This window comes from Vicugna pacos, chromosome 1 (genome assembly GCF_048564905.1).
Source record: "Vicugna pacos chromosome 1, VicPac4, whole genome shotgun sequence".
NCBI classification, from domain to species: domain Eukaryota; kingdom Metazoa; phylum Chordata; class Mammalia; order Artiodactyla; family Camelidae; genus Vicugna; species Vicugna pacos.
In genome coordinates this window covers 106,765,460-106,837,548 of record NC_132987.1, presented here as the reverse complement: position 1 = coordinate 106,837,548, position 72,089 = coordinate 106,765,460, and positions in this window count along the sequence as shown.

Sequence of the window (72,089 nt, the reverse complement as noted above, 5' to 3'; positions counted from 1 at the left end):
CTCCTCCTCCTTCTTCTTTTTCTTCTTCTTCTCCTTCTCCTCCTCCTCTCTTCTTCTTGATTTATAATCACTTAATTTACAGTCTCAGGACAGCACTTTTTCTCTAAGCTTATTTAACTTTATCAAGACAATAATTTAAGATCAGGGAACCACAACCCTAACAGATTAAAGTACAGTTGATCCACATCAAGTCAAATCTTCACCAAGATGAGATCAGTGAGTATTATGCACACCCTGGAGCTGACGGGGCCTGTATTACAGAAATGTCCTTTTTACTTTTATACTTTAATGATTTGTTATGGGATTTTTTTGATAGTCTGTTTAGAAAATGGCTCATTCCTATTAGAGAATGTCAATTGCTTAAAAGGTAATCTTAAGTGCTAATATTATCTTAAGATGAAGTAAATTATTAAAAATTAAAGTATACATTAAATTTAGAGAGTGTTTGGGGGGGAAAGATTCAAGTTTAGTTTAGTCTGGAAGATATCTGATATAAGCTTACCTGCTATAAGCAATGCATGTATGCTCCTGCCCTTGCCCAGAAAAAATACTCTCCTCCAATTTCTTCGGTATACAGGAAGGCCCTCTCTGTGGAGCACTGAAATGGACTTCAAGTTTCCAGATATGACACTTTTTAAAATAAGTCATACCTGATAATAACATCATGGCATTCTCAGTCTTTTATATTTATAATAGTCTGCCTTAGCCTTGTTAAAAAACCAAAATACAAGTAAAATATGTTTGTAAATACTAAGAAATACTAGTTTAAATACAAAGATTCCAATTAAATGTCTCATTAGTTTTTTTCATTCCTTCCCAAGAATAATTCAAAACTCTGATGTAATTGTAAAGTTGCAGTTGATTTTTATTTTGCTTGTTATTATCGTGTTATTAATTTATAATTAAGAAGATTCACCCTCTTCATAGTGGAAATTATGTCTCTGTGTTATAAATTTGTGTATCCTCATCGTTTAATATCATTCTGACATTTAGTAAGCATCACACAAATATATTTGTTGAATGAACCAATGAATCAATAAGAATGAATAAATGTTAAGAATTTATAAATAATGAATAAAGATAAGAATGAATAAATATTAGGTCTGAGAGTGTAGATTAGACTGTTTGTTGCCTAGCAAGGGGGAGATTAATAGACAAATCCCAGTATATTCAGAATCTGTTAGCAATATGAAGGGAGTAGTTTTTTTGTTTTTGCTGTTTGTGTAATTATTTATTGTCCATGACTTTAATCAGCATTCACCATACAGTTTGTAAACAGTGTAATTTATTGGAATATCTGGGTCCAGGTTCCCTTGATCCTCTAAATGAATGCAATCACTTTAACCTCATTTCCCCAACATTACTTAAAACGGTACGAGTACTACCTTCAACAACAAAGATCTCACTGGTCAAATGCTTAGCATCTAACCTATACTTCCATTGGCCTGGCTTTTGGCTCCATTGAATTCATTGACGAAGGAACCATTTGTTTTAAAAGAGGTAACAGGATTACCCTAAGATATGTAGGGGAAATGACAGGTCTTGGACCTCTTGACTTGGTAAAAATACTGCAAGGTTTAATTTTCTTACGTACTTATCAACTTTCTCCTTTATAGTATGTAGATTTGACTTGACTTTTCTTAAAGTCATGACTAAATGCTCTAACTTGGTAAACATTTAGCAAATTTTCTGGCCTTCTATATCTTCTCTACACAAATTAGTTTGCAATAAACAGTGTCAGGCCTCTGTTTTCTCATACCTTGTATCTCTAACCATCTGCAAAATGTTTAAAAGAAATAAATAAATGCAAAACTGATGTTAGAGGAAGAGTGAGATTTTGATCTCAATTACGCAGCTCACCCAGTTCCTGGGTGTTGATAGTAATTAAAATCACCAGATTCGTGTTCAGTCTTCTGCTTCTGTTTGCCCGTGTGAACACAGTGTAGTACAGGCTTTTGCCGTATTTTGGTAGATCGCTAGAGCTTCAGAGAATAGCTGAAGCATTTTATCTATGTTTGTGTAAAATCTAATTTTAGATTGAGGGTCTTCTTATTTATATCTTTTGCTAAAGAAACTAGCAGGACTGAACTGTCTCAAGAGAAATGCTGTGTATGTCTCCAACAAACAGCGTATACTTAGATCTGGTGTTTCATCTTACGAAATTCAATATTTCCTTTCTTTAGGAGAAGAAATAATGATTTAGCAATGCTTTGAAGCAAGCAAGACTTTGAGTGGAATAAATGCGTGCATTCTAGTAGTCCATTTTGCAAAGGCTTTCCAGGAGTTCAGACAATAGATGCTCTATTTTATTTTATTTTATTTTATTTTTTGTTTTGCTTATACAGCTTTGCAGGGAAATACTTAAGAGAGCAAAATTAATTCTACAAAAATTTTCCTCATTATCAGCTTGCATTTTTTTTTGAGTGGAAATGAAACTTTTCTTAAGACTATCTGCAACTTGTCTTTTTGTTTTTAGTGACACTCCTGATAAGTCCTTCTGCCTTTTCAAGTCGAGAGGTTGAAGGAGAAAGAATCAAGAATTTTATTCAAAAACATTCAAATTTGTGCTGTTCCAAGGCCACAGATAAAAGTTCCTGGCCAGGTCACTGTTGGTCACTGGCCAAAGGAGAGGTGCCATGGTGACAGCTCTAAGCCCCATAGTGCAGCTAAGTGATGTGTTTTCCAACTGTGAAAAATCATATGCAGCATTTTGCCTATAATGTGTGTCTTATAATTAAAACCAAATCTTGATCATATTTGTACCAGATAAAGTCTCAGCAGGAAACAGCTCATTCAGACTTGGCACTGAAAAGATAATTGAATAATAGTATTATTGTTAGAGGTGTAGTCAGAGTTTAGGTCAACTAGCAGCAGGGGACAATAGGACTGAAAACAGCAGGGACACTTCACCAAGCCTGGACTTGAAGAGTTGAGGTCAGTGAAAGGAATCCAGAAAGAATAGCTACACGGCGAGGGCTGCCTCACAGGAGATGGAATTTTCGGTACAGGGATGCAGCTGCCCCAGTGACTTTTTTTCTTTTTTTGTTTTGCTTTGTTTTTTATCAAAGAAATTATTTGCATGTACATAAACAGACTTCTGTAATGTTTTGGGGGAAAAGCACAGAATTTTGTCTACTTTCAAAAAAATGAAAAACCTCAGAGTATTTACAGAATGGCCATATGCACAGAAAATCAAATCGGAAAGATTTTTTAGAAAAGAACCTCCCCAACTGCTCCTGATGTACATTTGTAAAACTCAAGATTTAAAGCTCAGCTTTTACAACTGAGCATGTTTCCCACCCTTGCCTCTGAGATGGCTGGGGCGAATGAATCCCAACACGTCTTTTTCCTCTCGTCCTCTGGATCTCCTTTCAGAGTCACCAGTTGGCCAAACACAACTGAAGAACAGAGCATAAATCAACTTGCTGTGGCAGTGTACACAGTTTAGCCTTCAGGATGCACAGAACAGTACAGAGAGGGTAGAGAATGGATGCGGAGGGACAGACAAAGCCATCCATCACCATCTATGTGGTCCTACGTGATCAGGTCATGTTGGTTTCTACCATTTCTACTGCACGCCATTTGTTACCACTTAACGTACTTCATCCTTTCCTCTGACCACCACAGCCTTCTTTCTTTTCCTACCAATGAAATAGCTGTCCCCTCTAAGGTCTCTGAACATTATGTTCTATCCACCAGAAAAGGCCGTTCCAGATCTGATGTTGGCTGACTCGTTCCATTCAGGGACATTACATTTGTCACTGCCTCATTGAGGCCTTCCACAACCACCCAGTTGGAACTATCTCTGCTACTTGGTCACTCTCAACACATCATATTTTTCATTTTCCTCACAGCAGACACACACCATACAATCGCCTTGTTCATTTATTTTTTGCCTTATTCATTTATGAGAATTCAGGTTTCTAGTATAAGGACATTGTCTGGCTTGTTGACCAAGAATGTCCAGTGTTTGGAAGAATCTGTGGCCCAGATATAATTGAATTCACATATCCAGCCTCTTCTTTTAGTGGCTAGGAAACTTGTGGCACAGGTGTGTCCAAAGTCATAGGTAGCATATGGTTAAGGGACAAGCTCAGTTATCCTGAAGGCCACCAAGTATCACCACTAAATTATACTGCTTTCTAATGCTGCAGTTTGAAAGACAGTAAGGTGTGGCTTATGACCTGTTAGAGTTAATGAAGTATTAGAAGTTGACTCATTCGAGAACAAGCACTTAATTTATGAATGTAGAAAATTCTAAGTCAGTGTTAGTTGTAGAGTGGAAAAAAAACTCAAAATATTAACTCCAGGTCAGTAAGTCTATATAACGATTATTTATGTTTATGCCTTATTTTTTAATATATTCAAATCTACCACATTACACATAAAAAGCAACTTCTGATCTGCATTTCTATCCATGATGCCTGGGCAAAACCAGAAATGACTTGGTTGATGAAGTGTTTCCTGTTTGTTAAAACAAGACAAAACAGACAAATAAAAAAATTCTACTGTCAATTGTTGCTGAACAGAAACTATACAAGTCATTTTATATTTCAGTTAAGTCTCATCCCTCCCCTTTCTTGCTCTGCCTTCTGAATCACATCCAATTGGAAGATGGAGGGTGAAGTCACCCTTGGAATAAAATGTGGACTTTTTAAATTTTCATTTACATAGTCATTCCCACTATCCTTCCACAGCTTCTGTTACACATAATGAAAACAAAAGCTGATGAAGATGTTTTTATGAAAGGTCAAATGAGTGGCAGTAGAAACCTGGAAAGAGGAAAGAGAAAGCAAAATAGCAAAATATTTGTAAGCATTGACAGTAACCTTGTTTCCACAATTTCTTTTCATGTGTAATTCCACTGGGAGCAACCCTTCTGCTTGGCGTCCTTCCTTCCCTTGCTGCACACACTTCTCTCTCCCATCTGCTGCTCTTTATTTTACAAAAAAAAAAAGCTATGTGCAGAGGGGAAGATAAGCCCCAGTTTAATGTTTTTACTATTTTGTCAAAGTTTTTCATGTTTCATTCATTGCATTCATTTTATAATTTGTGTCTGTGTTGGCTTGGGAAAGGAGATACTGTTTGCTCCATCATTATTTCATTCTATTGGTTTTTGCTTCCCAAGCATCCAGGCTTATAGTATTTACCGGCCTTGTTTTCTTTTACCTCACTCAGCTGGGCAACAGAGGGGCCAGAGATTTTCATACTCATGGCTGGAGATGAAGACACCAAGCGCTTCAAATTCTATTCTGATGACTCATTTTGTTGAAAGCTCTAAAGAACTTTGTTAGAGAACTCCACTCTCACTCCAAAACTGTTCATAATTTTGCAACTAAACTGTGATCTCAGACTGGATTTTTAGTTGTGTTTGCATTTGATATCAGTTATTATTTAAAACTATGGCTGAAATAAGATTAATGACATTGTATCTATGGTCAGCAAACAGTGTAGGGATGTTGAAAACAATGTAGATCCAAAACCTCTTTAAATTTTAAAACACGGCTATTTAAAACCTTTTCTCTTAGGAAGAAACAAGATTAAAAGAGCCTGTGGCTACACTGTAGCATCTACTAACTTCTCTACTGGGACATCCACATTTATCATCTTTCAGTGTTGAATTACGTTATATGTTTTGGTTATGTAAAAAATAGATCAGTTTGAAATAGGGTATGAAACTAGTATTCTTGTCCTCTTGGAACTATTGCTCACATGAGGGAAATGATAGCAATCTTGTCTTCAATGTCTGGCTAACGGTAACTAACTTGAATTCTGCTAAGTGGTTTATTCCTTTATTGATTGTGAGATTTTTTTATTGTTATTTTGGGGGGGTGATAATTAGATTTATTAATTTATTTAGCTAATTAGTGGAGGGACTTGGGATTGAACCCAGGACCTCTACCACTGAGCTGTATTCTCCCCCACTTTTTTTTTTAATTGACGTACAGTCAGTTACAATGTGTCGATTTCTGGTGTACAGCATAATATTTCAGCTATACATTACATATATATATATATACACATATAGTCATTTTCATATTCTTTTTTATTATAGGTTAGTAACAGATATTGAATATAGTTCCCTGTGCTATGCAGGAAAAATTTGTTTTTTTATCTATTGCTGTTGTTTTATTTTAAAGATTAAGAAAGGCCTAATTTTAAAAAAGTATGAATTTTCAAGCTTAAGGAAAGTTGAAATGTGATTATGATTATGTTAAATGAAAGTTAACACGTATTTCAAATCAAGTATAAAGCGTTGAAGTCCATTTTTTGTATTTCTTTAGCCAGTAGTTTCAGCACCATTTGTAGAAAAGATCATCCTTTCTCAATTAAATTTCTTTGATGCCTTTGCTGAAATCAGTTGAATGTGTGGGCTTATTTCTGGATTCTCTGTTTTGTTCTATTAATCTGTATCTGTCCTTTTGTCACTTCCAAACTCCTACACTGTCTTGACTACTGTAATTTTAGACAAAGTCTTGAAGTCAAGCAGTGTAAGTCTTCCTAATTTGTCTTTCTATTTAAAGATTGTTTTGGTTAGTTTTGATCATTTTTATTTTCATATACATTTTAAGATATACTGTCCAAGTCTTAAAAGAAAGCATATTAGAATATTCATTGGGATTGCATTTCATCTATATATGAATTTTGGAAGAATGAACATTTTAATATTACAATCTAAGTGTATTGTATACTTCTTTCATTTATTTTTGTTTGTTCTGGAGGCTAAGATAGCCAGAGGAATATTTTATTGAATTGATGACAGGAATTTTTTAAATTTTTCCTTATCTTGAGATGGGAAGAGTGTTCACTATTTTACAATTAAATATGATGTTAACACTAGGTTTCTTGTAGACTCCACTTATAAATAAGATTGAAAAAATTCCCTCCTATTACCAATTTTCTGATGATACTGTTCACTTATTTTATTTAGTAACTTACATCTACTGGGGTGGTTATATCATTTTCATTTTTAATCTGCTAATATGGCAAAATATATTGTTTGATTTTCAAATATTGAAACAAAGTGTATTTTTGAGATAAACCTCACTTGATTATTAAGTTACGCTTTTTTCTAATATAGAGATTCATTCAAATTGCTAATGTATTGGTAAGGTTTCTTCTGTCTATCATCATGAGTGACATTGGACTATAATTTTCTATTCCTATAATGTGTTTGTCAGGTTGACACATCAGTGGGGGATGTTTCTCTCTTCCTCAGTGTTACCATAAATAGTTTTTCTAAGATTGCAATACTTCTTCCTTAAATGAACCACAGAATTCACACCTCATATTATCTGGCGATGGACGTTTTTCTTTGTGGAATTTTTTAAAAATAGAAATCTTAATTTACTTCACAGGTATAGTCCTAGTCTGATTTTTTATTTATTAATCTTTTGTGACAGTCATGGTAGGGTCTACTTTTCAAAGAATTTTTTTCAATATTATCTATAGTGATGAATTAATTGACATAGAGTTTTTCATAATAGTATCTTATTTTATTTCTGGTATGATCTCTATCTTATCATCTCTCTTTTATTTTATTCCTGGTAGTAACTGTTTCATTTTCTCTCTCTTTTTTTCATTTCCAATCTTCCTTAAGTTTCTCAAAGAAAAAACTTTCTATTAATATTTTATATTGTTTTGTGTTTCATTGATTTGTGCTCTTATATTTATTATTCCTTTCCTTATTCTCACTTTGTGTTTAATTTTCTCTTCATTCTCTAGCTTTTTATGATGAAAACAGTTCAGTGATATTGAACCTTTCTCATTCCTAATATAAAAATTTAAAGCTACGTAATTAAAGCTAGAGAAGTAACCCACATATTTTAATATGTTGTGATTTCATTTCATTCACTTTCCAAATCCTTTGTAATTTCTTCTTTGATCCATGGATCATTTAAAAATGTATGTGTACTAGTCCGATTAGGCCCCCATAACACAATACCACAGCTGGGAAGCTTATAAACAACAGAAGTGTTCTTAACCATCCTGGTGACTAGAAGTTTAATATCAGGGTGCCAGCCTGGCTGGGTGAGGGCCCTCGTTCAGGTCGCAGACGTCCTCATTGCATCCACACGTGGTGGAAACGGCTAGGGAGCTCTGGAATCTCTGTCATTAAGACACTAGTCCCAAACATGAGGACTCAGGCCATCATCATGGGGTTTAGGTTGTTAACACAGAAATGTTGGACGGAACATTCAGGCCATAACAAAGTGTAGTGTGTGTGTGTGTGTGTGTGTGTATTTAATTTCCAGATATTTGGGTCTTTTCTAATTGATTGCTTTTTTTATTATTTTAAATTAATGTGGTCAAAGAACATACTATTCTTTCTTTCTTCCTTCCTTCCTTTCTTTTTTTCTCCCTTTCTTTCTTTCTTTCTTTCTTTCTTTCCTTCCTTCTCTCTTTTTTTTCTTCCTTCCTTCCTCCCTCCCTTCCTTCTTTAACTCTTTTTTTAATTCATATTATGGTTCAACATACTGTCTATTTTGGTGAAATTCCTGTGTGAATTCTGAAAAATTGGATATAGTATTATATACATTTCTATTTAGGTAAGTTGCCAGATAAAGATAATGTTTTTAAAATATTCTATGTGCTTTTTAATATTTTGTCTAGTTCTATCAATTTCTGATAAATGTGTTTTAAAATACTAAATTATGAGAGTGAAATTGTCTAATTATTCCTTAAGTCATCTCTATTTTGGCTTCAAGTATTATAAAGCCCTAATTTTCAGTACATATATATTCCATCATAGCATATCTTCCTGGTAAAACTGCCATTTTACCAATACAAAAAGTTCCTCTTTGTGACTGGTAATACTCCTTGTCTTGAAACCTGTATTGTCTGGTATAACTACAGACACACTTGCTTTCCTATTCTTACCATGTGCATGCCTTTTTCTGTCCTGTTACTGCTACTCTATCTGAGTTTTTTATGTTTAAATTGTTTTTTTCTATGAGAACTCTTATACTTGAAACTTTATTTAAAAACCCAGCCAGGCCATTTAAGTGTGAGACCTGAAATTAAGATTGAATATTAAGTAGTGTCTTGACGTCTGGGAACATGGGGAAGGTCTCAGATAGCCACCAGTTTCCCTCCCACCTCGGCTGCAAGATCAGGTTCCCTTGCTGATCAAACCCCTTTTGTCAGGGAGACCAGACACAGTGCCTGCTTATTCCTGGGAGCAAGCCTCAGCTTCCTGCCAGCGTGTGGAATTGTTGAGTTTGCTAATAACATCTTTCCTCAGAAAGCCAGGGTCACGCCACCCTCTTTTTACTACAAAGCCCACCTCTCCAAGCCTTTGCTTATTCTCTCTTCCTTAGTGCAGCCCCGCGTGGCCCTGCCTGGCACGCGGTGCCCGCTCCCCCAGGCTGTGAGTCTGTGGGTATGAATCGCAGTCCGTCGCATCTGTCCCCTGCCAGGCGTTCTTTGTTCAGTCATTTCATATCATGTAAAGGACGAGCTCCCTCCCTTACCTACAGAGGTGGGAAAAACAGCTGTGTTCAAACTAAATTATCTCTTAATATTTAATGCAAATATTCTGATTTATGGGTTTGTTCCATCATTTGTTGTTTTATTTTTGTTTTCTGCTTACCGTTTTTTCCCTCTTCCTTGACTGCTTTTTTGGGGATATATTACTTATTCTGCTATTCTATTTTAATTCCTCTATTGGCTTTTAAATATAACAGTTAATATTATTTTTTATTTATCTGGGTGACTTTCAGGGTGTTAGGATCTCATCCCTTGTTGTCAGCATCTAGTAATTGAACATTTTCCATGAAATTAAAGATCATTACATCAATATAGTTCAACACATCCCTTCTTTCTTTGTTTTACTTTTGTCATGAATTTCACATTATACTGATAAGGATATTTGTTATTTTTTCATGCTCCAATACTTTAAGCCCATTTTAATTCTCACCTTGTACTGTTTCTTTTCAACCTAAAATTTCTTTTGGCATTTCTTGTAATGGAGGTCGTCTAGAGAAAAAGTCTCTCAACTTCCATTGATCTGCAAAAAAAAGAAGAAAAAACTCTATTTTTCATTAATTTTTGAAGGATATTTTCTTTATATGTACATGTCTGAGTTGATCGATTTTATTTCAACACTTGAACGATGTTCTTTCTATTGTTTTCTTGCAGCCATTGTTTCTGAGAAGAGAGAGGCTGTATTTATTGTGGCTCCTTTGTATGTAATATGCCACTTTAATCTAATTGGCTTAAAAAAATTTTTTTTTGGCTTTCAACAGTTTGAATGTGATGTGACTAAGGACTTTTTGTTTTATTTTACAATGTGTTGCTTGAGATTTATTGAGCTTCTAAGATCTTTTATTTTTATTGTTTTGTGAACATGTACTCCCATGTATTTATCCAAATATGCTTTTGTTCTGGTCAGTCTCTCTTTCTCCTTCTTAAAAGATTCTGTCTACCCTTATATTAGAAAACTGTATTGCTCACAGGTAACATAGTATCTGTTCTCTTTTTGGGTTTTATTTCTCTCTGGTCTTCAAATTGAATAACATCTTTCAACTATCCTCAGTTTCTGTGGCTAACTCATCCTGTTAATGGTTTTATTGCAGATATTAAATTTTCAGCTCTAGAATATCAGTTTATTTATGTTTTTAATTTCCTCTTCAGTGCCTACATACCCATATAGGTAGTCATTATATATTTTTTTTTTTTAGCTTTAAGGTCTTGAACATGCTTTAAATGGATGCTTTAAGCCCTTCTTTTCTAATTCCAGGATCTGTTTAATCTTGGTGTCTTTTTCTATTGACTGCTCTTTGTCCTAACAATGTGTCACATTTTCTTCTTTCTTGGCATTTCTACTGATTTTTATTATTATCATATATTAGCTATTGTGTACCATATGTTTCAGTTGGTTTGGATTTAACTATATTCTTCTGAAGACTGTTTAATCATCTTATCTGGCAAATGCATTACTAATTCAGTGTACTGATATTTTGTAGGCTTGGTTTTACACTTTGCATGGTAGAACTGTTTTATTTGCTCTTAGTCATAGGATTAATCTCTTTGCCATCATACACAGTATTTGGCCCTACCATGTAGCAATCCTTAGGTTTGAATGGGAAGCCTTAGCTGTTTACCGAGCCTGTTTAAGTTGGCACGATTTACTCTGCAAACTATATTTTCTCTGTATTGATCAGCAGCACCTTTGTTCACCACTTCATGTCTTCCAGTGTTGACTTTCTACTGGACTCGTTAATGCCCGCTACATGCATCCACATTCAGGCTACAACCAATGTTTTCCAGCATGTTAATATGCAGATAAGTCTTTCCCATGTGACTTTTTCTTATATGTATTTTCCCTCCTCAATTTCCAGCTGCTTTTGAAGATCTGAAATCTGTCCTGGAAAGTCCAAAGCCAATAAAATCATATTTTTAGGCTTTAATCTTAGCTGACTCATGCTGTGGAGATTATTAAGCTCCTTCAGTTGTCACAGGTAACGTAGTTCTTATTCTCTTTTCTCTAAATCAGTTATTGTCCTCACTTTTCACAAGAGAAGTATGAGTTATGTAACAACCGCATACTTGTCTTGAATCTTGAAGAGATTCGTCTGACTTAGAGAATTCATTCTGAATCAAGATATTTTATTTTTTGTGTTATTAATAGTATATCTATAACCAACCCCTAGACATGGTTCCAAGGTTGGTAGAGATGAGGGGTGACTGAGAACTTCTTAATTCTCTTTTCATGACTCAGCATTATCCAAAAACATTCCTGGAAGAACTTAGCTTGAACAAAGGGAGATATAAATTCTCACAGAATAACTACAGCTTCCTGAGGGGTGGCAGTAGAAGAGATTGGTATATGTCAGGAGCAGTAGAAATATCTAAGCAGGCATGCCTCCCCAAGTAGTTTTTGTATTTGTTTGGAAGCAATGATCTGGCTTAGTTCCTTATTTATTCATTCACTAATAAAATGGAAATAAATTCATTTTTGCTTGAATGCACACGTCACCAACCTGCTGAAGAAAATGATGATTGAGGTATAAGTTTCATAGAACAATGTCTAGTTAGAAAAGTCTCAATTTTTGTCAATTTAGTGACAAGATCTTAAAATCCCCTTTAAATCTTACTGCAACTATTAACATTTTGTTACACTTATAAAAAAGATAAATTGTTCCACAACCAGAACATCTTGATATCATAGTTATGAGGAAATTAATTTTTCAGTGACTTGGACATTTCAGCCATATTTATACCAGTTGTTTTACAACTGTGTATCATATTAATTTTAGTTAATGTAATGATTCAGTTAATAATGTAAGGAGTGCTGTGACTTTCAGTTCCTTGGGATTTTTTTTGGATAAGCAATAACTTTGACGCATTTTTACAACTAAGCAAATCACTATGTTTTATTTCTAGTTTAATATGATAAAAGCAATAGAATGTTCTACTTTTAGAAATATTTGACATAGTATCTCTCTATATGAACTGAGAGAAAAAAAAGTATACATTTTTCATCTTATTAGCTCTATGATGCAAAGTCCCAAGGTATATTTGTTACCCCAAAAGGTAAGGACCCTGTTTCTTGTCATACCTGAAAGACAAGTTTGCAGTTGGGAGACAGTGCATGGTGTAGGGAAAGATTTTAAAAGATAAATTTAAAAGGAAATGAAGAGTGCACCCCCAGGAAAGGGAGGCAGGTTGATCCAAGGGAGGCAAAGCAGCAGTTTTTGTCTCCCCTTTCTCTTACACCCTTGCTTAGAGGTGATCTTTTGATTGATTGACGGCTCTTGTCCCTGGAGTCCTTGGTCATGTCTGGCCCCTTTGTGCATGTCCTTACCCAGGGTGCACACAGGAAAACCCATGAGGGATCCTAAACTGCAATGTTAATTATAATACAGTGAATATTGGTCTTGTCTGGTTAAGTCCTTTCTATTACTGTGCGATCATGGCTGTTGGGTTTTAAGCAGTGTTTTTGTTTGTTTTGTTTGTTTGCTTTTTGCTGGCACTCATTTAGAAGAAGCAAAGTCCCTTTATGCTGGACGCGGGCACAGCACCATTTTCCAGACCATCCTCCCTCTTCTCCACCTAACTGCTCAGTGCCCCCACTTATCTACCCACCTAACATATTCACTGCTTTTCATGAGATTTTCTGACCCATTCTGTTTTTTTCCCTTCTAGTTCTTTTGAATCAATGATTTTCTGACCCATTCTGTTTTTTTCCCTTCTAGTTCTTTTGAATCAATCTCATTTTTTGACTGATTTGCAAGTCAGTTTATGTGCCATCACCCAGGACGAAATAATCTATTGACACAGTGACATGAATTTCTTACTTTTTAGTAAAACCAGTATGGCTCACTATTTGACACTCTTTAAATTGATTTAGTAAGATTCTTGCTAAAGTATACTTTTCTGTTACTTAATAAAATTTATACTAAGATTTTCAAAGTTAAAAAGATTTTGCCTTGCTTGAGGTGTGTAATAGAATAGAGGCTTTTTTTTTTTAGGGTTTTGTGAAAATATTTGAGCACTTAAGAATACTTAGTCTTTACTTTTGGACAAGTCTTGATTGCAATACTTCGACATTTACTTAGGGAACGTTATGAGAGTATGTCTCCATATGTGGCAGCCAGCAACACATGAACTTTATAAATCCCCTTCAAATTTTCAAATTCCCTTCAAAATTCAGTTCCATTAGGAGGTGTGTACTTTCAACTTATGCAGCTTTTTTAAAACCCTCTGACTGGTTGTATATAAACTTCTTAGTTTCTCTCCCAGAAAAGTCTAAAGCCTGAAAGACATTTTAAAGGAGATAATACCTAGAAGGAAACATTAAGAATTCTGGAGAGAAGACTCCAAAGATCAAGTCAATATGCGCTATCAACCTGGGAAAGGACATAAAAATCATTTGGGAGTATTGAGAAAAACTGTAATTAAAAAACAGTCAAATTAAACCCTTCCAAAGCAAATACCTTTCAAGTCCAAGTGCCATTGTTTGGTGTCCTCAGCTGAATTACCTCACTGGCTGAACAGGATAAAGCTCCCAAGGCAAACTCTGTCTCAAAGTTCCTTGAAATTATCACAAATTGGGCTTGTGTTTATTTCTAATAAAATTAATTTATGCCAGGTAAACTTCTGTTTAAAATAACAATATAATAATGCCTATAATTTATGGATGTTAACCTTTCAGAAAACTCTATGAGATTTACCCCCATTTTTATAGGAGAAGGAGAAGAATGATGGGGGATTAAATGACATCCTCAAGGTCTTGTTTGAGGAAGAATCAGAGCTGAAACTTGAGCCAAATTGGTCTGATTCATGCCGGAGTTGATATTTTTATCCACTGTCTATAATAAGTGGAAGAGCCCATGTTTTTTTATTGTGTTGGACAATACTGAAACATACCGTACGCTTCAAACGCTTTTGACACATTAAACGGGAAAGATAACATTTATCAATATATTTAGACTAAAAAAGACTAACGAATAAAACTAGATACACTATCTGAAGAAATGATTTGGACAATAAGAAAAATGCAGTATCTATTCTATGTTAGAGCACCTGCTATTCTGATATGTTATATTTGTTTTGAAAATTCAACTTCAACAGAAATCTTCAGTAATAATAACATTTTCTATATTGTGTGGATAATGCTTAACATTAACCAAAAGACCTATCTAATTCTGATCAGAAAAAATTAGAAGAAAATTGAGAGATAATATTGTAATCGTATTTTGTTTAACCCGATCATTTAAACTACTTAGAGCCGTAGAGAGGCATTTTCTTGTGGTGTGTTTTACATAATACATAGGCAACCCTTTCTCTATTTTTGTTTATTAATCTCAACATGCATGAAGTAACTAGTAATAATCTGCAATCAAATTCTTTGTCTCAGTATTCAGAGACTTATTTTACATAAACATTGAGATCAAAACCATTGAAGGCTTTTAAAGGAATACAGAAAATGCCAGGGCGTCTAGAATCAGGGCTGGTTGTAATAATACTCTTCATGTTGGCTGAAAGCTTCATTCTTCTGTGTAACTATCTAGAAAGCATGCCTCTTTTACCCTTTTCCATTCTCCTTTTTCTGGGCACTAAGAAAAGGACATGTCTTAATACCTAGCAAATCTTCAGATCTCAAGTAAGTCTACATTTTTAGCTTTGGGTATATATTGTTCCTCCTGTGGTCAAAGGCAGAAGTTTAGATCTGCAACGTAAATTGAAACTGTTTTCATAATGGTATTCCATTTACACAGCGGATATAAAAATGAAGAACACGACATAATTAACTAGATTGTTTTAGTGACAAAGGTATTCTCAGCGGTATGTTGCACTCCTAGAAATGCATATCAATATTTGGATTTCAGTCTCTCTACAATTTTAGTTAAGCCATTTTCTTGTTTTAATTCTCCAAATGATTTTTTAATACCCGAGTGAGTACACCAACAATATGTGGAGAAAACACTACATGATAACATGTAAATTTTCCACATGGAAAATCTCCTCTGCAGATATTTTGAAAGCCATAAGCCCCAAACTAACCCTAAATGAATTGAACCAGAATTTTCGTTTTTGGTTGGGGGTGGGAGGGTTACTTTATAATGATCCACAGTTCATTCTGGCTCTCACAAACGTGGAGATTCAATATATGAGAAATACTTCTTTGTGTCAGGGAACAACGAAGTTGAAAACCACACATCTGGGGACTCAGACTTCAGACTGAGCCTGGCCACTGTGGAACTCCTGCACCAGAAGCACAGGATGGATGAGAAACCCTGTCTCTTCCTCGTCTCTACATCTTCAGGGCTGTCCCAGTGTCTGACGTATGGTAGGGTTTCAATATGTGTTTGTTAAATGGATTAGTAAATAAAGGAATGAATTACTTTCTCTTTCTTCAAGAGAGGAAACTTTTTAAGAAATAACAAAGGCTGTTGGCTACCACTTTTTCCTGGAAAGGATACATATTTGATCGATTTAATCAGGACCACTTTTTGAAGGTTGGACTGTCCATTAAATTCTGTATGAGGAGAGGCATTCAGGTGTCAAATAAGAGTCTGTGCAGATCTCTAGTAAGCATTAAAAAGGAGGTCGTGGGAGGATTTGTAAGAAGATGATTACTTCTCCTCGATACCTTTGAAGGAGAGTTCAAAAGGAAATTGACTTTGATTTTCTTGATTTCTTGAGGAAATAATGTAGGCCTTTTTCCCTCTCTGGTGTAGTGAAATGAGGTTGCAGGGGTCAAAGGCAATGATTTATGGGCATGGTCTTAGAACTAGGCGCATTGAATTAAAAAAAAAAGTACTACATTTCATGGCCTTTCCTCATAAGCGACAGAAGAAAGTGTTGCTGATTCAACTCAGTGGGTTCTGGTGGAGTATTGCTAGGCACGACATATTGTTCAAAGCAGACAGTGTTCTGGTAGTCTCAACTGTGTTCTAAAAATCACCGGAATTTACTTTCTTTTTGTTTGCTTTTGTTTTTGAGGTTTTGGGGTAAAATAATTTGTATGAGGATATATTTCTTGGGTACTGTTCCTCAGTATAGCAAGCTTTGTGGTCAGATTTTGTGATCAAGTGCTAATGTTAAATGTACTTCTCTAATTTATATAGTTTCTGTGGTAGGATTTGAAAAAGAATTAAAATATTGCATTTCTTATAAGAGGAAGCAGTAACTTTAGGTAAAAATGCTTTGCACGTAATTTGGACAAATTTTGTTAACTACAGACTCACAGCTCCGGGAGGCAAATATATTGTTTAGGTAAAAAAGTAAAGTGTTCAATAAGCTGACAATTTGCTGATAAGTGGATATCATATGATGTTTAAATAGAGCCTCTAAAATTATTACTCAAATTTTTTCATCTTTTTGATGGCTGAGTTCTTTTAAGGGCCTATAAATACAATGGTCTGCATTGAGTCAAAAGACAATGTTTATACATAGTCAATTGACTTGTACAGGAACACCACTGACAATTTCCCTATATCCTGACTCAAAATCCTTATGGGTAACTTGATCTGTATGTCAGAGAAAATGATGGTTTGCTCACTGCAGGCAGTTCTGTAGATTTCCTCTCTGTATGCGTCCAGCTGAAATTAAACTGTAGGCCCTTGCTGCTCCGAGATTTGTGAAACTTGTTAGAAAAGCAGTAATTCAGGCCTGTCCTCAGCTCTACAGAATTAGAATCAGCATCTTGACATGAACCCAGGTGAATAGCTGTATGCAGGTTAAAGTTTGATAGCTCTCTCCCCAGCTTTTAGAACTTAAAATGAGACACCCGCTGTATAGAAAGTCTCACTCACAGGCAAGACCATGGTTTCACTACTCCAAGATTAGATACTAAGAAATAATATTAGTCTTGTGGAGTTTAAACTTGTTAGAGCATCTGAAATAATGTAATCAAATGCACTATATCTTATATGATATCATATAAGATTTTTATATTAGAATTGAATCATAATTTTAGAAAATAGTCGCCAATGTCTTCATTCTACAGATGAAGAATCTGAGAGCTTCAGAGGTAAAATGACATACCCAAGCTTCCACAGCGGGTAAGTGGCAGAGTTCCAACTAGTGTGAAGGTTTCTGGAATCCAGTCAAGGACTCAACAAAAAGATGCTTTCTTTGCTCTGCAAATTCACTAAATACCTTTATCCAGTTTTCAATTATACAATGTACACGGGTCATTCATATGCAGAAATCTCTGTGGATAAATAACATAACATGTGTGTAAATAACACATGGTACACCAGTATTTCATGATGGTTATATAGAAGAAAAGAATTTAGGGTTATTTTAGTTTATAGGACAGGCAAATATACAGAAGAGACTATTTGCAATTATTATATAATAAAAGATTATCTGTGAGTGATATTGTTATGTGGTGAGTGATATTTGATGAGGGATGTGATTTGTGTACGTGTGTATAGATTTGTGTATGGTGGGGAGAGAGAGCTTAATTTTTATCTTCCATTATAGGAAGTCAACTTAAAAAATGGCTGATTTAATACAATGAGAAAGAAAGAGGGAAAAAGAGAAATGGAAGAATGAGTATATTATTTAGAAATATAGAGATAGATATCCAAGGTGCAGCTAGAACACAGAAACCACGTTGCCTCTGGGAGCATGGGTGGGGAAGGTTTTGTTAATGGATGGCTCTTTTCCATTAAAAGCCTATATTTTGATAGGCCTACCTATAGTCTACCAAAAGCCCATAATAACTTTTAAATATAGGTTTAAACTTTCAAACGGACAGAAAAAAAGAAAATCCATCACAGTTCACCTTATGGTTCAGAAACAATTCAACAAAGACACATGCAGATCAGTTGATTCTGAACATGGTGCATTGTGTTTAACTGGCAACTTCCGTTGAGTTTGCAGTAATCTACCTTGAAGTCTGATCTGAACTCGCTTCTATTCAACACCTTGGCAAAGCACAGATGAGTAAAACAATGTTGTTGGAGGATTATCATAATTACCATAATAGAAAAAGACTTCCCCAAAAAGAATACCAGAAAATATTGCTAATAGAAAACATTTTTGAGTATCAGTAGGGGGCACTAAGTCTCCATGGAAAGGAAAATACCAACTCGAGCGGTCATAAATTATTTGTTCTCTTACTTTAACTTTAAAGGGAAAACATCATAAACTCTATGCTGTTTTAACTTTAGTGTCACTGGTGGAAATGCTTTTCTTCTTAACCCTTTTAACAAGAAGATGCATTTAACTATTTTCTTTAACTGGATTTTTTTTTTCTCTTATTTCCACCTCTGTGGGTTTGCCTGTTATTCGGCATTCAGATGCAGCGCTAGTTTGCTCATTTTGTCAAAAACAGAGCAATTAGGATTTTTCACAGATAAGTAACTTCCAAATAAATGACCTTCCGCAAGAAGCTCCTTTAAAAGGAAGCAAAGGTGTGTTTACTGCAAGTTGGAGCCAAGAAGGAAACCACAGCAACAAAAACTAGGCTTTGTAGAATCAACCCTCCTTACCCACCCCCAAAATAATGAAAACACTATTCGGCAACCAGGACCATGCTAAAAATAATTCTAAATATGAGAAGAAACTAAAACTATACGCATCAGCTTTGATTGACTGTTGAATATTAATCTCACAGTTAAAGAAACGTCTTGTATTCACAGAGGTCATTAGCAAATTAGGAAAAAGCCAACATATATAAACTATGAAGAAGTGAAATAATGATGGAATGATTTTCATGTTTTCTTCAATGCTGGTTCCTTTATAAGTATTAAGAACACCTAAAAACTAAATTGTTGACCTAAATTAGAAGTAAATCCCAGGAAAGAATCAAGGTTATCTCAAAGCGAAAGGACAGCTGTATTTTTCACAAGGTCTGCAAACCAGGAATACGAAGCCTTGGGTTACAAACTGAAAGTGCATTCCCCTATTTTTCACCCTGTGAAGGAGGTGGGGAATTTTTCAAAGCAAAACCCAAAGTCATAGTTGGGAGACTTGTAAGGAGGTTGGATGGCCATCGCAGCCTCACCGTGAGTCCTCGTTGGACCACAAGTTTCTGATGATTGGCTATCATCGGAGCTTCTTCTAAGCAAATTTTCCAGGTTGGACCCTTAGCAGAATCAGAAATCCCTGTAGTTTTTGTTTGTGGTTTTTCTAAGAACACAGAGTACATGACAGAACCCCAGATCTGTCACGACTTCTTGGCTTTATTTTACCTTGAGTCACTGTTGGCCACACCAGGCAATTTTCTATGTTCTTCCCTTAAGGGATTTCTCTTCCCTTAGTGGATTTTTACTTTTCTTTAGGGGATTTTGTTTTATTTTTACAACATAGAATATTTTTGAAGTCTATTGCTAAAGGGTATTAAATGTAATATTTTGGACCTGGCTGTATACTTTTTGTATGTGTACATTGTGTTTATAAGTACCAAAAAAATTAAAGCTAAAGCCACAATTTAAAATGCAGTCTTTGGTTTTGGTCATTCTGACCATTGCTTTATGTAATTTGTGGATTTTTAATGAATGACATGAGGGATGGCATTGTTAATGGATCTATGCTGATTTTGCTTATTATAAATCTAATAAGCCAGGCTGAGGTCATAGAATTGTAGAACTCTGAAGAACTCTCCCAACAACCCTTTTATTTTTACAAATGAGAAATCTTTAGGTACAGAAAGGTCACTCAGAAACCTTTAAAAAAAAAAAAAGTGAGTTATTTGCCTTGGTAGCGAAACTGGCAGAAAGTTCCAGGCTTCCTGACTTCAATCCAGTTACTTCTTTATGCCATACTGCCTTTCTGTGTGAAGAATAATTAATTCAATCTCAGTGTAATAGATTTCTTTAGCAACGATTCGGAGAACAACCTGAACCCTAAGGAAAACAAGTGAATGTTGATCCTATCTGCATTTGGATAAGCAGCTTTGTACTCAGAGGTAGAGGACATTATACATTGATACAGAAAAGTGGATTTCTAGGACCATTAAGAAATGACCCGAAGTAATGAGCATTCCCACTTACCGGATTCTTTTATTGGTTTTATCTGTGAGTACAACTGAAGTACTGTTCCAAAGAAGGCATATCAGAAATGAGGCAAGATTTCCAGCAAGGATAAATGCTTTTAAGTAAGACTGATACCGCTTTGTGTCAGGACACTTAAGAATGGCGCAAAGATGAAAACCTCAGCTCTAAACCTAAGGCGTGTTCTCTCTCCACCGGTAATACAATTTGTGTGCATTTGGCTGACTGTGCCGGTTCAGTCCATGTTTGCCCTCCTTCTCTTCAATCTAATTAAATCAAATTTATACGCTGAGTCTGTGATGACTCATTGTGGCTGTGTTAGCTGCCAGTAAAATGTTTTGCTCTCCACATTTCATGCTGGTTCCTTCTCTATTAACAAAAATGGAATTTTCAGGCTTCATTACAAGATTAAACTCCTGATAGAATTAGAGATTGTTGATCTTTTCTTACCAGATGCAAAGCAATTTTCCTCTTGGGACCTACCAGCCCGAAAACTAGAATCCCAAACTATAATTTGTCTAGGGGTACATTTTTTTCTGCCCGTTGGGGAAGGGCTTTGAAACTCTCCTTGAGGCTGGTAGTGTGATAAGGGCTGCCTTTTGACCTGTTTGACACTGACGATACACAGTGAACTCTATACAATGCTTTATCCCCCGGGGACTCTGGAGATGCTGGCTGCATGCAGTTCACCTGTCAGATTTGGCAGCATCTCTTGTAATGTCCCTCTAGTGCAGGGTCTGAATGCTTTTCTTTGTTTTTTGATTTCTGGTCCTGCTTTCTCACTGCTGTGAATTAGGCATTACTGGGTTAAAGTTGAAGAAACTGAGCTAGGTTGGAAGAAAGTTGGGTTGTAAACATTCTTAGGATCATGAGGAGTGTAGGAGCAAGGTCCTAGAGATAATATTGTGAAATAGGAGAAAGTGAAATGAGTCCCTGGGAAGCATATGAGCGGACAGGAAGGAGGAGTTGGGAATCCAGGATTGGAAACCAAGGGATTAGTAAACTAGAAGCATAGTGTAGTTACTATGATCCACTGCAGGTGCATCTCTAGTTCCGGAGGCTAAGAAGATCAAAGTAAATTTCACTAGCAGGTTGTTAATGCACACTATGTTCAAGCAAAATAATGATATAATTCCTTTAAGTAAAATGTATTTCACTCATTGCTTGTCCTTGGGATGCAGATCTGGTCTCTGCGTCTTCCAGCCATCAGTTGTTTGTAATGTCTTAGTGAAGAAAATAATTTTGTTTTACTTTATTAGTTTTGTGCATCTACTCTCTTTTAGCTGAAACAAGCAATGGAATTTAGATTCTAAAAGCATGCACTTCTGTTCCATGCAGTAAGTTAATTTTCAGGTTCATCAGATGGGTATTTGTATGGTGATTGTATCTGTCACATAAACACTTTGTCAATCACTGCCTCCCTTCTGATCTGAGATGCTGGAAGTTCCATCGAAAACGTGATGAATATCTGCTTGTTCTAAGTAAAAATTCATTGTGACAATGACAAGTGTTTTGCCAAATTGCACATGCTCTGTTATAATGTTGCATTAACCAAAGCAATTGTTGAAGTTTTAAATTAAAAACTAAATATCTAGATCAAAATTAAATTTTGAAGTGGTTTTGTTTATTCCATTTAAGTTCTTTTATCTTTTGAATAAACTTTTGCCTGAAACTACTATGAAGCTATAAACTAGCCCAGGATCTTAAATTATGAAACCAATCAGAATGTGCAAAATAACAGTAGAATCTAATGAATAAATTAATTTATCCTTTTATTTTTGGTATGGGTATTTTGTTTGGCTATACTATTTATGATACAGACTTGACCCCTTTCTTTTAAAAGATGATGGCATGTCACACTTAGCAATTACCACAATAATAATTCCTTTGAGCAAAAATGGCCAGTGAATGATAAAAGTAGTGAGCAAAAATTTAAGTACAATTAGAATATATATATGGTCCCAAAGTATCTCCATTTAAGTACTTATAAATTAAAAGGGTAAAAATGTTAAGTTTACAGTGGAAAAACCTGGCAGGCACAGCCTTAACCAAATGATCAAAATTAACATCACCAGTCATACGACAAATTAATGTTCTGTGCCTCTTGACATGATACACTGAGAAGAACATTTATTATTCCTTTGATATTACTGCCAAAATTTCGTAACCTGAATCCATGAAAAAACATCAGACAGACTCACACTGAGGGACAATCTACAAAGTAACTAGTCTTAGCTCTTCCTAAGTGTTAAGAAAAAGAAAGACTGAGGATCTGGTCCATGTTTAACGCACATGACAATTAAATATGTGTGATGCTATATTGGATCGCAAATGGAACAAGATATCAATGTGTAATTTTCTGACTTTGACCATCATATTTCCTAGATAAGTGCATATCTTTTCTTTTAGAAAATGTACAGTGAAGTACTTAGAGCGAAAAGGGCATATCTCTGCAACTTAATGCTCAATATTTTCAGAAAATAAGAAAGAAAGAAAGAATATAGAAAGTGTGTGAAATGTAAATGTGTGAGGATTTGAGAAAGTTAAATGAAAATTGTTTGCATTATTTTTACAACTTTTCTTGTTAAGTCAGATATTATTTAAAAATGTTTTAAAAATAGAATAATGGCACAAAGATTGAGTAGGAATTTTGAGATGATGTCAAAGGGAAGAGAACTAGTAATTTAAAATTTCCTGTAAAGAAAAACCCAAGTTCAGGTAATTCCACCGGTGACTTTTACCAAACATTTAAAGAACTAAAATCAATCCTTCACAAACATTAAGACACACAAAAAAATGGAAAAGAGGGGATGTTTTCCAGCTTATTCTATCAGCCCATTATTACCCTGATACCAAAACTATACGAAGATATCACAAGAAAAAAATATTACAGAACAATATTTCTTATGAATATAGACACAACCAAGTAGTGCCAAGTCAAATCCAAACATATTAGAAAAAAATTATACACAAAAACCAAGTAAGGTGAATTCCAGAAATGCAACATTGGTTCAAAACACAAAAATTAACCAATGTATTACAGTATATTAATAGAATAGAGAAGAGAAAACGCGTGGTCATCATAGTAGATGTGAGAAAAGCAATTGACAAAATTCAACATCTTTTCAGGATAAAATCATTTTACAAACTAGGAATAGAAGGGGACTTCCTTAACCTAATAAAAGGAACCTACAAAAATTCACTGCTAACTTCATTCTTAATGGTAAAATATTCAATACTTTTCCCCGAGGTAAAGAATAAAAGAAAGATGCTTGCTCCTGCCACTTTTACTCAGCGTGGGGATATAGGCAAGTTACTTAGACAAGACGTTAAAGTGAAAGGCCTTAGCTTGGAAAGAAAAAATACTATCTCTATTTCAGATGACATGATCTGATACACAGAAAATTCGAGTGCCATTGGGCCAAAAGAACAAGGTACACTGTAACAAAGTCAGTGCTGGAGGAGGATTCTCCACGACTCAAGAAGTTGGGAGCATAGAAAGTAGTTCAAAGCTCCCGCACCTCTTATGAGAGCCTTGGAGCCACAGAGATCTGGGACCTTGGGTCGCTATCTTGTTCTAACTGAACAAGACTCCATTTGTCCAGGCAAGGTCCAATAGTTTCCTAAAGGAGAATGGAGAGCGGTCAGCAGCCTAAATATGCGTGATTTTCTTTATACTTGACCTTGATATTGCAAGAGGTAAAGTGTAGAATGATATTTCATATTTGTTGTCGCAACTCTTTGGTGAGATTTTTTTGGCCATTTATAGAAGGTCTGTGTATCTATCACAATGCTCTCAAACTTTCCTGGAACTTTTGCAGATTAGACCATTTTGCTATATCTAGGCATTCTAATTGTAAGTGGGTTGCTACCATATGGTAATAATGAGTAATAAAATCAATGTTGTAAATGTTCTCCAAAAATTATAGAAGAAAAACATCTTCTCAAAAGAACTTTTGGAAGTGAAATTGTCAGACCATCACCTCTATAAATAGTCCCGGGAGCATCATACCCACGTTTGTTTGGCAGATTGGAGAGGTAGAGTAGAAAGTCTTCACAACAAGAAAAAAGCTTCTCTGCCAGGCTGGTCTTATTTGAAAGACATATTAGTATTATAAACATGCTCTGTGTGCACATTTTGGTCCTCACCATGTATATATAGTTGACAATGCCAAGTTGTTTTGGAAATAGCCAGTGTTTCTAGATGATCTGGTGCATGACATGTTAAAAGTAGAGATAGTAAAATAAAATGTTTTTAATACCTTTTTAAAAAAATCATATATATGAAATGCATACATATTTTTGGAAATAGAGTGACCACACTGCTGTACTCAGAAGATGAGCATTGTGTTCACATTACTTGGAAGAGGAAAGAGGGCAAAGAAATACGAAGGGCTGAGTGTTTATAGAGAGACAAAACTAACCATCCTCCACTGTGTTCTGTGCTTTGTGTTTTACTTTGCTGTGTATACAACATCTAGGCACTGGTTTGAAACGTCAGGAGTTTCTTAGATGAAATGTGAAACTGGCCCCCATACATGGAGGCCATTGAGACATGAACGAAAGAGGCAGTTCAGTCTAGCTTGGTAAGTGACAGGTTTAATAAACAAGGAAACTTGCATACAAGGCCTGTCTTGGGTGACTACAAGATGAATAGATCTCGAAACCCATCACCAGACTCTCACAAGTTTACACAGAGGCCTTAACTGGGTCCAGTCACATATACCATCCAGATGGTCTCAACAGCATATTACTCTCTCATTACTTCCTTGAAACTGCCTCCTAGTGGGGGACTAGAGGGCTGAGCATACATTCCAGGGACAGAGGAGAGGGGAAGGAGCCTCCAGTCACCTGGTACAGCTATGGGTCAACTGGTGGTCATGTCCTCCTGATGACTTCCCCTGACAAGAAGATGGACAAATGAGTAACACTTTTACAACATTTAATCTTCATCAGTTTTAATGAGGTTGCCAAGATATGACAAAAGCAGTTGTTCCAAAATTGTAGAATAGATAAACAAGATTACACTGTATAGCACAGGGAAATATACACAAAATGTTATGATAAATCACAGAGAAAAAAATGTGACAATGAGTGTGTATATGTCCATGAATGACTGAAAAATTGTGCTGAACACTGGAATTTGACACAACACTGTAAAATGATTATGAATCAATAAAAAATGTTAAAAAAATAAATAAATAAAAAAATAAAATAAAATTCCTAGGCAAGGTTGCCTTCTGAAAATGGTGGTGGAAGTGAAATTATTAAAATCAATTCCATCCATTAGCGATGCTTACAGTCCATTGAGTTGATAGAACTAAGAGGAGGGGCAGTTCTAGGCCAGAATGCTATTTAAAAGACACTTTCAGGGTATAGCCTCTGCTATATGTGTGTAACTTATTCATGTGTATGTGTGTGCGGTGGACAAATTTGAGTTCTAACTTGAAGCATCTATCTAGAAGTTTAGAAGTATACAGAATAGAGAATATAGAAAATGTGAAATAATACTCTAATTTTATGTGTGTGTGAATTCATAGAAATGACTGTGTTTTGGAAATGGAATTGTAAAACTTGATCTCTTAGAGCAGCATGCTGACTCTTCACTGGATCTTGACAGGGAAGGAAATGCAGACAGAGGGTTCTGTGCTCTTGAGATCAGATTATTTAACCATTGCTCTATGTGTTTTATTTAATATTTTGTGTATATAAAAGACAAATCCTAAGTGCCAAAAGTATATGAAAGGTACAGGTGAAAAAATAAATAAATCCTTTATAATTGTCATTTTGTTAACTTACAGGGAGGACTGTTTCTGACCATTGTTAAGCCACCTCTTGGAGCAAGATGCATTTCTATATTTACTTCATTGGGATGTGGAGAAGGGAGAAGAAAGTGGACACAAGGAAGGGCTCTTTACTAGTATTTCCATATCTAGAAGACAGTTTTGGACTGTAATGTTGCATATGTGCATTTTTTGTCAAGTACCTATGTTTATTATGGACAAAATTTATTCCTTTTTTTTTCAAAGTCTATTTTTTATTTTATAACTTCCAGGTTTTTAAGATGTTTTGAGGTGACAATGGAGGAAACAAAAAGTAGAGCTAGTAAATTAACCAATTTCTAAATAACTTTTGGATGTATTTGAGAGACAGGCTGCATCTTGGGTATGTAGGCCTCTGAGCAGTATACCACAGAGTTGTTTATCAGGGTAGCAATGAGGGGCAGGTTGCCTGTGTGAACATTTAGATAACCATTCATAGGTGTGGACGTTTGCTTCAGTTCTGGGCATATACTTTTACGTTAATAATTTAATAGTATATACCTAATAATGGATTCTCTTACAAGCATTATACTTACTACACTCTTGCTTTATGGCTCTGAGAGCTGCCCACACTGCACCTCCAGCAGTTTGTCAATTACAGGTCACGTTTTCCTGCCCTGGCCCTGGTTCCCACGGAGGTGTCTGCTCGGAGTCGCAGCTTCCTGTATTTGCCTGTCTGTCTCTCCAGTCCTGGAGAGAGCAGTTGGCCCTGTGTCTTCACCTGTCTCACCAATCCAAGAAGTATTGTCAATTTTTCAGTTTGTTTAGCTTTTTATTTGTTGCTAGGATGGAATAGTCACCTCCAAATTCCTTACATGTGGAACTAGAAACTCCAAGTTATTGATCTTTTATGAATTTTTTTAAGAAGCTATGTGAATTGAATGCCGAATAAATGCTTTGAGCTTTAGAACTCAAAACTGTATAAAACAGTGACCTAGATAAACTATCCTGCCTGTGAAGGATAATCTTACACACTTTTCTCTGATTGACCTAAAATCTCTGGCTCTTAGAAATAAATGTTCTTCAATCACCAGCATAGTACTTAACAATTTATAGAACTTGTCTCTAAAGTTTTGTTCAATGTAGGGGAGTTCCACCCTTGCTCCATGTCATGATAGACAAGAGGAAATGTAATCTTTAAAACAAATGACACAAAATATGATATCTCATCTAGTATGCTGGAAAGTAATTAACTGACTTCTTTGTGGAAATCTCCATTCTTTAGCTAAATCTTTTAGAGGCTTTGTTGATAGAGGGATAAAATAAATTTTTCCCAATTCCCAATAGGTAGCAAGCATAATTTTTAAGTCAAGAAACAAATAGGAATTTTCTTATGCCATAAGAGAAATATGCATATTTATTAAGACATAAAAAAATTCAATTTGCCTCTAAAATAAACAATTTTAGCTCAAACTGTATGAAATTGCCATACCTGATCGCTTTTGACTTATGAAAATGTGTGTTTTATGCTAAAACCTAAGAAATACATAGGGAAGCTAACATAACGATTAAAACATATTTTTCTACTGTACCAACAATAAAGTAGTTTCCTGTTAATGCTAAAATCTTCTTAAAAGAAGTTTGAACTACTGGATTTTGAGGAATAGCGTGCACAGTAAAAAGAAAAAAATGACAAAATAAAAATAGAATCTCTGAAGTTAACGCAATGGCTTTTCCATTTAGCATTTTGACTCTCCGCTAGAAAGAGTATGCAGAGAAGTAATAGGTACCAGATGATGTTAGTGAGATGAAGGTATTCAAAATAAACTCAGCCATAAATAGGTAATCTACACAGGAGACGTGAGGGAACACTGTATGAAGGCAGTGGAAATCAGCATAAAAATTTCTAAAAAAGAGTGCACAGTTCACCTCCTTGCCTCATCACACCACAAGCATCACTGTCTTTTTATGGTATTCCTAATTTTAATGTATTTTTATCAAGAAAGAAATACACATATCTTACTGATCCAGTTACAGGGAGTATCTGAGAATTGCTTGAAAAGTAGATGTAATGATTTTTAGTTATTCATAGGCAATATATGCACACATACTAAGATTTCTTAGTAAAAAGAAAATGAGGGCAACAAGAATGAAAAGAAAAAATTCTCCAATTTGAAATCAAGTCTAAACTCTAGAGGTGAATTTAACAAAAATCAACCAATAATGTGCAAAATCAGGTGGCAAAAGCCCCTACCTGTCCCCCACCCCCAGCAGCAAAATTACCTAATCCTGCAACATTTGTCCTTACGAGAAGCAAGGTGGTTAATTGACCGTGTTCATTGCTTTTGTAATTAAGAAAACTATTCCAAAGTCTCTATGTCTTTTTCACAAAATAAGCTGTGTATTTGCAAGAAAAGAGAACCAAAAGTCATGTCTGCAGACTGTGATCTTTTTGTTTAGAAATAATGTTCGATTTTTATTCAGCAGGATATGTTGAAGTCTTCATCACCCTTTCCAATTAGAAACCCAAAGGAAGCAAGAAAAATACTTGGCCAATCTCTGCTTTGAATAGAATAAGATGAGGGAAAAACCCAGCTTCTCCCTTGGCTACAAGCTGCGGGTAAAACTCTCTGTTTTGGGCTCCAATCCTCACCATGAGCAAAGCCAGCTCTCTTAACTTAGGGATGTTATCTGCCTTAAAGAAGAGATCCAAATGTTGTCTGGTGCCGCATTTGGTATGGAATTTTGTGTTTGAAATTCTTTTTTTTTTTTAAACTTTTTTTGAGGTATAGTCAGTTTACAATGTTGTGTCAATTTCTGGTGTACAGCATAATGCTTCAGTCATACATGAACATACATAGATTCATTTTCATATGCTTTTTCAACATAAGTTACTGCAAGATATTGAATATGGTTGCCTGTGCTATATAGTATAAACTTGTTTATCTATTTTATATACAGTAGTTAGTATCTGCAAATCTTGAACTCTTAATTTATCCCTTTCCACCTCTTTCCCCACCAGTAACCATAGGTTTGTTTTCTATGTCTATGAGTCTGTTTCTGTTTTGTAAATAAGTTTGTTTATCATTTTTTTAAGATTCCACATGTAAGTGATACTGTGTGGTATTTTTCTTACTTTTTTTGGCTTACTTCACCTAGAATGACATTCTCAGGGCCATCCATGTTGCTGCAAATGGCATTATTTTATTATTTTTATGGCTGAATAGTATTCCTTTGTATAAATTTACCACAACTTCTTTATCCAGTCATCTGTTGATGGACATTTAGGTTTTTCCATGTCTTGGCTATTGTGAATAGTGCTGCTGTGAACATTGGAGGCATGTAACTTTTTGAATTAAGGTTCCCTCTGATATATGCCCAGGAGTGGGATTGCTGGATCATATGGTAAGTCTATTTTCAGTCTTTTGAGGAATCTCCATACTGTTATCCATAATGGCTGTACCAAGCCACATTCCCATCAACAGTGTAGGAGGGTTCCCTTTTCTCCACACCCTATCCAGCATTGTTTGTGGACTTCTGAATGATGGCCATTCTGACTGGTGTGTGGTGATATCTCATTGTAGTTTTGATTTGCATTTCTCCAGTAATTAACGATATTGAGCATTTTTTCATGTGCCTATTGGCCATTTGTATGTCTTCATTAGAGAATTGTTTGTTTAGGTCTTCTGTCCATTTTTGGATTGGGTTGCTTGTTTTTTTGCTATTAAGTTGTCTGAGCTGTTTATAAATTCTGGAAATTAAGCCCTTGTCAGTCTCATCTTTTGCAAATATATTCTCCCATTCCGTAGTCTGTCTTTTTGGTTTCCTTTGCTGTACAAAAGCTTATAAATTTAATTAGGTCCCATTTGTTTATTTTTGCTTTTATTTTTGTTGCCTGGGTAGACTGCCCTAGGAGAACATTGCTGAGATTTATGTCAGATGATGTTTTGCCTATGTTTTCTTCTAAGAGGTTTATAGTGTTTGAAATTCTCAATCCTCCTTTTAGTTCCACCTGAGTTTCATGGTTTCTTGAAATCACTGATTTATTCTAATAAGAATAACAAAATTATGTATGTTCTGGTGCTTAAAGTAAAGCAACCCCTAAGAACTTACTCTTAACTCACAGCAGATGAATTAACTTCAATACATCTGTTAACAATTTCAAAGCATAAGCAAAATTTGTTTTCATATAACATGTTTGTTATTCTACATCAAAGGCCAATAAAGGGAAAGTTTCAAGACAAGGAAAGATATACTTAACAGGTCCATTTATAAATTTATAAAGTAAATAAACAAAATATGTAATTGATTATACTGTTGTCTGTCTGAAGAAAATTTGTGATACCGTCCTTGAAAGTGGAGTCAAACAATGCAGAATTGGTCAGTAGTTCTCTATCAAGTGTAGAAGAAAGCAGACCCTAATTCAAGAACTCAAAATCTGCTTATAAATGGTTGCATAAAGCTCTTTGTGTGATGATACCAGCATGTAGACCACACACCTAATATTTGCTCTTCTGTGTCAATATGCATCAAAAACTCTTCTGTGTGTTCCATCTGATCAAGGCAAAGTGATACAAGTCATAGAAATATTCTGTAATTTATATAAAGTTTACAATACGGATAAAATGTATAGCTCATATATTCTATGTTTACTATATTCGACTGTATTTGAGCATAGTTACCAGTAAGTGCTGAAGAAGAAATGACCCCTGACGTTGAAAGACTCCTAATAGATTAACCTACAATTCATTAAATAAGCATTTGGAAAAGACTTCTTTTTATCTACACTGAAATTTGTCATAATTCAGCAGCAGGCATATGTACCTTTTCAGCTGAATGTCCTGAGTTTTCAGCATCATCTAAATGAACACAAAAAACAAAACAACAAAATAAAACAAAACAAAACATTCCCTGTTTAGTAGAATTTAGTAACCAATTTTCTTGTGAGCAGATAGCAAGGTAGAAGTAAGGCTCAAGTAGGCACATGTGGGCCCGCAAGCAGAATACAGTGATGAGTGTGGTGCTACAATAAGGTAGGTACGTGCTGTATCTGGTGGATGTCATCCAAAGGTACACAAAGTGTTCAAAAAGGAAATCAATTCCTACTTTAATGTGATACTGACAGAACATGTACCTCTCTCAGATTTTAAGGAAACACTCTATCTCTGACTCCATTTCTAGGATTTCCTCACAATCTTCCTATTGTCCAGATTTTGATGACTTTAGTTTGGTTAATATAAACATTTAATAAACTGTAAAAACCAAGGGAGACATTATAACAATAAATATGCAAATAAAAATCCAACATCAATTTCTTAGGAAGAGTTTGTTCATCGTTTTTTACATATCAATGTCACACTTTATTTCGATGTTTGCTGAAATTTGAAGAGAAGGTGCAATAATGACATAAAAAGGTCAAAGATAAAAAATTATGCAGTGAATAATGAAAACCATTACAACTTTCACATCAATTGGAAAAATCAATTATTTCCGTTCTCTATATGTTTATAATATTGCCTAGTTATTCTTACATGGTGACAGTTGATAATAGTAACCGTTATATATACAGAAGTATAAATATTCCAAGTCATTCCAATTTGATACAATTATGTTTACATAATACAATAAATTATAAAATCATTGAATTAGTTATATATATATCTGTATATTATATTAGATATGTAATATCTAATGGTGTTGCCTGTTTTAATATTGTAAAACTTACACATAGGTCCCTAATATACATTTATTTGGTGGTACCTGAGAATTGGATATTTGGAGAACATTTTTTAAATTTGCATGAGTTCCTTCAAAGAAAAGAAAAATAGTTCTTGTGCTGTTTGGGCTGGAGATAACTCTCCTGTAAAGCTTCTGAAAGCAATAAAGGGATCAATTTCTGAGTGTCAGCAAAAGGAAAAGAAGTATTTTCCTTGTGGGTGTACAAATAAAGTCTCACGCTTGGAGTATTTGGAGTATGGCCCATTACGAGGAAGGTTGGAAAAATGAATGCTGGTCATGCCCACCACCTGGTTATTTCTGGGCTTTGCTTCTTTCATTCAGAAACTGAGTTTTATCTTCTGTTTTGCAGTCAGTAATACGGTCACCAGCTGTCTTGGAGGAATGATTATTTTCTGAAATAATAGGTGAATGAAATGTGGAAGGGAACTGAGACCTTAACCTGGACATTTTTATTAGGTCATTTCCAATCCACTAATTTAAGTCACTAACTCAATTTTTCAACAAAACCTGTTGCGAGCTAACTATGTGGAAGTTTCACTTACCTTGGGTTATCAATTTCTAGTGGGAAGTTTCAAGAAAATTCCATTTTCCAATGGCTGGTATGCTATCTCTTGTAGTTTCATTGATTATGAGGATAAAAATAGTAATGATAATTGCAGACATTAAACTAGTGATTTGCTTTCATATATAATGTAAAATAAAACAGAAAAGAAAGTGAAAAATAGAGGTCAATTTTATATCATTTTTCAAGAAAGGAAATAATTATGAAAAACCAGTGGTAGATCATTTATAAGAGTAGAAATCTTTAACCTCAGAATTCAGGAACTCTGCAAAGCCCAACACAGTTGCTTGGCATGTTCACCACATAGACATGGTTTAGTGCGCAATTTTCTGAGTATTTGGTTATAATTTACTTGCATATTTGAGGGGTCATCTCTGCGTTTGCTTCTCTTCCAAGATTTTTTTCCTGTTTCCAATTGATGTGCCAGTTTCAAGCATAATTTCCGAGTTCTTATTTTGGATCAGCCAATTATTAGCACAACTTGACTTTCACACTCTATAATTTAAAAGAAATATCTTGCCATGACCTATTACTATAGGCAAATTTTGAAAGGCAAAACGTTTTTTATTAAAGATTCAGTTAACAAACTTATGGCTCTCCATTAAGATGATCACTTGGTCAATTTAATTATGATTTCAAAAATTTAACTTGCAAATTTTGTTCAACCAAATATTTTCTAATATCGAATATTCTTCAAATGTTGTAGATGTAATTCTTGTGTATTTGTGGCAGAGGGCAAGCTGTGAGTCTCTCTACTCCACCATCTTGGCTCAACCCCCTTCCAAATTTTTAATATAGAGTGACTTTAAATGAATAGATATTTGATCCTAATTTTGTACCTAAGCTTCTCTTTTCTGTTCTGGTCCACTGAGAGGGAATTTAGGAATTTAAACTTGACATGGGCACAATTCTGACCAGAGAATTAGAAAAATAAAATCACCAGAATTCTTCCCATGTTACACAGCACATTGTTAAAGATAATTATGGCAGGCTGGCTCAGGATGTAGCAAAGTTTGGGTGTAGCATTCTAATAAGAGAAAGAAAAGTTAAACAATGTAAACTTGTGTCAACAAAGGCCTTTAAAGTATTTTTTTCTATATTTGTAAAATCACGGACACAGATCTACAGAAGTTATGGAGACTAGAGAAAGAGCCAAATATATAACTTTAATCTAGTTTTGGAGATCCAGAACTCCAAAATATCTTCAGTTGCATTTCACTTAATGCATTCCATCACAGAGAAAGCAGGCAGCACTGGCATATGATCTTCACATCACATCACACACAAGAGTAGAGAATTTGAAGGCCATTGAGCACTGAATTTTCCCCTTGTACTGCAATTATAGGAACACCTGTGCTACCTAGCTGTGCACAGAGCCCCGTGAAATGCAATGTTCCAGAGCTGTCAAAATGTCTCATTTTTTGCCTTTGATGCAGAAATCTAATTGTGCTGGACCTGGCTCTAGTGCTGGGCTGTGTTTCAGTTACAAGCATAAAGCAAAAGGTCTAATGATTTTTAATTCAACCAAAGCTGAATAAAACATTCAGCTTTATGCCATTCTTTAAATAATACTTTTGGTATATTTACAGAGAAAAATATGGGAGTTGCTGCAATATAAAAATAATCCTTAAATCATGAGAATGTTTGAACAGAGCTAGTGATCTGTATTCATCTAATGTTGAGTGAGATGCATCTCTGCTCTAAGTTTGAGTTACTAATACAGTTTGAGCTCTGTATTTACAAAAATCCTGGTGGCTTAGGAAATGAATTCCTTTTATTTCCTGATGCTCATATTACTGCATAAATAATTGAATTTCTTTGAGCCCCAAATCAAAACGATTTATCTGACATATTAAAGAAATTACTTACTTGAACAACTTAAAAGTGTATAGAAATAATTATATTAAGTATTTAATATTTTATTTATATATTTCATATATAATCAATGAGTTCAACCAGAAAGAAAAAAAAAATTGTGTTCCTTAGGCTAGACCCTTCCTTAGAAATTCCCCAAGAGACAGAATGTGTGTTTTCCATGTTTGACATGTCCCTTGTGGACAATTTAAAAAAAAAAAAAGTATGAGTTGGTATATGTGGCAATAGCTTCAAGTTTTGAAAAGAAATATTTCCTTCTAGAAAAGTGAATTGTATAAGGGATTGAGCTCTCACTGTTAGAACTGTGTAACATAAGCTCTGCCTTTCTGCATACTCTTATGTATAAAATTCTACTTGCACTTGATCTCTTTAAAGTCATGAACTATGTCTTAGCTGTGTGTATGCTCAGGGCTCTTCTGAGGATCTGCCACATAATAGGTTCTCAAGTGTATGCTAATTTTTTGTGACTTGAAATAAAATGACACTAGATTTTTGAATATTTCCATTAACATATTTACCTCTGGATTTTTGATACCTGATTTTAGCCATATTAAAAATGTACAAAAATCAACTCAAAATGGATTAAAGACTTAAACATAAGACAAGATACAATAAACATCCTAGAGGAAAACATAGACAAAACATTATCTGACATACATTTCAAAAATTTTCTCCTAGAAGAAATAAAAGCAAGAATAAACAAATGGGACCTAATGAAACTTACAAGCTTCTGCACAGCAAAAGAAACCAGAAGTAAAACAAGAAGAAAACCTATGGAATGGGAGAAAATTTTTGCAAATGAAACCGACAAAGGCTTGATCTCCAGAATATATAAGCAGCTCATACGACTCAGTAAGAAAAAAAATGAATAACCCAATCCAAAAATGGGCAGAAGACCTAAACAAGCAATTCTCCAAGGAAGACATACAAATGATCAAAAAGCACATGAAAAAATGCTCAATATCACTAATTATCAGAGAAATGCAAATCAAAACTACAATGAGGTATCACCTCACACCAGTCAGAATGGCCGTCATTCAAAAATCCACAAATGACAAATGCTGGAGAGGCTGTGGAGAAAGGGGAACCCTCCTACACTGCTGGTGGGAATGCAGTTTGGTGCAGCCACTGTGGAAAACAGTGTGGAGATTCCTCAAAAGACTAGGAATAGACTTACCATATGACCCAGGAATCCCACTCCTGGGCTTGTATCCAGAAGGAAATCTACTTCAGGATGACACCTGCACCCCAATGTTCATAGCAGCACTATTTACAATAGCCAAGACATGGAAACAGCCTAAATGTCCATCAACAGGTGACTGGATAAAGAAGAAGTGGTATATTTATACAATGGAATACTACTCAGCCATAAAAACCGACAACATAATGCCATTTGCAACAACATGGATGCTCCTGGAGAATGTCATTCTAAGTGAAGTAAGCCAGAAAGAGAAAGAAAAATACCATATGAGATCGCTCATATGTGGAATCTAAAAAACAAAAACAAAAACAAACAAACAAACAAAAACAAAGCATAAATACAGGACAGAAATAGACTCACAGACAGAGAATACAGACTTGTGGTTACCAGGGGGGTGGAGGGTTGGAAGGGATAGACTGGGATTTCAAAATTGTAGAATAGATAAACAAGATTACACTGTATAGCACAGGGAAATATACACAAAATGTTATGATAAATCACAGAGAAAAAAATGTGACAGTGAGTGTGTATATGTCCATGAATGACTGAAAAATTGTGCTGAACACTGGAATTTGACACAACATTGTAAAATGATTATAAATCAATAAAAAATGTTTTAAAAAATGTGTTTTCCACATTTATTTTGAAAACATTTGGAGAGCATGGAGTTGTCTGGATTTGTATTCAGTAAAGCAATACAACATGAAATTAATAATTCATAAATTCTAGGAGAGAATGTAGACTGTCAATATAAAGCAAATACAGTAAGACTAATAAACTCTGCACAATTAAAACTATATAATACTCTTCTTATATGTGGCAGTAGATATAAGGTCCCAGACTAAACTTTAGAAAGTTAAAAGTATTAATATTCTAAAAGAGCAAGATAGAACAGATAAGTGCAGTTTATCCAAATAATGCAAGGGTGTTTCAGTATAAAAATATTTCAACACAATTAATTGCATTGATAAATCAAGGAGAAAATAATTCCACTGTATTAATGCCAAAGAAAGCATTGATTATACTTGACAATCATTATTTTTTTAATTGAATATGAAAAAAGACAATTGTTAAAATAATATCCATCAGAGTTGTTCAAGGAAAACCAGAATGGAATACCAATTTTATTCAACTATGTTTTAAACATTCACTTATTCATTCAACATCTATTAACTGAGTGTCTACTATGTTTTCTTCAGTGCTTTAGGTCAGGGTTGGCAAATTATGTTATGGACTGAGTGTTTGTCTTATTTCAGATTTCCCAGAATATCTTCCCACTGAGCTCTGGGCATGCTGTTTCCTCTACTTGGAATACTGAGTGCTACTCCTCCATTCTCGCCACACAGACGCACATTTTTTTTTTTGTCTGAATATACTCTTTCTCATCCTTGAAGTCTCACCTAGGTGACATTTTTTTCTAGGGAACTTACTACCTCATGGCCGATGCTCTCCGGGTGACCTGCTCCTGTACATGGACCTTCTCAGAGCGCTGTGATCCAGCTACGGTAGCCTTCAACACTCTTGAGGTATGTTGACTGCCTGGTTGCTCAGGATTTCTGAATGGAGGAACTGTGTTCTCCTAGTCCTCCGTCTCCAGTGGCTAATACAGTTGGTACCTGACAATTGGAAGCTACTCAATAGATAAGTGGAATGAGAGAATTTACTATACTCATGCTTATTTGAGTTTCTGAAAAAGTCCTATTTGAAGACATACGTGAAATGTGTCCTCCCAAATTCTCATGTTGTAGCTCAAAGCCCATTGTGGCTGTGTTTGGAGAAAGGGTGTTTGAAAAGGTAATTAAGGTTAACTAAAGCCATGAAGTGGGGATTCTAATCCAGTGTGACTGCTGTCCTTATAAGAAAAAGATACCCCAGGTATGCCAGTGCTGAGAAAAGCCATGTAAGGACACAAGAAAAAAGGGGCCATTTTCAAGCCAAGGAGCGAGGCTTCAGGAGAAACCAACCTGCTGACACCTTGATCTTGGACTTCCCACCTCCAGAACTATTAGGAAAATACATTTCTGTTGTTTAAACCACTCACTCTATAGTATTTTGTTACGGTAACCCTACCTAACTACTACAGTTGGCAAATTATTTAATCATGTCTATTGTTATGTTTATTTAAGGAAGATTTATGAAAAACTTATCTCCTTTTTCAGCTTTATTGTATTTGTAACAGTAAATTGAACACTGATTTTTGATGTAAGCAGAAGGAATTTACTGAATCTACCATACTTGCCTACCTAAAGTGCTTAATATTAAATGAATAAAGAGTAGGGAGCCTCCCACAGTCTTTAGGTAGTTAAATATTTCATTAAGAATATGGTTACTGAAGAACACAAAGAACTTTCTTACTGAATCATTGCCTCATATAAGGTGACTTCACAACTGGAATCATCCAAACGCTATGATAGAACATAGTCTTAAGAGTTAATTCTGGACCTTGTAATGTAGAAACTGAGTTATGTGCTGCATATGATTTGATTGTATTGGTCCCTATCTTACTTGTCTCAATGGAATATGAATTCTCTAGGGTTCTACAGGGAAAGATCATATCTGGTCAATATATTGCCATAGTGTTTGATCCTCTGTTGGAAGGTAAGCTTAAATCCTGCATAATTAATGAACACAAGTAGCACAAATTATGTGAGCTTTTTATAATCACTTCTATCTATTGAATGTAACAGAGCTATCTTATAAAATCACTGTAGCTGTGAGATTTTAATTTCATATCTCTTAATTTTGTATTGTGTTGTATTAACTCTTAACATTTGTTTTTCTTATTAAAAAGGACACATCCAGTTGTAATGATGAAGAAAGCAATGGGAAATGCCAGAAAATCAAAAACTAAAACACTTTCAGAATGAATATGATGATGCCTCGTGAGAACTAAAATAGTTGCTACTTAAAAATGTTTTTTTCATTGGAAATTATTGGTTGAAGTGTATCAAACTATCCACACTGAAGACTACCTAGTAAATTAAGTGCAGTAATATGATAACTGGTATTTTTAGTGGAATATATACATTGCACTAGTGTGGCTCAGGATATCAGTAGACTAGATGTATATATTGAACAGACAAGCATTTCCTGAGCTGTGCTTTAGACAGCATTGAGATTTTCAGAGGTGTTATTAAGTGTTTTGAGAATAAAGGGTTTCTTGACAAATCAGACTGTAAAATGTTACAAGTTAAATTGCTCTTGATGATTCACAGTAAGAATCAGCAATGTTAAGACTTCAAGAATTCCTAAGGTAAGAAAAAAATAGTTTAACAGCATTTAACCACATATTTCCAAAACTCTTTTAAAAATATTATTTTTGAATTTTTTATATTGAAATAAAAATGTTTAAAAGTTTAGAGCTTTATGAATTATTAAAAGGTAAGCACATTTTTAATAACTACTAAGTCAGAAAATAAAAATCCTGTATGTACAGTCCACTAGCTCCTCCCAGTCTCATCCTGGCTTTTAGGATAAACGCTATAATACTTTTTAAAATGACTATCATTCTGTAGCTAATTTTGTCTCTTTCAGATATTTTTAAATCCATGTGTTCCCTCTTGATCTCTTTTACTATATTGCAACCTTTTTGTCTAAGAAACCAGAGAACTGTTTTTCTGAAGTTTCCCGCGATCAGAATTTTGCTGGTTGGATCACGTTGTAGCTTAATATACGTCTCTGTCACTTGTCATTTTTGTTTATTGATAATTGGATCTGTGTGTAATTAGATGTGGTCAATGTGTTGGCACATAGACATTATGTTTATTTCACTTACAAAGAACGTAATATTTGATTGTCTTTCATGTTGTGATGTTAGCGGCCGTGAATTTTCAATTAATTCCTTAGGGGCTGCAAAATGAATGTATCCTCAATCTAAAATTTCTTCTTCACAGAACTAGAATGCATCTTTAAAAATATATTTCATATCATCCATGTCTTACCCTTCTAGTGACATAGTGAATATAGGAAAGAAGGAATAGAGTATTTCACTTCTTTACCAATTGTTAAAGTTGACTTTCTGGAATCCTCAAAACTAAGCAACTAGTATAAGTATCATTTTGAACTATTGAATTTAAATATATTTGATGTGGGTTGATATATTGGGCTTATTATACTCATTGATGTCAAAACTTTTCCATCTTTGGCCATTCTACCTCTGAGCTAGAAGCAGACAATTCACACAATTATTCCTTTAGTGGAAAATAGTACTCTAGGCCCTCAATCTGGATACTAGAAGTGGTCATGTTTTTAGGAACTACGAATCTAAATCCTCCTTCATTTTTACTGACTGATGTTTTCCTTGTTAAACCTCAAGATGATTTTCTTGAATTATAATTTTTAGTATTTACTTTATTCACTTGCTTTCATTTTCTTTAGCAATCTTTTACATCAGCTGCATCTTCTTTGACTAGTTTCTATACTTATCACATTCTCTTGACTCATTTACATCCTTTTATCATTTTTTTAACATTATTTCTTAGAAGGCATTATCTGTTTTGTGTATTTACCCTTTTCTTTATTCTTGTCTTCTTATTTTTTCTTCAATTAAGAAAAATTTAAAAATTGTATTGTTTCTGAGTTTTATCCCCTCATTTTTAATTATAAAATTTTTTAAATTTATTATTATTATTTTTTCAGTGGAGGTACTCGGGATTGAACACAGCAACTTGTGCATGCTAAGCACATGCTCTACCACAAGCCATAAGTCTCCCTTCTTCGTTATAAAGTTATGTCTATCATATATGCGTTATTTGTATAATTCTTTCAGCACATTTAAAAATACTATAATTTTTATTATTTGGGGGCATTTTTTTTCCTAGCATGCTTTTTTGTTTATAAGAATAGTATTCTACTTTTTATTCTTTTATTTGCTATAACTACTTCAGATGAGATGTGTCAGATGAGATTTATCTTCACTTATTTTCTGTTACTCATTTTTATATAAAACAATTTTCTAGAACTTTCAAAATGTAATCAGTTTTTAATACTATTTTTAAAATGGGAAAAGTGGTTCAAGATTGTTTTAATACGTCACAGCCCGTGATATCCCCTTAGTTCAAAAGAATGGCATCTTGCTTCCTGAATTCTCCTATATCCCTTTTCTACTTTTACCTGTACATTCTTCTTTTTTAAATTTTCCTTGTTATGCTCAATTTAGATTTCATTCTTAGATGTTTCTCCTGTGTGTGGGGCTTTCTCCTGGAAGGAAGTTTGGCTGGTCAGTTATGAGAGTTCGGAGGAATTAGGCTTCCCAGCCTTTTGGATCTCAATACAGATCTGTTTTCTCACTTAGTATTGCATTGTATAGAGCCTCACGCACCCTGTTTCAGATGGCCTTCTCAGACTGGCCTGCTGAGTTCTCAAGACGGTGTGGCCATTTTGAATTTCGCAGGTGTCCAAGGCATGCCTTTGCTTACTTCTGCTACCCTCTGCATGGTGCTAATACTACTCAGGTCACATGGCAGCCAATGGTTTGTCCACATTCACTCATATTTAAGGTCACCTACTTTTATTGCAAATGCTGTTAAGGGATCTTTAGTTTTGCTACCTTAATTGCACTATCAGTTTTGATTCAGGTGGAGATGGTGTGTAGGTGTGGGGAATACTTAAATCTGCCTCTCTGTGCATTTTCCCAGAATCCCTCTCCAACCATTTTTGACTATAGAAATCTCACCTATAAATCATATGCATTACTTATTCATTTACAGCAAGAAGCTAATGGACACAATGTAAGCACCCTGAAATACACAGCATAAACCAAAGAAGCAGATTTGCTTTTTCATTAGCTTTATGATAATACCAATGTATTTATTTTATGTAGAATAATCCACATAGACTGATTTGTAAGTCAAAGTAACTATATTAATACTAAATGAATTATTCACTTTATGCTACATGGAAACAAGTAATAGAAAAAAGAATGAAAAAAGAATATTTTTCATAGAATCCATGTTAGTATTTTGCGGTGAATTAATTACAAAATAAGATGAGATTGTTAGAGGGTTCATTCACAAATACACCAAATATATGTTGGGTCTTTACTTGTATTAGACACTCTCAAAGTGATCGTATTGCTGTGGTTTCTTATATCAGTATCTCTAATCCTCATTATCAGGATAAAATATAATATATGTTAAAGATCAGTTATATGCCTGGTTCTATGCTAGGAAATGCTAGCAAATTTAATATTTACAGCAGCTCAAAAGAGATGCAGTATTAGTTACTATCTAAGGAAACAGTGGCTCAGGAAGCCAGTGAAACTTGCTGGCTTGGAGAATACAAACAACATTTGAGACCAGGCTTTCTAGCAGCAATGTGCATGTTCATACTTCAAACTAAGTCTTGCATGCTGCAGTATAAATTTATTTTCGTTCTGCCTTCATTTTATCACAGTGATTATCATTAATACTTTGGACCTGGAACACTGCCTATGAGCAGTATTAGTTAGCTATTCCTGTGACAATGTAATATAACAAGCAATCCAAATATCTCAGTGACTATTAACAGCGCACATTCACTTTTTGTTCATATATTCATACATTGGCCAGGGTAACGTGCTGCATGTTGAGTTCTTTATCAGAAATAACGTCTCTTGTTTCAAAGTCAGGTTGCAGGACTTGAGACTACCTGGGCATATTCTTCTCGGTTAGTGTAAGAGAGGAAGCTGCCCAGGAAAGCATTTGTGAAATCTTTTATTAGAAAGAGTATGCATATGCACACTCACCTTTCTTGCCAAGGAAAAAAAAAGAAAAATTGTGTGGCGAAGCCCAAAGTCAGTGGCACAAGGAGAGAAGAATTAATTGAGAACGAAGTACAATAAATCCCATGTAATGAGGCTATATTCAAATCCCAGCTGTTATTCAGTAGTCACATGACCTTGGGAAAGCTATTTAATACCTCAACTTCAGTTCCCTCTATTAAAAAAAAAAAGAGATAGGAAGAAAGAGAAGTAAAGAAAGTAAAGTAAAGTAAAGTAAAGAAAAGAAAAGAAAAGAAAGAAAGAAAGAGAAAAAGATTTTTTTCCACTGTGTGAATTTTCTATGAGAATTTAATATAAGTTAGGATAAATGTTAAATGAATTGGCATTGTTCCCAGTGGATGCTAAGTATTCAATAAATATATGTGCTAGGACTCACAGAATAAAACATATATAATATGAAATATATAATTTATATTATATATTAGGTATTTAATATAAATAAATATATAATGTAACATATTCTATGTGCATATGTTTTTTAAAATATATGATATATTATATTTGGATATATATATATATCCACCACACTCTACCATTGTCCATTCCATCCTGTTATGAAACTAGTTTATAGTTCATTAAGAAAAACTGGAACAGGTTCTATGAAACTTTTTGGCTTTTTGTAGTTAAAAAATAAGGCTTTCCTCTAGTCACTGTAATAGTAAAAAAAAAACTCATATCAGGGATTGAGCTATCAGGAATACAGAGTGAAGAGTTGTATATTATGCCTAAGAAACAGTGGAAAGAGTGATCATATAGGGGTTCACAATGAAATTGAACTCTAGGTTAGAAGGCAGTCTCTATGTGAGTTTTTTCAGTAATAGAGACACTCTCTCTGACTTTGTGTTTTATGGCGTCACTCCAACTGCAGTGTTGGGAAAACAAAGTAGAAAGTCCATTTATGAGTCTATTGAAGTATCACAACTCAGAGACAGGTACTTAGACCACTTAGTTGTGGAAATGATGGAGAGTGGTCGGAATCTTGATATGTTTCTAAGATAGACTATAAGAAATTCTGATAAATTAGATTTGTGGTGTGAAAGAGAACCTAGAGCAAAGATGACACCAGGTTTGGGCCTGAGCAAGTGGAAGAATGGGGGAGAGCAAGTTCAGCAAGGGAAAGGAAGAAATAATTTCTGGTATGTAGTATGCTTATTAGATATCCAAGCAGAGATATTGAGTAGATAGTTGGAAATATGAATCTGTGGTTCACTTTGAGATGTTGGGGCCGGAGACACAAATATGGGAAGAGTCAACATACAGATTTCACTGAAAGAAAGTGGGCTAGAAAAGGTTTAGAATCATATATTGAAAAAAGAAGAGATTCAAGAATTGAAATTGGGACTATCCAACAGGTAGAATTTGGAAATGTTAAGAAGAATTAACAGAAGCAATAGAAAAAGAATTGGCAGCAGTGTTACCTCAGGAGACACATGAGAGAGGTTTTCCAAGGAGCCAAGTGAGGAAATTTATTTTTAAAAGGGTTCTGATTAGCTGTAATAGAGAAAGTAAGAAGACTGAGCATTGATCACAAATTTGACAATGTAAAGGTATCACATGACCTTGACAGAAACAGTTTCAAGGGAGGTGAGACTATGAAAGCTTGATGATAAAAAAAACCAATAGTGAATAAGAGGAAAAATGGAGATAGAATATAGAAAACTCTTTTGAAAGGTTGGACTGGAGGGTGAATACGTAGAAAAATAATAATATATGTGTGCACATTAACGGAAAACTTCTAGTAAAGATAGAGAATTTGATAACCCAGAAAACAAAAAGGAGCAATTGCAGATGCAGAGTCCTTATGTGAATGGGACCAGATAAATCCAGGGCATAAATAAAGAGGCTTAACTTAGACATGAACACGGGTAGTTTATATTTTAAAAATGAAGTGAAGAAAGAGCCTTTGTACATGCAGATGCAGTTAAGTTGGTAACACTTGATGTGAAAGTTCTGTTTTTATTAAGCGAGCTTGTCAACTGAGTGAAGAGCGGGAGGAGGAGGTAGAATTTGTTTGGGAAGGTAAAAGACTAAATGAACTAAAAAGAGATTGAAGTTTATGAGGCAAGACTTAGAGCTCCTTACTGTGTGTTTTCTCCTGTCAAGCCCAATACACATGAAGGTAGAAAGTGGGCAGTGTATTAGATTTCAGCAACACTGTGTTTTTGCCTAAAGAGTGAAACAGGGAGAAAAATCACAAAGGAAAAAAAAATGTATGTAAAAGGAGTATTGTTAGTGATTGCTTTTAGAGTCAAAGCTAGGTAAGAAAAGAAGAAAAACATTAATCATGGAATTTAAAACAGATAGGGAAGAGAAAAAGACATGAGTTTTGAGAGGCAGAGAAATATGAAAGGACCAATGGATTAGAGCTCTTGCTGTGGTGAAGGAATTTGGCAGGTGAGAGGACCACAGAAAGTGACTGAAAGTATTAGGATGGAGTGTGGGAGACTGAAATGCTATGGAGGGTACTTCTAGGCACATCAGATTAGGCTGTGTTCAGACTCCCTCTCCGTTTATCTTCCTCCACCATTTCTGGGATGCCCTATTTCATTCTCTGTCTTTCATTTTCCCAGCTGACCCTGTGTTTCCCTTAAGACCCAATTAAAGTTTTCCTCAATCAAATGATCAATTATATCATATGCTACAGTGATTTTTCTCTTTCTTGAAGCCTTATAGCAATGGAAATTTGTGCCATGCTGTACAATCCTACAATAAATAGTGTTAACATGTCTCAACTTTCTTTAGTAGTTTTATGATTGAAATATTGTTTCCATATGCATGTAGCTCCATCACTCTTAAAAATATTTGACAAATGCTTGTCAAGAAATAAAATTAACCAGCAATAAACTATCCTGATTTCATATGTCTTATTTAATAAACTGTCCTTCTGGATGCCATATCTTCTGGCCATTTACTAGGTATGTGATCTTGGATATACTTCTGATTAGGCTTCCACATCTTTGAAACATTCTTAATATTAATTTATAAGCTAAAATAATATATTATGTTCAAAGCCCTTTCACGGTATGTAGAATACAGTTCATATAAGATAATTGGTAGTTAACTAGGTACAGTAAATGATGTGTTCTGTCAAAAATCTCTATCAATATCAGTAATATCAATATAGTGTCATATTCAACTAGTGATACCCACAAAAATATTATATATGTTATTTAGTTATACTAGGCTTTAAATTTTAGAGGATCAAGTTTCCTTATTTTAATGCTCCATGATTTAAAACCACAAATTCCTATGTTTGCTAAATTTATCTTCAACATTCTATGGAATGTATGATAGAATGTGTGGGATAGACTGAAAGAATCATATTTCAGTATGGTTACACAATGACTTAACATTTTTATGGTTTTAATGGTGGCCTGTGTAATGATTAGGACCAATGGCGACATTTAGAGATTTCATCTTATGTATTATGGGGAAAAAATCACCATGAGAGAAAAATCACAATGCTCAATGATTGCCTTGAAAAGCTATTCGTTATCGGGCATACCATAACGTACAAGTAAGAATGGTTGATTGGCTTTAAGATCTTCCTCTATGCAAAAATAGGATATGACATAAAGGACTCTCCTTTCCTCTTTCTAGTGCATGCATTGCTTCTCTTAGGCTCAATGAAAGTTATTTAAGCTGTCACCATTGTCTTTAACATTGGACAGGAATCCACCATGTGTGGTAGATATTTATTCTCCTGAAGCCCATGGTGCTTTCTGGTATGCAGGTGTTCTATTCAATTATTGAAAATGTTAGATGCTTTAATCTGGAAAGTTAATTTATTTAAGAACCTTACAGTGTTTGTTTCAGTTCTCAACACTTTGTTCCTCAAAAGAAACGTGTGAGGAATTCTGCTCTGGTATTTTCCATTCTGCAAGTCTCTCACTTGATGTGGCTATTAGCAACCAATGCCAACACCCTCTTGCTAAAATGGTTTTAAGATAGTAAATATCATAAAATATAGTTTAATCTTCTAGGCCTGGCCTATGTGTCCTTACTTCTGAGTTCCCACTTTCTTAACGTTATAGCATAGCAGTCTATTACCTCTTAGCTTCCAAGTTTTAGACCCATACTTTTCAGTTTATCCCTGCTCTATCAATTCCTACAAACCGAAGTGATTAAAAATAAAATGCTATGGGCCCTGACCTCAAAGATGTTGATATGCAGGGGCAAAAGAGTCAAACACAAATGGCATGTATTCTATACATTGAACAATTCTTAGAAATAAAAATAATTTCCATCCAGAAAAGAGGAAAATTTTAATTACTGACTAGTTAATAGCCAGTGACTAAGTAAGCCATCCTGTCAAAATGGCTTTCAGCAAAGCAAAGTAGAAGTTTTCTTAATACAGCATTGCTGGTAGACTAAAAATACTTACAGAATTTTTTAAGTTTTTTTTCTTTTATTTGAAAAAGTAAACATTCATTCTAAGTGGCCTATATAAAATTTGGTACATCTATTTCAATATGAGCATATCAGAAGCAACCATTAAAATAGTATATAAGACTGGATAAAGAAGATGTGTTATATTTACACAATGGAATACTATTCAGCCATAAAAACCAACAACATAACGCCATTTGCAGCAACATGGATGCTCCTGGAGAATGTCATTCTAAGTGAAGTAAACCAGAAAAAGAAAGAAAAATACCATATGAGATCACTCATATGTGGAATCTAAAAAACAAAAACAAAAACAAAAACAAAAACAAAAAAACAAAGCATAAATACAAAACAGAAATAGACTCATAGACATAGAATACAAACTTGTGGTTGCCAAGGGGGCGAAGGGTGGCAAGGGATAGACGGGATTTCAAAATTGTAGACTAGATAAACATTATACTGTATAGCACAGGGAAATATACACAAGATCTTATGGTAGCTCACAGAGAAAAAAAATGTGACAATAAATATATATATGTTCATGTATAACTGAAAAATTGTGCTCTATACTGGAATTTGACACAACATTGTAAAATGATTATAAATCAATAAAAAATGTTAAAAAAAGTATAGTAAGAAATATAGTCACAAGCCCATAAACAAATTAAAATGGAATTTTAAAAGTTCAAATAACCCAAAACAATGCAGGAAGGACAAAACAGAGGAGTGAAAATCAGAAGGGACAAAATGGTAGAGTTAAATCCAATCATGTCATTAATTACATTAAATATAAATGGTTTAATAAACACATCCATTTAAATAAGAGATAGGGACGTGTGGATATAGCTTAGTGAGAGTGTGTACTTAGCATGTGTGAGGTCCTGAGCCAATCCCATGTACCTCCATTAAAAAATAATAAAAAATAGAAAATGGAGGTTAAGTAGAGATAGACTGCATAAAATATAAGACCTAACTCTAAGTGATGTGTAACAAACCCACTTGAAACATGGTATGAATAGATTTAAGGAAAGAATACAACTTCTAGTTTCAGCCCTGATGTTAAGAGGTGGGAAGTAGTCATTCCTGTCTTTATAAAAACAAAAAATAAAAAAGCAAACTAATAAAGAAAAAACAGATACTTCACCAAAGAAATTATTCAGGTGGCAAATAAGCACCAGAGAAATCATTTCTCATTGGAAAAATGTAAGTTAATAGGATACCATTCCACATTTACTGAAATAGCTAATATAAAAAATAATTCCAAGGGCAAAGCCACTGACACTTTTAAACATTGCTATTTGGAATGCAAAACAGTATGCCACTCTGCAAAGTTGGTCCATTTTTTTGTAAAGTTAAATATACACTTACATCACCCAGAAATACAACTTTTAGAAATTTACCCTAGAGAATTGAAATTATGTGTTTACACGAAAATCAGTACATAAATGTTTATGAACATCAGTATCGACAATTGCCAAAAACATGAAATAACCCAAATGTCCCTCAGTGAGTGAAAGGGCAAACAAAATCTCTTATATTCATGCAGTGGGACTCTGCTAAGTAATAAGACATTAGATATTGATACAGGCAATAATCTGAAAAAAATCTGTGAAAGAAGCCAGTCCCAAAGGATTACATACTGTATAATTCCATTGATAATACATTTGGGAAAATGGCAAAATTAAATGGACAGTGAACAGATCTTTGGCTGCCAGGGATTAGGGATGGGAGTGGGGGGAACTGCATGACAAAGGAGAATTATTTGGGATGTTGGAATTATCCTGTATTTAAGTAGTAGTGGTAGTAATTGCAGGAAACATTTATGAGTTATAATTCAAATGACTGTACATCAAAAATTTGATTTGTATTGCGTGCAAGGTTTTAAAAGTCAAAAAACCTAAATTCTAATTTTGAAAAATGACATTGCTAAATGGATCAAAATCTTTGATCCAGTGCAATATGAAGAGATCTGCGATGGTTAATTTTGCTTGTCACCTTGACTAAGCTGTGATACTACACATTTAGTCAGATACATCTAGAAGTTGCTGTGAAGATAATTTTTAGTTAAAATTAACATGTAAGTCAGTAGACTTTGAGGAAACCATATTACCCACCATAATGCTGGTGTGTCTCATTTAGACAATTGAAGATCTTACCAGAGAAAAGACTGAATGACAGAGGAAGAGAAAAATCTGATTTCAAACTGTCTTTGGCCTTGAACTGTAACAGCAATAACTCTCCCTTGGATCTCCAGTCTGATGGCCTCCTCTGTACATCTTGGTCTTGCCAGATTCCACAACTGTGTGAGCCAATTCCTTGAACACCTCTCCCTCTCTCTAAACACATTCAATTGATTCTATTTCTCTGGAGAACCCTACTGATACAGGGTCTCAAGGATGTTAGACTCCAAGTGTGAAAGTATTTTTGATATAATACTATACAACTTTCTCCCATTGTCCATTCCCATGTAGTTCAAAAAATGAAACTCTTAAGTTTAAGCACATAAACTGAACACACTAAAGACATGTAAGGAACTGGATTTATTACTGTGCTGTCCTATTTTATTTTTCTGCTAGTGTTTGACTTTGATCATGGATGCCCAAAACTGCATCTGGTATAAATTCATATTTTGGTGGTAAAATAAATAATTTAATTTAAATTAATTTACACCTTTAAAAATGAACACAGCGAGTATAGAAGTCAGGGCTCTTCAGAAAAACATGTATATTTATTTATTTTAAAGAATTGTCTCATGAAGTTGTGTGGTGAAAAAGTCCAAATTTTCATGGCCGTCCACAACGCTGAAAATTCTGGAAAGAATTGATGTTGTAGTCCTGAATCTGAAGACAGTCTGGAGTCAGATTTCCTTCTTTCTTGGGGGATCTCAGTCTCTTCTGGTAAGGACTTCAACTGATAATACACACTATAAAGGTTAATTTGCATTAAAAAAGGCTACTGTTTTAAATGTTCATCACATCTAGGAAAAATAACTTCACAACAACATCTAAACTGGTATTTTACCAAACAACTGTGCACCATAGCCTGGTCAAATTGAAACATAAAAATTAATCATTATAGTGAGAAATACTTTTAAATCTTTATTTTAATTGAAATTTTAGATTATCTGACATATACTTTTTATTGGAAAGTTCCATAGTTCCCTAAAAGTAGCAATACTTGTTACTGTTCACTGATCAGTGAGGGAACTGAACACTTAGCAGTTTTCAAGGCTTTATAATCAATTCGTGATATTTGTGTGCTATTTTCCAAAACCTTGAAACCAGATTCAATTCCAAAGTTCACTGTGAAAATGATATTTCAATCAGATAACTTGGGAGAAGATCATTTTAAAAAATAAGAAAATACATTTTTAATGAAGTGCATGAAACATATCATTATGGCTATTCTCTTTTTGCTCTCTAGACTTTAATGCCTATACATTGAGATCCATTTTGAAAGGTCATAAAAACATGAAAGCACAAATCCTGAGTGTTCTTGAGTATTAAAAACCACTCTTTTAGCTTTTTATTCTCTCTCATTTCTAAATTGCTTTTCTTGTTTGTTGTTTCCATTTATATTTTTGAAACAATGTCCTTGATATGCTGCTTGCTCAATGGATGTTTATCATTGTGTACAATAACTTGCAAATTATTATATTGTTAAATGATTCCTCTGTAGTTTTGCTTTTAATTGAGTTGCAGATGTTAAGCCTGTGAAAGCAATAATACTTCCATTATGTTCCATGGAACTGTTCTCAATGAGAAAAATAAGAATTTAGTATATAAAGTTGCATCTACAAAATAAGATTTATTTGCAAGAGATAAACACGTGTATGCACATACACACATATACGTGTAAACACGCATATATGTATAAATAGACACATATATATTTAAATGACTAATATTTTGACATTTTACATTACAATGACTCTTAAAATATATGTGACAATTAAGTGTACCTAGAGGCTAGATGAGAAATTCCCTTATATCTTTGTTTATTCTTGCTAATGTTATGAAGATCAATAGTAAGGATCTATTATATACATTTTTTTGTAAAACTTTTAAGTTGCTTCATGAATTTATGGTCTGTATTATGTTTAAATACATGAAAGAAGATTTAAGAATTTTAGTAGATGAAAGCATTCACTATACTGTCCTTAATGATAATGTTTTAAAAAAATGATCATTATTTAGAACATTGAGTTTTTAATTATGTTTTGCCACTATTTCTACTTATATGATGTTTAAGTTATTTATAAGATTTATGTAAATTGACTTGACTAATATAAGAAAATCAGGTTGATTCTCAAAACACATCCTTCTACAGCTTTCTGCAGAGAATATATATTTCAGTACAAATGGTTTAGATTAGATTTTTCCAAAGTTTTGCTCTTCATCCTACAGGATGCTGGCAGTGGGTTGAGGGACATGGTATTCACTTTATGAGATGCCTCAAGGGTAATTACTGGGTCCCAATTCTTACTCTAGATTCTGATGCAGCAACAAATTCTGAGCAGACTTTGTCCAAATTTGCACGAAGTCTGTGCATCTTATCAGCTTTTCACTTAGACCTACCTAGGTCCTTTGCCTTTATTTCCTACCAAGGGACTTTTCTAACCTAAAAAATTGACATCCCTGTTAGAAACCAAACTAACATTAAAACATGTGAACCCAGACATGATAGCAGTTAATCCCCATGGAGCCATCATTGACCTATTTGTAATAGATGTTGAGTGGATAAATCTTCCCCCTTCCATGCCTCAGGCAGGCAGTCTAAGATGCATTTCGTAAAGCTCTTCAAATGGTCACAGTAAGATCTAACACTAGTCAACCATCACATAGACCAATTCAATAACTTATTCTTGTAATATTTTTCTCTTGCTTCTTGTCCCTCAATCCTGGTCCCTTGGATGACTTTCCAAGTATATTCATTATGCTGCAAAAAAAAAAAATGGCCCTTCTATTTCTGGACCAAGTCTAAACCTGCCTTCGAATACTTTTGTAGATACTATGTATTAAATATCTTTCAGAAAATTCATAGAAGACATTTAGAATAATGGGACTTCTAAGAAGTCAAACAGTAAAAAAATCTTAATTATTAATTTACTTTACTTAAACAAGAATTTCCCAAATTTTTTTTTGACAACAAAGTCTTCCTTTCCTTGACATAATATGTATTAACATCTATCACTAAAATGATGTCAATGGCCAGGCAACTGATGATGTAGTTCTATTATTCCACTACATCACTAGTTCACTGAACCATGAGACATTTCATCCCTTATCTGATCTTCTATTATATTATATACATTGAGAACCATGACTTTTGCTGTGAATTAAGCATATCCACTCCTATATCCTAGATAAGTCTTTGAGGACATTCTAAAAGTGTTCATAATTCTAGTTTTAGTTGCAAACACCAGCTTCAAAACTTGGGAAAAGATCATTATTAAAATTAAGTTAAAGAAAAAAGTAGATCATTGAAATATTAATATGTAAAGTCAATTGGAGAGATTAAGAATTAAGACCATTTCTGTCCCCAAGAAATTACAAATATTACACAAAATAAAATTTATGTTCACTTGCACTAGATGTTAATGATTCTGTTTCCTTTTCTCCAGACCTACAGACAGCTTAGCTTTCTATGCTCCTTTGCAATCGTGTGACTTGCTTTGTCAATGAAATATGAGAATAGTTGATATACTTTACTTCTTTCCATTCCCAATAATTGTGGAGCACATGTTGATATGAAGGAATCATGATCAAAACAGCTTTGATCAAACAAAAACAAGTAAGCTTTTATTAAGTCACTAAAATCCTGGGGTTAGTTATTGTGGCTTGACCTAGCCTATCTTGACCTATGGAATCATTTGAAAGAATGATAGAAGAAATGCAACGAGACCAAACCCAAGGTAACTTCCAAATAAATTATTAATTCCTTTCCATGAACATATTTATTGAATGTTAATTATGAGACAGGTGCTCTTGTGAGCAACTGCAGTTTGAATGAACAATATTTCTGTTCTCATACAGTTTATTCCTTAGAGGGCCATAGACAATAAATTAACAAATACACAAACCCCAACAAGGTGGCTTTAAATTACTTTTGATTACTGAGGAAAATGACACCAGGGACTCTAATGGAAGTGTTGAGGGATCCAGAAGCAGGGAGGTTTAGTTATGCAGGGAAGGCCTCCTGGAGGAAATGTGTGAGCTATGAGTAAGAAGTTACATTCTCTGCTGGAAGGAACTGTGCTTCTAGGAGAAATGGCTGATTTTAGGGCTGGAGCAGGGGAAATAGGAGATGATCTTGGAGCATCATATAATACCTGAAAGTAAGGAAGTGCTCAAAAAATATTTTTTTAAAGGATGAAGGCATTCTTTTTTTCAGATTCTTTTCCATTATAGGTTGTTACAAGATATTTAATATACTTTCCCAATTTTTTAATATTGGGCTATTCTTGCAAGACGTTTCAGCAAATAGTAGTTCCTACACATATGGCTCAGAAATCCTACTTTTATAAATGGAAGAATAAGATTAATTTTTTCTTCCTGCTCAAAAATGTACTCCTTCCATTAAATCTACATAGGTATCTTTCAGTCTCTTGAGGAGATCCATCTCCTCTCCCTGCCCATCAAGTAATCTGAGATCACTGAATTTTTCCTGGACGTGTTCCTCAAGAAGGAAGTTTTGATGATTATAGCCATGCAGAAGCAGACTCACACTGGCCAGCAGACCAGATTCAAGGCATTTATCACCATCAGGGATTACATCTGACAACATGTCAGTCCAGGTGTTAAGTGCCCCAAGGAGATAGCCACTGCAATTTGTGGGGCCTTCATCCTGGCCAAAGTCTCCATAATCCCCGTGCAGCAAGACCACTGGGGGAACAAGATTGGCAAGGCCCACACATCCCCTTGCAAGGTGACTGACTGCTGTGGCTCTGTGCACCACTGTGCTGGTGCACCACTTCCCCACCCCCAGGGGCACTGGCAGGGTCTCAGTCCCTGTGCCCAAGAGATTGCTGATGATGGCTAGTATCAATGACTGCTGCATCTTGGCCAGGGCCTGCACTGCCACCCGGGACAACTTCGCCAAGTTCACTTTCCATGCCATCTCTAAGGCATACAGCTATCCCATTCCAACCTCGGGAGCAAGACCGTGTTCACCAAGTCTCCCTATCAAGAATTCACTGACCATCTTACGGAAGACCCACACCATAGTCCATATGCAGAGAACCCAGGCTCTAGCTGTGGCCACTGCTATTTTTTTTATATAAGAAAAATAAAGTAAATTAAGCTTGTTTAAAAAATAAAACAAATTTAAGTCACTATGCCAAATCTAAATAGAAGTGGGTTAAAATGAGTTATGTTGTGTTATTATTGTTGAATATTAAAATGAATGTGGTCTTTTGTTCACTTTAGACATGATATTTAAGTAGGAGTACAATTCAAAATAACAAAAATCTAAGGTAAATTGTCTGTAAACAAAACCAAAGAATGTTTGGCAAACTAGTAAATTTAGACTACTGGGGAGGGAGAGAAAGCAAATTTTTAAATCATAGTGAACAGAACCTAATTTAATGTAAGACATTATTCAAAATTGGGTTGCTGGGCCCTTAGGTCTGTAACTCAGGTTCATTGACATCTACAACATTGTGCAACCATATTCTTCATATGTTTAGGCAGTGAAACAGCAAATAGTTGATAGTAAATGTGATTAGTTTTAAGGAATCATGTGTCAATTTAATAATTTTAGTTTCAATAAATAAATTTTAAATATGAAATAATTAGCTTTTTTCCTCTATGTGTGTTAACTCCTCTTCAAATCAGTTAATTTTAGGGAAGTCTTTAATATCTTTGTTGATCTTCTGATCTACAGCATTTTCTACATGATAAGAATTTTGATAATAGTGTGAAACTCAACAGCATTAGAAATCTTTTAAATATAAATTAAACAGCTAAAGTTGGCTTCCAAAATCACTGAGGTTGTACTTTTCTAGATATTCACTTGCTTATGGAAGATTCTAATCACACTGAAATCATCTAGCAAGATATAATTTGGATGTGTTTCTAAAACCTTTATTCTTCCCCCACTTCCACTGCGGTTACCACATATGATACACATTTGCAGAGAAATTGGGAGGTACCAGTCCTAATTTATGTAGAGAGTGAATTTTCAAAGATTAACTCTGACATGTGCTCTGCATTCATTTGCAAAATGATGCTTTTAATTACTTAGTTGAGGCAGTGAGCAAGGAAAACTGAACCTAGTTTTCTAGTGTTCTAACTTAAGCCTTCAAAAACTTACTATTTATTTTGAGCTATTATAAGCCCTGGAAAAATTCATGCATGTTCAATATGAACATGGGCATACAACAAAAATAAAACTAGTTTTTGGACTACCTTCTCCTTTGAGTACTTGTACTACTACAATAGATTTTGAATTCTTGACCACAATGAAAATATTATCTGATGGATTAAGACTTAAAGCATCTTAATATTTATCCTATAGATTAAATTAATTTAAAACTTACTGGTTTACAGGTTTATAGTCACTATAATATTGTTTTGTTACTTTTTTTATTGAAGTATAGTTGATTTACAATGTTTCAGGTATACAGCAAAATGATTCAGTTATACATATATTTATAAACCTATTCTTTTTCAGATTCTTTTCCATAATAGGTTATTATAAGATATTGAATATAGTTCCCTGTGCTATACAGTAATCTTTTTTGGTTATCTATTTTGTATATGTTAATCCCAAACTTTGTAATATTCTTAGAGGATTATAGGTCAACTAAAATGTTGTGACTTCAAAAGCATGTTCCATGAAAATGTTTTTCATACAGGTTTTAAACAATAGATGTTTATATATATATGAATAAACCATTCCTGGGAGGAATTTGTCTTTGCTGCCTTTTTTGGAAAATAGTTAAATATCCTTATTTAAGTCTAAGATAGATTCTCTCTTAAAACCTCAAATATCCATTTAACTAAAACATATATTTTAATAGCTGATATTTCAAAATGAACAAGATTGGACTTACAGGCTGTAATCAAATTCTTTCTAGAACTCAAGCTGAATACTTTTATGGTTACATTGAAGAAATAATTCCATAAAATCTATATCTAATTAAGTATTTACTATGAAGATGCCTTTCCTATGAAAAAGATGTAATACTTGTTTTAAATATAGTGCAGTCCAAGATGACTGGAGAAAAAAATTGTGGTATATTTATACAATGGAATACTACTCAGCCATAAAAATGATAAAATATTGCCATTTGCAGCAACATGGATGGACCTGGAGATTCTAAGTGAAATAAGCCAGAAAGAGAAAGAAACATACTGTATGATATCGCTTATATGTGGAATCTAAAAAACTAAAAAGACAAGCGAACTTATTTGCGAAACAGAAACAGACTCTCAGACATAGAGAACAAACTTACGGTCACCAGTGCGGAAAGAGGGTGGGAGGGGATAAATTGGGAGTTAGAGATTTGCAGATACTAACTGATATATATAGAATAGATAAACAACAATTTCATGCTGTATAGTGCAGGGAACTATATTTGATAATCTTGTAGTGACTTATGGTGAAAAAGAACATGCAAATGAATATATGTATGTTCACATATGACTGAAGCATTGTGCTGTACACCAGAAATTGACACACCATTGTAAACTGACTATACTTCAAGAAAATATTTATATACAAAAAGAAAGATAGGGCAATCCAAATTCTTAAATGACAAAGTAATTTTCAATATAGCCCATATTCTTGAGATTGAAATATTTTGGTTGAATTTATTTTACCCAGAGGTTCAGGTCTAGTACACTGTAATTTGTGAAGGTCCCAAATGGAAGGACAGACATACCTAGTTGAGCAACATTATAATTAATTTTTTATATAAAAGATATTCTAGAGATGAAAAGAAAGCTACAACCTGGAAACTTATAATTATTCTGTTACCTTTATCCGCCCACTCATTGTGATATAATCACAGCATGGGGAAGTCTGGACTATGGGCTATATTGAACACACATTACATCTTCTACAGAGTATCATTTTCCTTAAGCCAAATATTTTAAAGGAATTCTTTACTCAGAAACTTGTCTATATTTCCTATTAATTAATACTATCTAGATAAAATACATGGCTATTGCTTTTGAAAATTGCTAGATTTACAAATACAACTTTTAGTTTTTCATTTTCTGCTTATTTTTAATGTTTTGTTAGAATTGGAGAAGAAACTTTCTGTACATTAGCTTCTAGTTTCAAATGGAACATTTGCACAACTAAATATGGGTTCTGTATTGCTATATAATTCATAATCATTCATTGTTGGTAGCCATAGCAAAAACAGTGGTGGAGACAACATTTATTACATAAGGTTTTTACTTCATGGCCAGCAGTCTTTCATTTTTAATCCCTACACACTACTATGAGTAAGTTTTCTTGTTACTCCCATTTTACAGATGAGGAAGTTGAAATTAAGAGTTCAGCTGAACAATGTCGCAAACCAATAAGTGGTGGAGCAAAGATCTGAACCCATGTTTAAATTGCCAAAGTTCTTGTTCTTAAGCTCTACTGTCTTCCTGATAGAAACTTTTATGGAAGCCATTGCTAATAAGTTTGATGAAATAAATTACATTAGAGAATCTGGTAATTAAAAGTAGAAAACAGGAGGAAGAAAGCCAGGCAAGTTGGTAAAATGGGGTTGGACCCACTATTGGGGAAAAAAGCCAATACTTATTGACATCCTCTTACAGTGCAGATGATGGAGAGCCATTTCTCATAATGCTGATTCGCTGGTTTAGCACTTTCTCAGTGAATTAACTTGAAATAACTTCGTACAGTCTTGAAAGAGCCATCAGACAATTGCTTCTTGCAAAAATGTAGAAGTAAAACATGCAATTTTAAATATTAAAGAGAATTATATCCATAACAATAGTGTCTTCAGAAAATTGTTTAGGAAAAATGCCAATACAGTGAGTGTCTTTTATTTCTGACTTAAGCACCATATATTAAATCATTACTAGGCTCATTTTATTTTTCTGTGATATTTTAGAAACACTTCTAAGGTGAAGAGTATAAATTATGTTTTCCTACATAGAGTCAAAAATTAAAGGTTATATTTTTCATGCATGAATAATGCAATTGCAGTGTCTTTTAAGTAAAAAGAAAAATAGACGTGGCACAGCTTGGAGAAGAAATGTCAAGATGTCATGATCTGACAATAATAACACAATGATAGACTGTGTGGCATTTACAGTTGTATTGGCAAGTACAGTTATCTCATATTGTCAAACTAACAAAGCGAATTCCTACCCAGGCTGCCAACATATTACTTAACCCCCAGAAACCCCATAGTAATTCTGTATTCTGTTAAGTATTAGAAAAAGGAGGCCACACAATTTTTGATAACGTGAGGAAACTGGTCACACACACTTACACACAGGCTTACATATATAGATATGGATTGAATTTAGATTGAGAAAAATAAAAAGAGGGAAACTTAAATTCAATATAAAATCTCTAAAATGTGAACAAGAGCAAGATGGTATCTCCTGATTCCTCCATGTTTTGAATTAAACTCATATAAGATTGTTGTCAAAACTTTGATAGATTTAATCATTCAAGTGTGATCAGATTTTTTTTTTTTTTAGTGTAAGTATTGGTACATATGCTGATGGCTCCTGTTATGGGCTGAATGTTTGTGTTCCTGCACCCCATGCCACAAATTCACATGTTGAAGCTGTAATCCCCAAAGTGATGGCATCTGGAGGTGAGACTTTCAGGAGACAATTGGGTTTAGTTAAAGCTATGAGAATGGATTCCCCATGGTGGGATTAGTTCCTTTATAAGACAAGGAAGAAATCAGAACCCTCTCAGTCTCTATCATGTGAAGGTACAGCAAGAAGGAAGCCATCTACAAAGGTCCTGAGTTAAGAGAGATGAAGCCTGGTGTGTGACTCATGGCAACCCTGGAACATGGAAGAGGGTGCTGCCTAGAATTTATGGGGACAAGGGATGCATGAGTATCTCTGTGAACTAGATGTGGACCATGAAGGAGGGAATTAATGTAAAGTCCACTTAGATATTTCCCAAGGTTGGCTACATCATTTGTGATGCCCTATACAAAATAAAAATGTAAGCCCCTTAAAAAAAAAACACACACAGGACTTTTTTCCCTTTCTTCTATAGTCCCTCCACCTTTTGTGGTAGGCAGAATAATAGTCCTCCCTAAAATGTCCTTCTCCTAATCCTGGGAACCTATGAATATATTAGATTCCAAAGCAAAAGGGAATTAACATTGTAAATTAGCTGACCTTCAAATGGTGGATGGGAGGAGATTATCCTAGACTCTACACTTGAGACCAATGTCATCTCAAAGATCCTTAAATGTGGAAGAGGAAAACGTAAGCATCAGTGTCAGAATAAGAAAGACATGACAGGCCATTGCTGGCTTTGAAGATGGAAGGGGCTACCAGCCAAGGCAGGAAGGCAGCCACTAGAAGGAAAACTGATTCTACATTAGAGTTTCCATTAAGGAGGACAGCTCTGTAAACTCCTTGAGATCGATTTTTAACTTCTTAATTACAGAACTGTAAGATAATAAATTTGTGTTGTTTTAAACCATTAGGTTTACTGTAAGTTTTTATGGCATCAAATTGGAAACCAGTACCTCTCTCATGGTAGTTTTATTTACTATTTAACACCATACTCCCTTGGTTGTGGGGATATCTGTAAGGTGAGTGCAGACCCTCTTGGGTGCTTGGGCTGTGCCCCACAGTCCAGCATGCACAGTGTGTGCACCCCATCTTGACCTTTTCTACTACCACCGCCAGACCTCTGACCAGACATAAAGAGGGACAGCAGTTGCTGGGTGGGAGTTGGGTAGTGGGCAGCCAAGAAGCCATCCTTACGCAGGGAGACAGCAGAAGACCCAGTTGCATTTGAGCACAGGCCCTAAGCCTCTGAGTGCTCCATCGTCCCACCTGATTTCACTTAGCAAACCAGCTAGAAAGATAACATTACTGAACACATCTAGACAGCAAATGGAGAGCATTGAACCTCAAATATGAAGTCCCTTTCTGAGTGTGGAAATCTCTGCTGCTGCACCCTGTGCACAAGTCCATGAAGATAATCCTGGTCTTTATTTAGGGAATAAATCACAAGGGCAGTGAGACTCTGAACCTAGAAGTGAATCCTGGATTCCCTGGGACTGTGAGAGGGGTCAAAATTTTCAACTCAGAAGGTAGATGCATTGCTTCAGTCAGTGGAACTGTGAGTGACTCAGCCTAACTTCTACTAGCTGCATGCCCAGCAGGAATGATTGTGAACACAAATATTTATATGGAAGATGATCTCAGAAAAAGACTGGTAGGGTAGTGAGGAAGTCAGGGAAGGGAAGGAATCCAATGAAGTTATGTTAAGAGCAGGTTATCACTCTAGGTAATTAGACATTAGTCCTCTTGGGGGTAATCAGGAGACTATGTGGAACAAACATCAGATATGTTTCTCATGTGGATGAGAAAAATGGAATAGTTATCTACCTACTGATGTCACTGAATACAGGTTCCTCCCTTCCTCTGGCATGCTTCTCATAGGGTAGATGTAAGTTCAATTCTTTATTTCTTATTGGATATCTTTCTGAGCCACTGTCCAGCCACTTTTCACTACAGCAAAGGAGATGAAGGTGTTAAAGGATGGGCAAGAAATACAGTACTTTGCATTAAAATACAGAACATGTGTTAAACATGAGAACTGTTAGGTCTAATACTAGTTTTCACATCTGGAATGAGAAAAGATATGGAAGAACTCATTTTCTTTCTCTTGAGTTTTTACCCGTGCAAGGTGTTATCAAAGTGTAAGCCGGCTGCTTGCTAGATCTTTCCTCTAGATTCTCTGGTGGTTGCTGGCAAGCAACAGAAATTTTCCACAATTACTTAAAATACGTGATGAAAGAAAGATTGGGACAAATTTACTTACATTTTCTGTGCTCCTTCTGTTTAAAGGACACAGTACTTCTTGCCTCACCATGTGCTTGAGTTTTTGTATAAAGTTATGGGATAATAATAAAGCAAATAACAATATGTAACATAGCAGACATGTCTTAAATGATGTTATGTTCCTTTTCTTTTCTAGATGCTAGAAAGAAAGGAGACATAGACATTTCTCTAAGAGTACATTTACGTTATGGACAATATATCCTCTGGTCTCACTAACACCTTGGTCTAACTTCCCTTTCAGGTCAGGTTAGTTTCCAGAATCTTTCTAGATGTGAGTAAGAGATAGGAAAAGGTTATTGAAACTGAAGTGTCTATAAATCTCAGTCCATAAATTTGCTATAAAAATAATGTAACAGATTTTTTCTATAATGGGCATAGTATTTCTAGTTCCTATTTTGCCTAACGGTAAAAGTATGTTTCCAGTAAATTAACATCTACTTTTCTTCCCGGAGTTGTGACTAATATCCAGTGGGCAAATTGGCAAGGTGCTCTATAACCTGTTCTTGCTGGAATTCCCCGAGCCCATGCCCATTCTGTGACCCCAGCCAGCTCTTAATCATTAGTCCATGCAGGTCGCTGCTGCAGGGCTCTTCTTCTCCACTTCTAAGGGCTCTCAGAACTACCTGTGGATACACGGACGTCTTTCTGCTGCTTCCGTCCTACCACACTGGGTTAAAGGAAATTCTGAGACATTGTTTAAGGCTTGCACTCACTTTTTGTTTCCATCCTAACTTTCCTCTTTGACGGCCCAGGAAACATTTATCAAGTCTGGGAGTTTCAGAACTTTTCTCTTAACTCCTCACATAGTCTCTTACTCTTGTGTATTATTCATGCACAGGAGTCTTTTTTACTTTTTCTTGTGGTTGGACCTTTGATATTTAAAAGCAAGGAAAAAGATCTTTTTTCTCCTTCTTGTAATACCGTCTTTTTTCCTGAGCCAAAAGTCAGCCTAGTTATTTCCTACCTCGAAGAAACACACAAGGGATAAAAAGAATTTTGTAAAACAATCACTACCACAAAATGTATTGGTTAATATTTTTGAAATATTATACTATCCCATAAATAAGCTATTTCTTCAAATTTCTGCACATATCTGATGATAAATGAGTGTGTATGTGGGAAGGACAAGGGATAATGTTAGAAAGTTGGGACTCACTGTGAAAGGCAAGTATGAGTTGTGTTTTCTGGTTTAAGGCTGCAATTCTAAAATACTTAAAGCATTGAATCTCCCTTTTCTTCTTTACATCTCACACTTCTAGTCAGTCACAAGAAGTGCTTGGACAGCATGCTGCTCTGCTGACCGGGTAGAGCCCAACGAACAAAGCTTGCAAGCTGCAGACCCATGATGCTCAGGAATCTTCCTACTAGTGAGGCTCTGAAGGGACTGAAGGTAATAAACTAGAAGTGAAGCCTGTGCTACTGCTGGTTGTTATGCGTGTGTGGAAAGTTGGCCCCAGAGTCACACTGTCAAACTCCATAGGATGCCGAAGGATAGAATTCTTTGAGTTTCCTTCCAAGTGTGGAATTCAGAACTTCCACAAGGAATGGCAGAATTCACCAACAATTTTCTTTTCTCTACTTTTAATTGTTAAACCATAGTGAGAGCATCACAGCCTAGTTATTACTATGTTCTATTCTAGGCTTAAATGTGAGTTTCGCTTTAAATGTGTTTTTACTTTCATGCTTAGAGTTTGAGTCCATAACTTTATGAGAAAGACACATTATGATAACTGTGAATAGTAGAATATTTGTTAGTAGGTGTCTTTCAAGAACACAATCTCATCCACTATAGCAATTATTAGACAGCTATTCATTTAAACATATGTGTATTTGTTAACTTGTTTATCTAATCATTTATTTTAAAATAATTATTTAGCACCAATTTTATACCAGACAGTGATCTGGGCACAAAGACAGAAGTTCCTGCTCCCATAAAGCTCACATTCCAATGAGGATGGGAAAGAATGATTTATAAACATAAGCAAATTGATAACTAAGGACATTTTAGATAATAACACTTGTTGCATAAAACAGAGGATATTATAGGGAATGACTCCTTGTGGGGTTAGGTACGAACATTTAAGTTTGGCTATATTCAACTATTTGCCAATATCAAATATATTTCCTTTTTTCTAAATAAACAGATCCATTTTTTTTCAGGACTGCAACATGTCCTGCAAAATGTACCCATGTCCCCAGATTCCCTTTTGTCTTAGAGTGGTCTTGGGACATTATTTACTCTAGACTGTCAGCCTTGCTGTCAGATGCAGGTGGGTTTAGGGAGCCTGATGATCTACTTGGTGAAGGCTGCTTTGTTCAGAAACTGTTACCTGAGTCTGAGTTCTGAGTAGACAGTGGTAGTGAATTTCTAAGTTTTGTTCACATGCTATGCTAATGATCTTGTTTGTCCCATTGTAGTTTGATTGCAAATGCAAATCCTTTCCGTAAGGTCATTGAAGGTGTATTTGATCTAATACGTCTCCAAAATGGAATCTCATAAATGCAGTGGTTGCCATTGTGGGCAATTTACTGGAGTAAATCCTTTGCTTATGTAAATATAAATTAACATAAGCACATAGAATTTTTTACTACCAACAATGAGGTCGAACCATGACTATTATTTTGTAACATTATTCTTTTAATTTTACTATTTATTATATTCAGTACTGAAATCAATACATATATATGTCATGATCTTTTTATTAGATAAATTTCATATAAAATTTACTTAACCATGGCTTGCTTTTACTGGACTTTTAGACGTTTCTACTTTCTTATTCTATCAAAAACAATTTCATGATTAATATCTAAATGTACATAAGTATTTAGATACCTAGAAATCTAGATATATGTATTGGTGTGTATATATGTATAAACCGATGGTCCCTGACTTATAACAGTTATGAATTATACTTTTTCAGCTTTACAGTGGTGGGAAAGGAAAGCACGTTCAATAGAAACCCTAGTTAAGTTTCTAAATTTTGATTTTTCCCTGGGCTAGCAGTAGGAGGCAGAATATTCTCTCACAAGTCTGGACAGGGGTGGCAAGCCACAACCCTCAGTCAACCATGTAATCATGGGGTAAACAACCAATACATTCACAACCTTTCCATACCCAGACAACCATTCTGTTTTTCCCTTTCAGTACAGTACTCAATGAATTACGTGAGCTTTTCAACGCTTTAGTATAATACAGGCTTTCTGTTAGATGCTTTTGCCCAACTGTAGGCTAATACAAATGTTCTGAGCACATTTAAAGTAGGCTATGATGTTCAGTAGATTGGTTGTATTAAGTTCATTTTTAACAACATTTCCACTTAGGATAAGTTTATCCAGAGATAACCCCATGATAAATTGAGGAGAATCTGTGTGTGTGTGTGTGTGTGTGTGTGATTGTGTGTGTGTGTGTGTGTATGTATGCACATATATGTGTTTAAATATGTTTGTATATTTATGTATATTATGTATGTATATATGTACATATGTGTATATATACATGTGTATGTGTGTATATATAACTAGAAATATGTATGTATACATAAAATATATACATATAGTATTAGATACTCATACATTTATTTTTTTCTAAAAAATTTTCAGCAATGATATGTCAGTGTTGAAAGTTCTGCATACTGTACATTTTAATACATGCTCACATTAATTTATCATACACATTCAAAAGAAAAATAGCAATTTAAAATCCACATTGTACTTAAAACATATTCCAGACTCATTGATGTAATAGTTTTTCTCTCACTCTCTCTCTCTGGAAATTAAATGTCCATCAGTAAGGAGGATTACTGATTGCACTATTAATACATGAACAAAATTATATTAACTGCAGCTGTAAAAATGAATGACAAAGATCTCCATATTATAATATGAAATTACCTTTAGGATATAGTCTTAAATCCAAACAGCAATGGTAAATCAATACATATGATAAATTACCCTACATGGAAGAAGACATACATTTACTTGCAAAAGTAACACTAAAAAAAAACAAAACACTAAAAGCAATAACCAAAATCTAATACAATGTTTAACTATAAAAGGAGAAAAAGTATAAGTAGAATAGAAAAGGGAGAAAACTAGAAATCTCCACAAATACATTTTTATGATGTTTGTCTCAAAAAACTAATATTTAATTTATGCAAAAATAAAATTGAAGTGAAAAGATTAAAAAAGTCAATGTAAAAATTTAGACAAAGCTGGAAAAAATCTGTTTTGTATGCTGTGTGTAATTGTGTTATCAAGTCAATGATATAAACGCCCAGGAGAAAATAATAATTTTAAGACTCTTTATAAGTGAAATACAGTATTTTGTCTCCCCATCTATACTGGGATATATTCAAAAAAACAAATAAACTGCAGCAAAAGTATAAATTCATCCAGTAGTTTTAGTTGTAACAAAAAATAAGCCAATTATATATAAATTGTAGAAAATGCAAATAAGTAATTATGTGTCTGGTACCAAGATTTTCAGTGTTAAAAATCATCAAATCATCAAATATATTAGTAGAAAGTTATACAATGCTAAATATGAGACAGAAATATTGTTGTGAACTCATTTTTTTATTTTCAAGAGTACATACTTTATTTTAGTATATAAGTATGAGCAACATATTTAAAAATAGGAAAACAATAGAGAAAAATCAATGAAACCAAAATTTGTATCTATAAAATGATTTTTTTTGTTGATAAAACCTATAGCCAAATTGACCAAGAAAAGCAGAGTTAAGACATAAATTATCAATGTTAATAATTAATGAGGGAACATCACTACCAATCCAACAGATTTTAGAAAGATAATAAGGATTATTATGAAGAAGTTTTTGCCAAAAAGTGAAGACATTGATACAAGTGGACAAATTCATTGTAAGACATAAATTTAAAATGTAATTAGGAAGAAATAATCTATTTAGTTTTATTTTAATAGATTTAATTTATTTCTTCTCTGGCACTCCTCTTTATATAGATTCAATTTTTTGTTTGAATGATATGCTAAGGCATAGATTTTTGGGTATCTATATTGCTTGATATAATTTGAGGTTCCTGGATCTGTACTATGGAGTCTATCATTAATTTGAAAAATACTTAACTATTACAGCTTCAAATATTACTTCTTCTGCATTCTTTTTCTTTTTCTGATAGTCCAAATACTGGCATGTTACACCTTGCCAATTATCCCATAGGTCTTAGATATTTTGTTCTTTGTTTTTCCCTCTTTTTTTTCTTTGATTTTCAGTTTTAGAAATTTTTATTGACCTATCTTCCAGTTCACTCAAGATCACTAATTCTTTCTTTGTCAGCTACAAGGTCCGAGAGGTCCTCAGTCCTATGTCTGGGACGGTAGTACTGCAGTTGGCTGCGTTTTCTGGGTTCTCCTCCACCTGTGTCCTCTCTCCAAAGATCTCTCCAAACTAAGGTTTCCCACATAGTTTCTTTTATCATTTATACTTTTATTTTATATTTAATCAACCCAGAAATGAGTTTTTGTGTAAGTCCTGGGTATATTTATGGTTTTGCATAAGTTCTGAGTGTGTATACCATTGTTCATCAACACTAGTTCGATAATCCACCTTTTTCCCCAGAGGACCTACTGTTAACATACGATACCTTTTTAAATATATTGGATCTGTGTCTCCCCAGAGTGGCCATACAATGTTGATTGTATTATAATAGACTTAAAATAAGTTTTAATATCAGATGGAGTAAGTTTCCTATTATTCCACTTTGTTCTCTAAAAGATAAATGCATATAAAATTATCTTGATGATTTTCACATATTAATTTTTAAATCTGAACCTCAGAAGCCTATTTTGAGATTTTATATTCTTGAATGGTAAATGAGAATTTTCAATTCAGAATATTTATTCCTTATAACTTTCAAATTGAGTATGATATTGTGAACTAATGTTTTTGTCTATATTTGTTGGGTTTGTTTTATTTTCTAGAATGCAGACATGCTTTTTTTTTTTACTTCATATTCAGTTGTTCTAAAAAAGATTGCTTACAATTAAGTGTTTCTAGGATCCATAAAAGGAGTTGCTTACATGCCACATAGTATCTTTAAAAACTCAGGCTGTCATGAACATACATTCAGATTTTGTGAATATCCAGCTGTATTTTTAGATGCTCTGGTGTATGATTTCAGTATCTTTAAAATGTTCCCTAGTTTCTCCCACAGGCAAATTTGTACATGCTTTGTTGCCAATATGTAAAATTTGACTATAGTAAAAATAAAATCCCAATTCATTAATAATTTGTCTACCATTTTTCCATATGAATTGGTCATTTATATTTTGTGAAAATATGTTTTAATCTAGATTTTTAAATTTCATCAAATTTGCATGCAATACTCTGATAATAATACTTAAGTTAAATCCTTTTTTAAAAAATTTAGTGGTACAAAAGCAGTTGTTACTAAATTTACTTTGAAATACACTTTTAATAATATTAGAATTGATTTAAAGAATTATTTGTCACTTTATTTCTTCCTATAATCTATGTATGAGTTGAATGGATACTTCTTGTTTTTAGTAACTTGTTTGCTTTGTTATAATTTCAAAAGGAAAGAACAGTTGTTAGAAAGTGTAAGAACACTGCAAGAAACTCCCAGGTACCCTTTACCCAGATTCAACAATTGTTTACATTTTACCTCATCTTTTACTGTACTTTTTCCACTATGATAAAACTTCTAGGGAATCTTCCTCTCAAATCATATAAAGTGAAAGAAAACTGAAGAAGCAGGTGTAGGACTCCCAATAAAGATGCAATTCTTAGATATGAATCTGAAATGTAGAAAAAAGTTTGAAATCCCAATGGGAAAACATAAACAATGTTGCTTGTAAAGGAGAAGGATAACATGCAGACTTAATATCCCCTTAAAATTGTCACAATATGTATTACATGTGTATAGGTAGTCGATAATCATTGATTCACTTATTATCCACTGCATATCAGGTTGTCTGAATTGAAATACATGTGGTATTAACTGATTTCTAAGCTGTCAACTAAAATATAGAATTATAGAAATTTAGGTGAAATTTTCAACAGCATTCCATTTAATTGGAAATTATTTTTATTGTATCTAACAAATGCTTATCAATCATTTACCATAGGAGATATAACATTTAATTGAGCTTATGTAAGTCTTCAGAAACTGTCTTGATAATTGTTAGTAACAATAATAATAGTAATAATTTAATTATAGCCTTAAGAAGAAACAATTTTAGAACTCCACCTTTCACAAATACAATCTAAATTTTCTCTTTGGCTCAAAACCCATGCATTTTTCAAATTTAACTGTTTAACATACAATTCTGCTTTCTACACAAATCAGTTCACAGTAGGGGTTTGTGATGTTGACAGTTTATGATAGCGACAGCTGCAAAATCACTGGACATTGAATGTTGAACTTCCTTTTCTATCATTTTGAAAAGTTTCTTGAGTTATTTGCTGGTTTTGACAAATGATCATGATGAGGCCAAATCAGATAAGTGATGGACAGCTGTAATGCAGTATTAAATTTTTTTACTAATTAATTTTTGATCATAATAGCCAATAAAAATTATCAATACAACTTAGCAACAGAAAATGAATTTGTTGATTGTTAATCACTGTAAATGCATACAAAGGCTAACTTTGCTAGAAGAAATTAAATAAGTAAAATTGTACACTACTAATAAATAAAGTTTTTTGGCAAACTCTGGTCTATATGACTGTGTTTAAAATTCTGAATGATTATATAAAAGTGAAGTAAAGATGACCATAAGGAATGTACTATTAACTTAAGAAAAATCAGATAGTAATATTGCATCTTGCATTATGTCAAAGTCAATTAGCCATATGAGCAATTTTGACTTAAATAAAGAGTGTGTGCTTGAGGGTTTGTGAAGATGTAAATGGACAGCCCCAGCCTTAGTCAATTTTGAATGTTAATTTGATTGGTTAAACAAATTAACAACAAAGAAAGAAAGCCAAAGAAGTTGAAAAAGTTAAGATAAATTATAGCTATAATAACATTTCTCTCTTCTTTTATGTTTTTTACTGGGTTAGTGAAATGGCTATGGGTCATCTGAAAGCAGAAATTTATTGCAAAAAATCTGTGTTCTGTTATTACATAATTAATTAACTCAATATTTTAATTGTTTACAAGTCATATTGAGCATCTGATCTGTGCCAGGAATGTTGATTGGTGTTGAGATAAAGGAGAATAGTGTCTAGTCCCTGAATTTTGGATGTTTAATATCCAGTAAAGAGATGATATAAAATAAATTCAGGTGACATAACTATCCTGATAGAAGTGTGTATAGACAGGGTGATGGGTAAAATTATCTTCGTGAAAATAAGAAAAGAGATCACAAGAAAAAATTTCAGTTAAATTGAGCTTTGAAGCTAATAGAAGCCGGTCAGAAGAATGCTGGGGAAAAGACTTTCAGACTTTGGTAATACAATGTATGAAGACTGACTTTTTTCCCTTTATGTATTCAGTAAGCTTAAAGTAATATTTACATTGAAAGATTGTTTTAGCATTAAATGTACTGCCTTGTATGAAGACACCTTATAAATTATAAAGCACTATGCTTAAGGTATTATTTGATCTTTCTCTTTGTTAATTAAATATTCAGTGTTTTGTAAGTTTTCTTTCTCAGATTTTGATGATCTCTATCATTTCAAAGTGATTCATTTAGAACTTATTTTACTTTATATCTATGTAAAATCATGAAAGATGATCTCAAAGCAGTAACATTCTATAATCTACCAATCAAAATACACAGATAATTAAATGTTTTGTTTATAGGAATATTCTGATAAACTAAAAGTTATATTAAAAATCTCTTCTGTTTCAACACTTGTTTAAAATATAATTTTTAATAAAAATTGAAAGTTACTGTACTCTATTTGGAGATAATGGTGTATTTATATTTGTATTACATATTCATTCATTTCTAAATGAAGTAGAGCTAGCCATTGGAAATACCTGTTTCTCTAGGCAGATATAAATTGATCAAATACAAATCCAAAAGTTACTTAGTCCAGTTTCCTTCTCAGTTAGGGTGTTCCTTCTTTGTCTATACAGTCAGCATATGATTATTCATCTTCTGCTTGAAAATATCCAGCCAGTCATTTGTGGCAATAAATGCTCTGTATTATTACTAGTCATTAAGGATTGAATAGAAATCTACTTCTCTAATGTTTTTCAAGTTACATTTGCATTTGCTAAGTTACTGATGGAGCTATTGAAAACTGTTGGTCATGTACAAACAGCTATTTGAGTCATTCTGACAGAGTGCATAATTTTCCTCACTTCAAATTTTTAGAAATGGTTGGTCACATTTATGTATTTAACATACGATATGTCGTTTACTCTGCAGTGCTTTTTTTGTCCTATGGAAGAAAAATGATAATAAAGAAGGAAACCTAATATAGTACTAAGGGGCATGAGTTCTTCAGATAAATTGCCTGTAAATTTGAGAATGTGTACTGTAAAAACAGCAATAACAGAAATCTCAATTAAGTCAAGTTAGGAGACCAGAAGAGTGAGCTCCCAAGCCTTGTGAAAATGGCAGAGCACAACAGAAAGAACAAAACTCCTCTTCTTTCCTGGCAAGGAAGTAGGCAGGAAAGTCATGAAAAGCCATGGACTCTGTTTACTATAGCCCTCCCAAATTCCTTTTCCCCTCTCCAAAAGAGTTCTCCTTCCCTTCCTGTGGGGACTTGCATGCAGTTTGCCATGTTTTTAGACCGTGGATTGCAGTTCTCTCCTGATACCAAATAAACCCATCTTCGATGGAGAAATATCTCTCTATCTGTTTGCTCTAGGTCAACATTTTGGTGTCCTGTGCTTGGACTAGAAAAGGCCCCTGAAGGCTGAAGGGCTAGTGAGCAAATTAGTGCAAGATCCACAATTGAGTCCTTTAACCTCATTGCTTTTCTCACCAGCCTGGAGCTTCTAAATCCAAGCTCATACCCTCTTTGTGTTAAAGCTTTTTTTAGATCCACAAAGGCAAGAACAATGCGGTAGTTTGCATGCATCCCTTTATCCTAATTGAGGGGCTTTACCCTTTCCAGATCATGCTAAGGGATGGTATATCCATTTCTGTTAGTGTTAGTAGGTGTTTCCAATCTCTAGCTTTTAAAATCTGGAGTTCCAAGGATAGAGTTTATTTGCTGAGTTGTTGAAATAGTCTGTGCTCTCAGATTCATGCTGTCTCCCACCTACATTAAAGAAGATGAGAAGAGTGCTGCCCTCTCCCTTAGACTGAGGAAGATGGCATTTTTACTAATAAGGAAGCAAAACTCTGTATTTCCTCTCCACCACGTAGATTAATCCAGGCTGGATGGAGCTATCTTGAATGGTATTCCAAATAGGATGACTGCCTAAGGGGTAAAATGGCCAGGCTGTAAAGTAAATGGCCAGAAACTCAGAATGAAGAGAAACAGAACATAGTGGAGGGGTACCACCAACCTCATGAAAATTGCAATCGAAGGTTGCCAGTAAGAAAAGCTAGGAGAAACTCGCAAAGCCATTCTAGCTCAGTGCTTTCTAAATGTTGTACATACAAACCTTCAGAAGATTTTGTTAAAATACAGGATCTGAATCAGTAAGCTGTAGCAAACTCCAAGGTGAGACTGATGTTTCCACACCTTGGATCAGAAGGTTGGTAAGAGAAAGAGCTGGCTTTGAGTATCCACCATACCTAGGAGTCATCCACACCTGCCAGCACTAGTCTCATAAAGTCTATACTTCCCTTTCTGCTGTCTTCTCTCCCCCAGTGCTACTCCCCAAAGAGTGAGAAATTCAAGTTGATGGAGGGTAAAAAAGCAAGGTGAGGAGAGAGAGAAGATGACCTTTGACTATACTTCTCCAGTTGTATATTTCACTGAATATCCAGAGACAAGGGCCAGACCTCATATGACAGTTGACATCTGACCCACATTAGAAGCCCAGGAAACCAAACCACAGCCTCTGCAGCAACCAATCCAGGAAGCCAAACCACAGTCTTTGCAGCAATGTGTTTATAAGTCAAGACTTAGTCAATGACTACCAATTTCTGTTTTTAGTTCCCACTTCCAGCTGAAGACCAATCAGAGAAAGCCAAATGTCTTTTCTAAGTCAAGCACATAAGGTGATCAGCTTCTAGTCGGGCTGCCTCTCACTGCTCCATGACAACAACCGCCAATCAGAACCTACCTAAAGACTTTATGTTTATATCAAGTATTGTGACACACTAATAAAGATATTAGGTAAAGGAAGGTTTAGTATCTGCTTCAGATCATAGTGATCAAATCTCTTTCTCCAGAATCAGACTTGGA